We start from the raw sequence: 67,397 nt of genomic DNA on the forward strand, positions 1-67,397 counted from the left end.
TGCTTCTGTTCTACTGTAAAGAGTGCTTAATACAGTGCTTTACACTCAATAGGCGCTCAATAAATATAATCTATTGACTGAATGATAAAAAGTCAGAAGGACAGAGCTGGGGAGGCCATTAGCCCCATGGCAGGCCTCTGTCCTCAGCCAGGTAGAGGGGGAAGGACAAGCTGTGAAATTATCCCTCCTGCTCCAGGCTCCTCAGGAAACCAAGGGTCCTTATCTCCCGGAGCACTTCAGCCCTTGACTCTCTCTGCTGAGTTCTGGATGACTCTTGATGCTTTCTTCCATCACCCTTCCCCCCTCATCCCCCTCCTAAACCTTTGCTCTGCTTAATGAACCTTGTTGCTAGGATGGGCCTCCCCCCAACCACCTTCCCTCCAGCCAGGCCAGTGGTTGGGGGGCCAGGGGTGATTCAGAGCCCCCCAGCTCCTTTCCCAAGTTGTTTCTGGCCACGTATAGGGACTCCCCTGTAACCGCTGTTGACCCCTTTCCCAACCTCCTTCCAGGCCAGCTCAGAGTCAGCCGCCTGACCCCCTGAGGGCAGGATGCCAGGTGGTAGCACCTGCCCCTTAATGCGGTTGACCACGGAGATCCTTCCTTCCTCCAGCTGCCTGTCCTGGACCCGCCACGTCCCTCCGCGCTCTCCACATGTGAGTTTATTGGTCAGTGGTTTATTGATGGCACCTCAACGCTCCAGAGTTCCAGCCATGACAAGACCTGTTCCCCCTTCTTTAGGGAACTGGAGTCACCAGGCTCCCACTCTAGGGCAGAGGAAGAGGTGGTGAGAGGGCAGAGGCTAGGTCCGGGGCGGAGCCTGCGGCCGGCTCTGGCTCCAGCTCCAGCTGTGTCTTCAAGGGGCGCCAGGTAAGCTTCTCCGTGCCCGGAGCTCAGACACCTTTGCAGTGCCCGGCTGGTTCGGGCCCGGGCAGGTAGAGAAGGCTTCCCCCGGCGCAGATTGAGCACAGTCCCGGCCAAGCAGCCAAGCAACTAGGGCCTCCATGCCGGAGATGGGGGTTAGAGTCTGGGCTCTTAGGGCCCCTTCTCAAATGCTCCTGCTGCCCTCGGAGGGTCCAGAGAAGCAAAGGGTAAGGAGGAACTACGGGGGGAGCCAGGGCTGGAGGCCCGAGGCCAGAGGGAGAGCAGTGTTCCCAGCCTTCGCCCGGACTGCCCCCTCCCCGGGGTCTCCGGCCAGAGACCCCACCAGAGACCAACCCAGGACAGCGGTGCCACCTGGCAGCCTAAGAGGGAATGGGGCAACGGGCCGTAAGGAGCGCAGAGCAGGTTGGGGTATGTGGGAGGGAGGATGGCTGTGTCCAGGGTTCCGCAAGAGCCCCAGGCTCACTCCTGTTGGCGGTTGCGCTTCGGGATGATCTTGCGATATGTCCTCCTCTCCGAGATGTTGCGCTTCACCTTGACGGTGGTGGGGGCCTCATCCTGGTGCAGCGAGGGGCTGGAGTGTGACTTTTTGAGGCTGGGCTCTGGGTTCTGGGCCGTCTGGGCCTCCTCTTCCAGCCGGGCTTCCCAGAGCTCCAGGTTGGTGTCTGGGCCATCTCGCAGTCGGGTCACCAGCAGCTGCACGTAGATCTCGTAGCGGGTTTTCTGCAACGATGCCATCCCCGCCTCTCTCTTAGGCTGGGACTCCCTTTCTCTTGCTCTGGCTCCGGAAAACTGCCACTCCCCGCGGTACACCCGATACCCACAACTCTCACGGGACTGGCCAAGACACTTGGACCCACAAATTACAGAGCCAGGGACATGGGGACTGGCAGGGTGTCCCTGAAACCGCCTAACTCGGGCCGGTGCCATTGTCCTGCTGGGTGGAAGGAGAGGTGGGCAGAGTCGGGCCAGGCTGAGATGAGGGGGTGAGCAGACACGGGGAGGGGGTGGGTCCCCTACCTCATGTTCCAGAAACTCCTTCCGCAGCCTGAATTCCTCCAGGTCGCGTCCCCGGCCACGGCGCTCAGGGAGAGTCCTCTGAAGATCCAGCAGGTCGTCGGAGGCAGCATCCAGGCAGCTCTCGTGGCAGCGGTGCTGCTCTTCCTGCCGGGGACACCCCTCTCATCTAAGCTGGGGGCGGCCTGGCTGGGGCAGCCTCGATTCATCGTTCCCCTCCCCCACCCCTCGGGGACCCTCTGGCTTCCCCAGGACCCCCTGGGCACCTCCTCCCTCTGTCTGGACCCCCCGGGAGCCATACCAGGGAGCTCTGGGCCGGGCCGGTGGGCAGGATGGGCCGGATGAACTTGCGCTGCGAGCCGACAGCGGCGGGGAAGGGCGGGGACGAGTACGTGGCGGCTGCCAGGTTGATTCGGGCGATCCAGGAGTGCATCTCCTTGGCCGTGCTGTTAGGAACCCCGGGGTGGGGGAGGGGGAGGGGTTAACACCTACCCCAACGCCCCCCACCTTCCGGGAGACCCCCTCAGAGGATCACGGGAGGTCTTCTGGTCCCGAGGGGCAGAGGTAAAGCTCGAGGCGGACCCCGGGGCTCGCAGACCTCAGGGTTTGCTTGTTGTGGACAGGGAATGTGGCCATTTATTATTATATTGTACTCTCCCAAGAGTGTAGTACAGTGGTCTGCACACAGTAAGCCATCAGTAAATATGAATGAATGAATGAATGAATGAATGAATGAATGAAACCCCAAGTTCTGGCCACCAGCACCAGAGCACAAGAGTGTCATGCCCTCTCCCCGCACCGCCCATCCCCACAGGCCCGCCACCCAGACCAGGCCCACGGTCCGGGCAACTCAGGACTCTGTCCTACAGCGGCACCAGACCGCTTGCAGGAACGGTTGGAAGCTGTCTCCCTGGGCCACCGGGGGGGACCAGGAAGGGGTGAACCCACGCCCGGGAAGGCCGGGGCTGGTTCACCTCCCCCGTCTGCAGTCCCGCCTGCGGCTCCCCCAGCAGGGGACGGCTGAGAACTTACGAAGCCTGGAAGAGGTAGAGGCGCCAGTCCGCCGTGCGCAGCTGGAAGACGTGCGGTCGCTTGGTGTAATGGTCAGCCGGGGCGGCCAGCGCGTGGTGCACCCCCACCGCCTCCTCCGTGAATGGCCCCACCGGGTTCCAGTTTTCCGGGCACGTCTCCTCTCCCTACGAGTCCCGGCCCGGAGCGGAGGTGGGCAACGGGGGTGGGTGGAAAGAGGAAAGGAAAGGAGAGGATGACGGGAGGGATAAGGAGATGAAACACTGAGGGAGGATGGGGAAAGAAAGACCGGACCCGGGTCCACGAGGTGGACCACGGTGGGAGAGGGGTCACGGCGGCCATTACCTTCAGGAAATAGAGCACCATCCCTCGGAGCAACGTGTGAAACATCTTCCAGCCCCGTTTCCCCCACGGCGCTGCCCACGGGGGAGCAGCAAGGGATGGAGAGAGAGAAAGAGAGACAGCTGTCAGGGACCCAGGCATGGTCTTCCCCAACCGAGGGGCCTCCCGTGTGCGCACACTTGCACGTGTGCACGGTGCCCCGGGGCCACCCACACTCACTCTTCTTCCCATCAGCGTCCGCGTGTATCTTGCGGGCCAAAAGACCCTGCTTGTAGGTGGGTGCCGTGAGGTCATGTGGCAGCTGCAGGAAGGGGTTACTGGCTTTCCGGCCGAAGGTGGGGGGCGGCCTGGCCTTCTCTGGGAGAGCGGGCTCCTCATCCCTGGCAGGGGAAACCAATGCCAAGTGGGTCAGTGCCGGGGAGGTCTGGGGGTGCAGGTGCCTGGGGAGCCCACCAGTGGGTACCTGGAGTTAAATGGAGACATGGGACTAGGGCCCGGCGGGGGCAGAAATGTTGCCTCCAGCCATGTTGAAACAGATCCCACGGACCCTTCTTCCTCCCAGCTCCACTCTCCCCCAGACTGGGGGTTTGGGTGGACGTCCAGGAGGGCAGCCAGCACAAGGTTCCTTCAGATATCCTGGGGTCCTCATCAGAGAGAGAATACCGGACTAGATGGACTGGGGTGGTCCAAGCATGGTTCCACTCTGTTCTGATGTTTACTGGAGGCACACTTAGCTGCCTTCTCCCTCCCTCCCACCCACCAAGGACATCGGGTCTGGAGAAACACTTTCTAGGAATGAAATTCCTCATTGTCACTCTCCCCTTCCTCCGCAGCATACCCTGCTCTTCCCCAACTCCAATCCCATGAGTATCTCCTTGTCCCACTCTGGGAAGAATGGAGTAGACCTCTGCTCTCCTCGGGCCGGGGAAAATACGGTAGGGCATTTCACTGTAAACCCTGAGCTGGGCAGGTGCCAGGGTCATCTCTGGAACTTGGAAATATTCCTGTCCCTGGGACACAAGGGGCTGCTGCCTGGATGTGGGCTACCCGATGGAGCTGGGGTGGCATGAGGCAGGGGAAGCCACTTACATGGCCCACTCCAGCTTCTCGTTGCGGATAGACATGTACAGGGTCTGGAAGAAACAGCATGAAGTTAGGGGAAGGGGGGAAATCTCTGCCGGGCCTCCTCCTCCCGACCTGGCCTCCCAGAAGCCTCAGAATCCCAGAGCTGGGGCTCGGGTTGAATTCCCGCCTCCACCCTGGCCTTGTAGGGCCAACCAGAGCTGCCACCACACCCACCGAGATGCCACGGGAAGCGCGTTTTCCAGCAGTCCAGTGCCGGAGCCTAAGCCCTCTGCAGGCGGGCGAGACTCCTGGAGTCCCATACCTTGAGCTGCTCCTTGGGGAAATTTCCTCCATCCCTCATGCCATCCAGATTGGTTATGAATTCCTGGCAGCTCATGCTCTTCCCGATGTTCTGGATTAGCGTGTCCACGGAGAAACGCGAGAGGCATCAGGGCCGTGCCACTGACCTTTGACCCTAATCCCAGGAGCCCAATAATTCTGCGACTGCTCCTTAAGATCCCAGGGGCCCTTGGAATCCCATCCTTGGGGACCTGCCGGTGCCTGGCTTGTGGGTTCGGAGAGGTGCCCGCCACCCCCCCGAAATACCCTACTCTTACAGCCCAGCTCCTGAGCCCCGGGAGTTGGCTGCTCCACCTGGACCCCCAGAGGAGGCCGGATCAGGCCCCTCCACTGGCTCCCTACCCTACCCGCCTGCCCATCCTCACCTGTCCGTGCAGATCGGTGTTGAGTAACATCAGCGCGCAGGTCAGCGTGTGCACTGAGTCTGCGGGAGAGAGAAGACGGAGAGTCAGTGGGTGGTCCCCAGCATGGTCTCCGACGTGGCCAGGGGCAGATTTAGGGCTCCGCCCTCATCAGGCTTTGGATCCCGGGATAAAGCCCTTCCGGGAGACTCACTCCCCACTACTGACCGATGCCGAGACGTGTTTCTCCCCCGCCCCCAGGGATCTCCCTGAGAAAGCCACAGAGGGTCCCATCCCCACAGACGGCCAGGAGTCCTGCGGCCCCGAAGGCCGTGCCCACCTGCTGAGGAGAAGGCTTTGGGGTTGCAGCGGTGGTAACGCTCGGAGAAGTGGCAGAGGATACGTTCCCGCTCCTGCGTCTCACCAGTCAGCACAAAGGCCTGGAGGAAGTGTCTGATGGCGAGAGGGGCGGGGGGCTGGGTTAAGCCCCCCAGGGGCCGGGCTCACTGACCCCACTTGAGCCGACACTTAGCTTGACCCCCCACCCCCCACAGCCCAGAACCGCCAGGCACTACCGAATGGCACGGTCCAAGCTCTGGCCGCCAAACTGAAAGAAGGACAGGTACTCCTCGGCCACCGCCCGGCTGAAGTCGTTGCTAGGAAGGAGAATGGAGGGTCAGCGGGGTCTGAGGGCCAGGAGGTCAGGTTGAGGTCAGAGCAGAACTGGAGAGGGAGGAGTGGCCACTGCCTGTGGTCCCCCCCTTAACTCCACCCCTCCTGGCTAGGACTGAGTAAAACTCTGCCGGAGCCCCCGGCCCTGACTTACTTCTTCCGCAGGTAGGCGGCCACGTCCGATTTCTGGAAGCCGTCCAGGTGGTAGAGGCGGGCAGCTAAGCACCGGGCCGCTTGGGGGTCGGGGGCCACCCCATTAGCCACCTTGTCGGCTGTTTTCTCCGCTCCGCCTGTTGGCCTCGGCTCCTCGGGCTCTGGCTCAGGGTCCGCCTGGAGCGGGGGGGTGGGATGGTGCCTAGAAGAAGATCCATGACCCTGGGCTGCAGGGGGCTCACTCCAGGGGCAGGCTAGACTGAGAGGTTTCTCCCCAGGAGCAGACCTCGACGTCCAGCTTCTGCCCACCTCAGTCCCCAACTACAAATTTCCCAGTCAGTCGTGTTTATTGAGTACTTACTGTGTGCAGAGCAGTATACTAAGCACTTGGGAGCTTACAGTCTAGAGGCCCACAATGGCCCCAAGGCCTGGGACAAACCCCGGGGGGTCTGACCCAGCATCCAGCCTCCCATCCGGGGGTGGCTCAACTAGACTCGACCTAATAGGTGCTAGGCAGAGTGCCCTACACACGATCAGTGCCTAGAACAGGAGGTGTCCAAGACGGCGCTGTGCACAGAGTAGCCACCCAAGACAAAGTTCTGCACAGAGCAGGTGCCCAGTACAGCTCTCTGCATCCAGTGGGAGCCCAGGAGTGCTTTGTATATAGTAGGTCTCAATCAGTCTTAGTGTTGTTGCAGATGGAGAGACCAACCACGGGCAGATGGGACGGGGAGAAGGGGAGTGCCAGGGGGCCTGGGCACGACCCTGGGAGGGGCAGTGATCCCAGCATCTGACATCATCCCTTACCTGGAACCCGTGGGAGGAGACTGGGGTTTACTTACCCTTTGGAGGCTGCTGGATGGATTTCCCACTGGACCTGCCCGGCTTCCTTCGAAACAGCCTCCCCTGTGGGCCCGACTCCGTGCTCTGGGTCTGAGGACCCACTCCCGACTGGGCTGTCCGGCCCGGCATCTGCTTCCTCCGGGGAGGAAAGGCTCGGCGGCTCTGGCCTCCCATCGTAGAAGGGGCTGCTAAAGCCCTGAACCTGCAGGCTGGCGCTTTCCTCCGGGGTGGGGACAGGGGTGGAGCTGCTGGTTTCTGGAGTCACAGGGTCTGGAGTGTCCCAGGGGCAGTTCGGTTCCAGTGACACTGAGGGGGTTGGGATGTAGGGGGCAGGGCCCTGCAGCAGCCCCACAGTGGCCTCCCCTAAGGAGAAAGAGTCTGAGCAGGGCCATCCCTGAGTTGCAGGGAGGGTGGGCCCCAGTGCAGGCAGGTGTCTCCTCTCTCCCCTCCTCCTTCCCCCCAGCTAGGTCCGCTCTCTGAACGCCCCCCTGCCCTCACTTCCTCAGACCTGGGCCAGTCCCCTCCCTGCCCTCCCCACAGCCCCCCATTGCAGGGGGTGGGGGTCACCCACCTCTCCCCGGAGAGTGGAGGAGCACGCAGCTAGAGGGAGGCTCATCCGTCTCTTGGCTTAGGGGACAGCTCCAGTCCTGGGGGTAGAATTGCAGTATTTCTGTGAATGGGGTGAGGAGTGGGAGGAGGGAATCTTCCTCCCCTTCTATCTTGGCACTCAGCTGGGTGGCTGGCACCACCTGCCTGCCTCATCTCAGTCAGTGGGGACCTGATCGGGGGTGGCGGAGGGAGGGAGGGGAAGACGGTTGGGCTTCCTCCCTGGGATGGGGGGCTTTACCCTGCTGGTTGGGGAGAGGACAGGTGCCTCTCAGCTCTGTAAGTTTGCCCGCTTGCCACAGAGCGAGGCTGCACTGTCACTCTGACCACAGGGGTTTAATATACTTCCTGAAAAACCCTTGTATCCCGACAACCAGCGGCCGGCCCGGGCCCTTTGTTTCGCCCTGCAGCTCTGCCCCGTGAGTTGAGCTTTAATCAGGGGGGACCCCAAACCCCTGAAGCCAGAGGGACCTAGAGACTGGGGCTTGAGAGAGGAAGAGGACTTGGCCTCCTCTCCACTGGGGCTGCACCCCCTCATAGACCAGCACTCACCTCCTTTGGAAGGACAGATGGGACCATTGCTCCACAGGGATGAGGGGGCCGGTGCTCCCAGGTTTCCATCTGAGGGGCTCTAAAGCCTGCTCCCTTCCTCCAACCCAGATCCTGCTTACCATCCAACAATCTCGTCCATTTCCTCTGCCCCCTCAGAGACGGGCTGGGGTGAGGGCCCCCCCTCACCAGAAAGGTTGAGGATAGTAGCTAATACTGGAGTGGAAATACCCAGAAAAGCCTGCCCTTGTTTTCTCTTCCCTGGACCAGAATGGGGTTTAGGCTACATAAAAGGGGCTCCCATTTAACCTCTGTCAGGGCCAAGGAGTCACCGGAACAGGTTGCCAGGGGCAGGGGAAAGGGAGCATCCTCTCTGCAGATTTTATAGGTCGAGGGAGGCAGCTTTCTTGCCCAGCGGCTCTAGGTGTGTGGAGGCAGGGATGGACTAGTTGACGTCTTGACATCCTGCCAACGTGGCTGTGTAGGAAGCAACCTGGTGCTTCCAGTGGCCTGAGGCACAGCCGGAGGGCCTGCTATGGGGGCCTTCTCCCCACCCACCCCCTCTTACCTCCACCACCTCTGCTGCAGGAGCGGGGATGGTAGCCGGGAAGCGGGGCTCCTCCTGGGGCCAGGAGTGAAAATGCGATTTGTAGGTGGGCACAGGGAGCGGGGGAGGGGACTCACTGTCCGGCTCCGCATCAGTGTCCGCCCTTCTCTGCTCAGTCTCGAGATGCCAAGCCATGGGTTCGCCCTGGAGAAGCCCTGGGCTCCCCATCCTGGGGCAACCCTGAGGGGTCTCCTCCTCTTTGACGGCGGGGCCTGGGTCGACCTCCCCCTCTGCAGGACCCCAGAAGAGCAGTTCCTCCGAGACCCCGACGTCGGAGTCGGGGCTCTCCAGGAAAATGGGATTGTCGAAGAAGAGGCTCTCTTCCTCCTCGCCCCACTCTGGGTACAAGCCCTCCGACTCCTCTCCGCAGCCGCCCCTGCCCTCCTCAGTCTCGCTGGCATCCTCCTCTGAGTCCTCCATGATGTTCAGGGGTGGCTGGGCTCCCGGGCTCGGGTCCCGCGGGGAGTCGGGGGCCTTGGCAGAGGACGAGAGGCAGCGTCTCAGCTCCTCCCGGAAGCCCTCCGTCTTCTCCAGCTCCTCCTCGAGGTCCAAGACGCACATCTGGGCCTGCAGGATGCCGGCCCAGAACATGACCTGGGCGGAGCTGCTGGAGCTGCCCCTCGGCCTCCCCCCGGCCCCTGGCTGGGTGTCCTCCTGCGTTGTCCCGGGCGGGGTGCCCCGCTCCATAGGAGGGGGGCCCTCCCTCTGGAGGCACCCCACGACCCCATCCGGGAGAGAAGGTGCCAGCCCCTCAGGGGGCATCGGGGGGAAGCCAGCAGGGTCCCGGCTCACGGACCAGTGGGGATGGAAGGGAGGAGCCGTGTCTGGTGTGGGCCCCGCAGACGGCTCGTGGGCGTCAGCCTGCCGGTCGCCCCCCGCGACGGCCAGGAGGAAGTCCATGGGTCCCGCGTGGCCGGAGTGTCCCGCGTCATCCATCTCCCCAGCGGCCACACGGGGCCAGGGCCCCCCGGAGTCTCCTCTCTCACAGCCCCAGCAGGCCCCGACCGAGCTCCATCCCGTTTGCGAAGCGCCGAGCGGGGCATGAGAGAAGTCTCGCCTCGACTCTGCGTGGCCAAAGCAAACACAGGTTAACGGTTAATGGGGGGCCAAGCCGGCCGGGCCGGGCCCGCCCCCGACCTACGGCCAACCTTCCCAGCAGCCCCCGAGGGAGCCGCCGCCGGGGGCAAAGGGCAGGTCAGACGCAACTCGGTTCAAGGAGGGGCGTCGGGGACGCGTGGCTTCTCTGCCCAGGTCCATCCTCAGGCCTGGGCTTCTCTCCTTTGGGAAAAACTGTGACTCTCTAAGGTCTAAGGGTCAAAGGGCTAATGTATACTGGCGGGAGGTCTTCTGGCCAACCAGGAGAATCAGAGTTAGAGCCGGAGCCCCAATCCCCAGCCACCAGGTTCCTGAGTTACAGAACTCCCTCTCCTGCTCCCTCTCTGCTCCCTCTTGGCTTCAAAGCTCTCCATCCCCTTGCCCCCTCCTACCTCACCTCCCTTCTCTCTTTCTACTGCCCACGCCGCACACTCTGCTCCTCTGCCGCTCACCTCCTCACCGTCCCTCGTTCGTGCCCCTCCCGCCGTCGACCCCTAGCCCACGTCCTACCGCTGACCTGGAATGCCCTCCCTCTTCACCTCCGTCAAACTCACTCTCTTCCCCTCTTCATAGCCCTACTGAGAACTCACCTCCTCCAGGAGGCCTTCCCAGACTGAGCTCCCCCTTTCCCTCTGCTCCCCTAACCCTCTGCTCTTCTCCCTTCCCCTCTCTTCAGCCCTGTGCTCATTTGTATATAGTATTTATTACCCTATTTATTTTGTTAATGAGGTGTATATCTCTTTGATACTATTTATCTTGATGATGTTTTGTTTTGTTCTGTTTTGCTTTGCTGTCTGTCTTCCCCGTTTAGACTGTGAGCCCGTCGTTGGGCAGGGCTTGTCTCTATCTGATGCCGAATTGTCCATTCCAAGCGCTTAGTACAGTGCTCTGCACATAGTAAGCGCTCAATAAATACCATTGAATGAATGAATACAAACTAATCAGGTTGGACACCGTCCATGTCCCACATGAGGCTCACAGTCTAAAGCCCCATTTTACAAGTGAGGTAACTGAGGCACAAAGAAGTTAAGTGATTTCCTCACACTTGTGACTTGTGGTCTGGCCACACAGCAGACGAGCGGTCTGCTTCGTACAGTGCTCTGAGCATAGTAAGTGCTCAGTAAATACGATTGAATGGTGGATCTGGGATTAGAACTGGGGTTCTTCTGACTTTCGGGCCTGGGTTTTATCCACTAGGCTGTGCTCCCCTCAACTCTCTCTCCAGCCCTCCCACGGGAGGCTTGGGGTGGAGCCCGGCCCCCACGACCCCTCTGCTATTGAGACCGGTAGGGCCCTTCCTCTCCGCCCCAAACCACCCATGTCCGGTCCTGACGTCAGGGGAGGCAGTAGGTGGGTTAAGTCCAGCGTGGCTTAGTGGAAAGAACCCGCGCTTGGGATTCAGAGGCCGTGGGTTCTCCGCCACTTGTCTGCTGGGTGACTTTGGGCAAGTCACTTCACTTCTCCGGGCCTCAGTTCCCTCATCTGGAAAATGGGGGTGAAGACCGTGAGCCCTACGTGGGATAACCTGATAACCCTGAATCTCCCCCAGTGCCCAGTGCTTAGAACAGTGCTTTGCACATAGAAGCAGTGTGGCTCAGTGGAAAGCGCACAGGCTCGAGAGTCAGAGGGCATGGGTTCTAATCCCGGCTCTGCCGCTTGTCAGCTGTGTGACCTTGGGCGAGTCACTTAACTTCTCTGTGCCTCAGTTACCTCATCTGTAAAATGGGAATGAAGTCTGTGAGCCCTACGTGGGATAATCTGATTACCTTGCTTCTACCCCACCGCTGAGAACAGTGCTTGGCACTAGTAAGCGCCTAACAAATACCAACATTATTATTATTAAGAGAAGCAGCGTGGCTCAGTGGAAAGAGCCCGGGCCGCGAGTCAGAGGTCATGGGTTCTAATCCCTCTCTGCCAGCTGTGTGACTTTGGGCAAGTCGCTTCACTTCTCTGGGCCTCAGGTACCTCATCTGGAAAATGGGGATTAAGACTGTGAGCCCCACGTGGGACAACCTGATCGCTTTGTATCCCCCGGCGCTTAGAACAGTGCTTTGCACATAGTTAGAGAAGCAGCGTGGCTCAGTGGAAAGAGCCCGGGCTTGGGAGTCAGAGGTCATGGGTTCGAATCCCGGCTCTGCCACCTGGCAGCTGGGTGACTGTGGGCAAGTCACTTAAACTTCTCTGGGCCTCAGTTGCCTCATCTGGAAAATGGGGATTAACTGTGAGCCTCACGTGGGACAACCTGATCACCCTGTATCTACCTCAGCGCTTAGAACAGTGCTCTGGACATAGTAAGCGCTTAGTAAATACAAACATTATTATAGTAAGCGCTTAACGAATACCATCCTCATTATTATTATTAGCCATCCCAGAGGTATCCACCAGGGGGCAGTGAGGGGCTCCCAGCCGCTTCCTTGGAGGCCGCGGGGGGGGGGAGGGGCACCGTCGCTCCGGGCTCCACCAATCAGCGGCCTCGCTGCTGGGGCCCCGCCCACCGAACCGCCGCCGCCGAGGCCGCCAGAGGGCGCTCGTGGCTCTGCCGGCCGCCCCCCCGCGGCCCGTCCCGGAGCACCCCATTCCGCGTGACCGTGGGCGCCAAGCGTTGGGTCCCCCTCTCCATCCTCCCCTCGGCCTCGCCCTTGCTCCCCCACTTTCCCCTTTCCGCGGCCTCCTTGGGGCAAGGGCGGGGACCACGTGACTCAGACCACCCCCGATCTGGACTGACCTGCGTGGGAGGGGACAAGGAGGGGGCGGGAAGAGGGGTCGCCCCTCCTCCGGGCCCCGCCACCCCCACAGACCGCCTCGCCCCGCTGCGCCTTTAGCTCCGGCCCAGCGGCCCGCACGAGGTCTCACATCCTGCCCATAGGGGCCGAGGGCTGTGCGAGCCCGAGGGCGGCCCGGAGACCCCCACCCAACCTTCTCCATCCGCACACAGGGGAAGGGACCCCTTGGGAAAAGCCCCCAGGCTACTTAGCCACCTGACAGAGCTGCCTCCCCGCCCACCCAGCCTGGCCCAGGGCCCTGGGCTCTTGGACTCCTGGGCTCCTGGGACCGGACTTTCCCTTCTCCACCCTTTCCAGGGCCACGGTGGGGGTCAAGCCGTGAGCCCCTGAAGCCCCCTCGACCCCTTGCAGTTCCAGGAGGCTGGGACCCCGGGAGCCCGACCCCCAGGCCGGTGGGGCTGGCAGGCAGGCCGCAGGCCTGAGACAGAATGCACCCACCCCTCAACCCTGGGAGTGCTGTCCTCGTCCTGTGTTGGTGTGGGCCCTCCCCCAGCTGCATCCCGGTGGTTCAGCCTGATCCCAGCCTCCTGGCGCTTCCCCCTCCACCCCCCAATCTGCCCAGGACACACACATACTCCAAAGCCTAACCCAGATGGCATGGGGGCTGGGGAGGGCCCTTCCGGGTGGTGGCACTCCAGAGGGGAAGTGGGCGTTCTCCGGTCTGAGCGGCCAAGCGGGCCTGGCACCAGGTGGGGGGTGAGGGATTCTCAAAGGGGGGGGGGGGGGGCGGAGGGGACGATGGAGAGGTCAGCAGAGCTTCTGAACAGGCTTCTGCTCCCCTTCCCGGGGGATCCACCCCCACCCCGGGGCGCTCCAGAACATTCTCCCTCCCCGGCCGCATCTCTTCCCAGTCCATCCACCCCCAACCCCCGTCGGGGTCCCTCACCTTCCAGTTCTGAAGGCAGCGGGTGGCCTAGCACTGGGGAGCCAGCACGGGCAGCCAGCCGCCCCGACCTATCGTCCCTTCCTGGAGAGGGCGGCGCCAGCAGCTTCCGCGTCCCCCACAGCTCCTCATACCTCCGCCACCCTGAGGTTCCCCACTTCCTGCAGCTAGGTTTGGGCTTCGCCCCCGCCCCCATATGGCCCCCGCCGCACACAGATGCAAATGGCTGTCTCATCCCTTCCCCTTCTTCTTCCCCTTCTCTGCCCCCTCTACCCCTGGCCCTGGGCGGTGGGAACAGTTTGAGGTTTCCTCCAGGCCCTGTCTCATGCAGGCTGAATCGTGGAGGTCGGTGGATGGAGCTGGAGAACGGAGGCTGAGAGAGGAGGTTGGGGAATGGAGATTAGAGGCTGGATAATGGGAGGTTGTTGAATGAGGGGCTGGAGGGTGGAGTTTGGAGAGTGGAGAATAATAATAATAATTATGTAATTTGTTAAGCACTTAAAGTGTGCCAGGCAGTGTTCTAAACGCTGGGATGGTTACAAGCAAATCGGGGTGGACCCAGTCCCTGTCCCACATGGGGCTTACAAATCTCAATCCCCATTTTATAGATGAAGTAACAGATACAGAGAAGTGAAGTGACTTGCTCAAGGTCACAAAGCAGAATAGAGCTGGAGAATGGGAGGCTGATGAGTGATAGTCCGGAGGGTGATGGTTGGAGAGCAGAGACTACAGGCTGGACAAAAGAGGTTGGAGAATGGGCGCTGAAGGGTGGAGGGCTGGAAAGTGGAGGTTGAAGAGTGGAAAATAGAGGCTGGACAATGGAGGTTGGTTGCTCTTCAGTCTAAGGGGCTGCTTCAATCAGTGGTGTTTATTGAGCACTTAACTACGTGAAGGGCACTGTAGGGACGAAGCACTTGGGAGAGTACAGTACAACAGAATTCGCCGATATGTCCCTTGCCCATAAGGCACTTACAGTCTAGAGCTGGTTGAACTGAGAGTTCAGAGCTACCATTTGGGTAGAGCCTGGGGGAGGCTGCTGCTTGACCCTGTGGGGTTCCTCCCCACAAACAATTTTTTTTCTTGTGTTCTAAATCTCCTGTCCTGGCTTGAGAGAGACCTGTGAGAGTGGACCTGATATGGGCCTCTCAGGTGGTGGGCCCAGGACAGTCTGGCCTCTGGAGGTCTTGTCCAGTCCAACCCCTTCCAGTGGGAACCTGAGTCCCCGAGCCTCAGCCCGGGGCAGCCTGCAAGGTGAGCTCACCCGTCCGAGGGTTATCTCACCTGTCCAAGGCCCGGCTCATGGCCCCTCTGCTTGTCGAGAAAATTTCACCTGCCCCAAGTTGGGGCTCGGTAGGCCCTAACCCTTCACCCCTGCCCAATTTACCAAATCTCCAACCTTGCAAGCCCTAGAGGGGACAGGACGGCTCAGTCCCCACCAGACTATAGAAGGGTAAACTGAGGTGTGGAAAATAGGAGGGACTTGGAGTCGGCATGATGAATGGGAGTCGGGTGCTGAGCCAGGACCGTCCCTCTGGATTATTGTCCTGGTTTCCCAGTGCTTCTCCAAACTGGCGGCCACAACCCCAGCAGAGACAGGATGCAGAGTGGAAGCCTTGGGCATGTCCAGGGCCTCAGAGAAGGGCCATAAGGTCGTCCCTGCCCTATCCAGGTTCTCGCATTTCGAAAGAGGCAGCAGAGTTGGGGAACCCCAACAGGAATCCCACCTGTTCTCCTACTTAGGCTGGAAGCCCCACGTGGGTCAGGGACTGTGTCCAACCTGATTAGCTTGTATCCCGCCCCAGTACTTAGAACGGTGCTAGTCACAAATGCCATTAAAAAAAGTCGCGTCTCCTGAGTGGTCTTCTCCCTCCTGCTCTCCCTCCACCAGCCAACTTCTACCAAGCTCCTACTTCCCCACAGCCACGGATGGGGGCGGAGTTTGAAGGCCGGGTTTGGTTTTCTCATCTGTAAAATGGGGGAAGTCAAAGTCTCACCGCTCTCCTACGCACGTGCCTCTCCCTGACAGGGCCTCCCGGGTTTGAATGGATGAGACCCCTTAGCAACTTCTGCAGGGTAGAGGCCCGAGGGCGTGGGGGGTGGCAGAAGTGGGGACCCCCCTGCCCAGCCTGGTCCCTGGCATCCCCTCCTAGCTCAGCGAGCAGAGTTCTCCACCATCCCAGGGTGCAGCCAACCTTCCGTCAACTGATGGTTCAGATTAGCTGGGGCAGCTGAGGCTCCGGCTCTTTGATCCTGTGATGGCATCTTTTGGTGGGGCGGCGGGGCTCGGGTGGAGCAGAGAGGTGGCAGTGCCCTGGCGGGTGGGTGGGAGGGGCTGTGGGGTGTGGTGGAGAGATGGCAGGTAGACAGGACAGGAGGTGGTTGTGCCCAGGTCGGCAGGAGGGCAGGAGGGGAGGTGACTGTGTCCAGGCCGGGAGGTAGGCAGGAGGGGAGGTGACTTTGTCCAGGTCGGCAGGCGGGCAGGTGATTGTGTCAAGGTCGGCAGGAGGGAAGGAGAGGAGGTGACCGTGCCCTGGCCGGCAGGCGGGCAGGCAGGGAGGTGGTTGTGCCCGGGCTGGCAGGTGAGGAGGTGAGTGTGCCTAGGCCGGCAGACGGGGAGGTGAGGTGGCTGTGCCCTGTTTGTCAGGCTGGCAGCTGCGTGCCAGTGTTTGTGAGCTTCTGTCCCTGTCCTGCCTGGTATACTGAGCGCAGGGGTCAGGTCACGATGACCCAAACCCCCCTCAATTGGCTGAGGCACCATTTCGCCCACCAGTGGGAAGGCCGGGGAACGTGTCAGACACATAGCCATGGGGAGACGTAAGGCTGTGGGGAAGGGAGACATTGGGCTGCCTAGTCTGCCCTGCCCCAAAGGAATCCCAGGGGGTATTTATACAGTCAATCAATCATATTTATCGAGCGCATACTGAGTGCAGAACACTGTATGAAGCTCTTGGGAAAGTACAATATAACGGAGTTGGTAGACACATTCCTTGCCCACAACCAGCTCACAGTCTAGAGGGAGAGGCAGGCAGACATATAAATAAATTGCAGATATGTACATAAATACTGTGGAGCAGAGGGAGGGGTGAATAAAGGGAGCAAATCAGGGTGATGCAGAAGGGAATGGGGGAATAGGAAATGAGGGCTTAGTCAGGAAAGGCTTCTTGGAGGAGATGTGCATTCAGTAAGACTTTGAAGGCGGAGAGAGTAATGAAGAGGGAAGGTGCTCTAGGCCGGAGGCAGGATGTGGGCGAGAGGTCGGCAGCGAGTTAGGTGAGATCGTGGTACAGTGAGTAGGTTGGCATTAGAGGCGTGAGATGTGCTGGATGTTGTAAATAGGAGAGCAACGAGGTGAGGTAGGAGGGGGCAAGGTGATTGAGTGCTTTAAAGCCCGTGATAAGGAGTTTCTGTTTGATGCGGAGATGGATGGCAACCACTGGAGGTTCTTGAGGAGAGAGAGAAGACATGAATCGAATGTTTTTGTAGAAAAACGATCCAGGCAGCAGAGTGAAGTATGGACTGGAGTGGGGAGAGACAGGAGGCAGGAGGGTCAGCGAGAAGGCTGATAGAGTAATCGAGGTGGGATAGGATAAGTGTTTGGATTAGCGTGGCAGCAGTTTGGATGGAGAGGAAGAGGGATTTTAATGACGATGTCATGAAGGTTGAACCAGCAGGATTTAGAGAAAGATGGAAGATATAGGTTGAATGAGAGAGAAGAATCTATTGAGCACTCACCCCGTGCAGAGCGTTACTGTAGGGGCCCGATCAGCTGACGGCCCCCTAACTGGGGAACTGGGAGGTAGCGAGGCTGAGAGGAAAGGCCATAGAATTGGAATAGAGAAGACCTGGGTTCTAGTGTGGACTCTACCACCAGACTTGCTCTGTGACCTCAGGCAAGTCATGGAACCTCTCTGGGCCTCGGGGTTCCCACGGATAGGGACTTTTTTATATATATATAAAGCACTTGCTACGCGCCAAACACTGAGATGAACGCAAGGGTTGGTACAGGATCATCAACTCAGACACAGTCCCCCTCCCACAGGACTCAAACTAAGATGGGGAGAGGGCAGAGATAATAATGTTGGTATTTGTATTTGTTAAGCACTTACTATGTGCAGAACACTGTTCTAAGCGCTGAACACTCTTGTCCCTGCAGTATAGATGAGGAAACTGAGGCCCAGCTCTGCCACTGTCTACTGTGGGCAAGTCACTTTACCTCTCTGGGCTCGGCTTCCTCATCTGCATTGGAAGCAGTGTGGCTTAGTGGAAAGAGCACAGACCATAGTCAGAGGACCTGAGTTCAACCCCGGCTCTGCCACTTTTATTTCTCTTAGTTTCAGTTCCTCATCTGCACAGTGAGGATTCAGTGCCTGTTCTCCCTGCTACCTGGACTGTGAGCCCCATTTGAGACCTAATTATCTTGTATCTACCCCAGTGTTTAGCACAGTGTTTGACCACAGAGTCATCAGTTAACAAGTACCACATAATTATCATCATTAGGCTCATTCTCTGTCTTTGGCCATGAGAGCAACTTGGAGGCCGGGGAGGCCGAGAAGCAGCTTGGCCTAGTGGATAGAGCATGGGCCTGGGAGTCAGAAGGACCTGGGTTCTAATCCCTGCTCCACTTCTTGTCTGCTGTGTGACCTTGGGCAATTCACTTAACTTCTCTGTGCCTTAGTCACCTCATCTGTAAGATGGGGATTCAGACTGTGACCCTCATGTGGGACATGGACTGTGTCCAATCTGAATAGCTCGTATCTACCCCAGTGCCTAGTATAGTGCCTGGCATATAGTAAGCGCTTAACAAATACCAAAAAACCCCCACCCCAACTGCCTGGTGAGTGTCTCCTTAGAGACATCTGAGTGATCCAGTGGGATCTGAGCTCTTCTCTAGCTGAGCTTCTTGACGGATACCCTCAGGGTTGATCGGGGGCAGGGGAAGGAACCACCGGGAGGGGAAACTGAGGCGATCCTGTGGCTGAGGGGTTGGGCCTGGCGGGAGCAGCCCACCTTCCTCAAAGATCCCCACTCTCAAGCTGCTGCATCCAGAAGCAAGTTCCCTCTCCCAGAGAGTCTGTCTCCTCTAGGAAGCCTTCCCTGATTGGACTTCACCTTGCCAGACCCAGCTCATGTCATCCCATCAGCTGCAGGCATCTAAATATGAACAGCCATCTTAGCCCTTATGCACATATCATGATCTATATACTTTACCTTTTCATCTATTTCTTATTCCCCATCCATCTTCCTCTACCTAAATTCCGTTCTTCTTCCCTCCCTCCCAATAACAGTAAATCGGAGGCGAAGCAGGAGTGGAGAGTGTCCGGGAAACTGAGGTTGGATAATGTTTCAGGAGAAGGGGGTGAACGACAGTGTCAAAGGCAGCTGAGCAAAGCCTTATTGAAGGCACACTTCCATCCAAGAGGCCTTTCCTGACTAAGCCCTCCTTTCCTCCTCTCCCTCTCCCTTCTGCTTTGCCCTCAATTGCTCCCTTCATTCACCCACCCACAGCACTTATGTACCTATCTGTAATTTATTATACTTCCCAAGCACTTAGTATGGTGCTCGGCACACAGTAAGCACTCAATAAATACGATTGAATGAAGGAATGAATGAAATCATTTGAATCTGCACATCTCCTCTGTTGGATTGTAAGTTCCTTGAGGGCAGAGACCTTACCATTTATTTTTTACACCCCCGCCCTCCAAGTGCCTGGTGCAATGCTCAGCACACAATCGATGCCCAGTCCAGTGCTCAGGACTCAGTAGACACTCAGAACAGTGCTCTGTACCCAGTAGACAGCAAATCCAGTGTTTAGCAATCAGGGCCCCAGTACAGTGCTCAGCGAGCAGTAGACCCCCAGCTCAGCTCTCAGTCTGCAGTAGGATCTCAATAAATACTAATGGTTGATTGAGGAAGCCACCCACAGGAGTCACATGAGCCCAGATCCCCCTGCCATCCATTTCGCTGAGGAGATGAGGGAAAGTGGAAAGAATTGACATTTGCCCGTCATGTGCCACGGAACTAGGAGGGCCCAGAGCCTCCAGGGTGCCCCATCCCCGGGCAAGGAGGGCTAATGCATTCAACTTAAGGCTATGAAAGAGACCACCGCAGTCCCCACGCAGGGGGTCAATAGCTGTCTCAGGAGGATGCCTCGGTTTGCATGTGAGTGCCTTTGGCCCCGGCATCTGACAGCCCCAACTTGGGGAACAGAGAGGCAATAGGACTGAGTTTAAGAGTGTGGGTCTGAGAGTCAGGAGGCAAGACTCTAGTCCCAGCTCTGCTACTGGTCTGTTGTGTGACCTCGGTCAAGTCACTTCCTGTCTCGGGGCCTCCATTTCCTCATCTGCAAAATGGGGATGAGGGACCTGCTCTGTGTCCCTCTTAGAGTGTGGGTCAGGGACTCGGTCTGTTCTGACTGCCTTGTATCTACCCCAGGACTAGGTACATAGTAAATGCTTAATAAATGCTGCCGTTATATTAAAATGGCCCTCACCGGACCTCCGGCTCAGCCCCTGTGAATCTCAGGATTTGAGCCACCCTGAGCCTGTGATCTGCAGGTCATGGGTGGGCTCAGACTCCGAGGGACCCTCGGTGCCGGAGGAGATCTGGCCACCCCGCCGTCCTCCCGATGAAATATTACCCTCTCCTCCACCCCTCGTGGCAGCCAAGAGAGCAAGACAGCGAGGTGGCCAGAGGCAGTCTATATGACAGGAGTCTGAGAGACTCAGCCTCAAGTGATTCTATTTATCATGATTATGTTGTCTTGTTTTTGTCCGTCTCCCCCGATTAGACTGTGAGCTCGTCATTGGGCAGGGATTGTCTCTATCTGTTGCCGAATTGTATATTCCAAGCGCTTAGTATAGTGCTCTGCACATAGTAAGCTCTCAATAAATAGTATTGAATGAATGAATGAAGAGCTGTGGCAAAGTGACTCCATGCCCTGTGCCTCAGTTCACCTCCATGTGCCACAGAGAGGGTGATTCCCCTCTTCTGCTGGGCACGTGGGACAGATACTGGTTCAGAACACATCGGGAACAGCTCTTCCTTAAGTTTCCCCAAGCCCACGAATTCCCCATGCCTATGTCAGCACCCCCAGTGCCCCTCCCCAGGGAGGTCAGGGACAGTGCAGGGAGGGGACTTCTGGGCCCCTACCGCTTCCCTGCCCCAGGCACAACTCACCCAGCTCCTGGTCCGTTCACCGTACTCCAGTCCCGGACCGGCACGGCTCGTTGAACGGCAGCCATGACAGCTCCCTCCATTCATTTCCTGGGTAGGGGCCCAGGGATGGCGGGGGCCTCCAGGGTGTCCCCGCTTGGTGCAGCCTCCTGACTACAGTGATCCTGCGCTCCCTACTGCTCCAGGCACCCAGGGTCCTGGGCAGGGGGCTGGCCCCTGGCGGGTTCAGCCTGGCACTCCTCCCCCTCTTCTCTGAGCCTTGGCACTGGTCTTCACTCCCAGCCTTGAGCCGCAGGAGAAGACCCCAAGGGTGCGGAGCGGGGGCTGTGGGGACAGCCCGCTCCCGGAGACCCTGTTTCCAAGAACCCCCGGCCAGATCCCCGGGGGAGGGGTGAAGGAGGAGAACAGCTGGAGTTGCCCGACTGGTTTGACTGCCACCGTCATCAGCTGAGTCCGGGCTGGGGCGTGTCACACGGCGGGCCTACTCTCTCCCCGGAGAGCCTCAGTGGGCTGAAGATAGCACCCAGGCAGGGCTGGCGCTGGGATGGTCACTGCTGGACAACTGCCTCTCTCCTTCCCCACCTGAGGAGCTGCTCATTATGCAGGACCCTGACGGTGGACACCCTCTCCCCTCCCTGGACCCCACCGCAGCCTTCAGCCCCAGTTTGCAACCTGATGCTTTTTGCTTCTTCTCTCACCCCTATCTTTCATTCATTCAATTTCATTTACTGACACTTACTCTGTGCAGAGCACTGTACTAAGTGCTTGGGAGAGTACAGTACAGCAATACACAGTGAGCATGGAGAGCCCTTCAGAGCCTCTGGCCTGTGCCCGAGCCCAAGAGCTCAGCTGGGTGCCCCCTGTCTCCGTCCCTCAGTTAATTAATCATTCAATTAATGTATCTATTGAGCGCTTACTGTATGCAGAGCACTATATTTAGGAGGGTACAATACAACAGAATTGGTAGATACGCTCCCTGCCCAAAAGGAGCTTATGGACTAGCGGGGAAACCAGAAATTAAAATAAATTATGGGCTTGTTCATAAATACTTTGGGGCTGAGGGTGGGGTGAATATCAAGCACTTACAGGGTACAAGTCCAATAGCCTAGGCAATACAGAAAGGAGAGGGAGGAGGGGAAAAGAGAAATTAATCTGGCAATGCTTCTTGGAAAAGATATGATTTTCATAAGGCTTTGAAGGTGGGGAGAGTGGCGGTCTGGAATATACGGAAGGGGAGGGAGTTCCAGGCCAGAGGGAGGATGTGGGAAAGGGGTCAGTGATGAGAGATTAAATCGAGGCACAGTGAGCAAACTGGTGCTAGAGGAGTGAAATGTGCAGGCTGTGCTGTAATAGGAGATCAGAGAGGTAGGGTAGGAAGTGGCAAGCGGATTAGAGCCGACGGTAAGGGGTTTCCGTTTGACGCTGGGGTAGATGGGCACCACTGGAGGGTCTTGAATAGTGGAGAGAAGTGGATTGAACATTTTTTTAGAAAAATGATTGGTGCAGCAGTGTGAAGTATATAGCCTGGTGTGGGGAAAGATGGGAGGCGGGGAGGTCGTCGGCAAGGGGGCTGATGCAGGAATGAAGGTGGGATAGGGTAAGTGCTTGGATCACTGTATTGACAGTTTAGATGGAGAGGAATGGGAGGATTTTAGCGACGCTGTGAAGAAAGAATACGTATGTGGCTTAAATAAGAGAGATTAGTCGAGGATAATACCAAGTTTATGGGCTTGTGAGATAGGGAGGATAGAGTTATTGCCTCCAATGGTAGGAAAGACAGGAGGAGAACAGAGTTTGGGTGGGAAGATGAGAAGTTCTGTTTTGGACATGTTTAGTCTTAGGCATCAGAGGGACATCCAAGTAGAGATGTCCTGAAGGCAAGAGGAGATGCAAGACTGCAGAAGAGAGACATCAGGGCTGGTGAGGAAGCCACTGGACCTAGCCCGTTTAGATTTTCCGCAGGCCCCTGACTAGCTTCACACCGAGTCTGAATAATCCCAGGGAGGAAGGAATCATGGCTTGAAAACTGGTTAAAGTTATCAGAAGCAAAGGAGGGGGATGAGCCGGCCCCTTCCGGGTTGGAAGAGTGTAGAGAGGAGGGTCCCAGGCAAGGATCAGACCCAAGGCCTGTTCCATGACACATGGAATTGAGCTGGAGGGGGGAGTGCACGGTTAGATGGATCTTGGCTTTCTGGGCTGGTGGAATGCACTGCAGGCAGGGTAACCTGAAGGAAGGGCTCACGAACTTGAGCCAGTGGGCAGGAAAGTGGCCAGTGAGCGAGAGCAAGTCCTGGGTGGCCTCAAACAAGAACTCATGTGCAGAGGTGGCGGCAGCGTGAGTCCCCTCACCTCTCCCCTTACTCCCGATCTTTGGGGTCACCGCTTAGAAGAGAGGCTACCCCGCCCCCACACTACCGGGTCTCCTCCGTCGCCCCGGCTCCAGCCCAGGAAGGATTTGAACGGCGGCAGCTCTCCACCTGGACTACCATGTCCCCCGATGGCAGCAGGCCCCAGTGGGTGTGGGCCGGACTCCTGACCTCTGGTCTGACAGAGCAGAACAACCCCGCTGTCTGCCCAGCTGCTTGTGTGGGTGGAGACTCCCACGGGCCCTGTCAAATTGGGCCCACAAAAATCCGCTCTGAGCTGTGGCCTGCACAGACCGAGAATGCAGAAGCAGCACAGCCTAGTGGATAGAGCCCGGGCCTGGGAGTCAGAAGGACCCAGGTTCTAATCCCGGCTTCGCCACTTGTCTGAGATGTGACCTTGGGTGAGTCACTTTGCTTCTCTGGGCCTCAGTTATGTCATCTGTAAAATGGGGATTGAGACTGTGAGCCGCAGGTGAGACAGGGACTGTGTCCAATCTGATTTGCTTGTATCCACCCCAGCCCTTAGAACACTGCCTGGCACATAGAAAACACTTAAAAATAATACAATTATTACTATTACTACTACTAATAATAATAATCCTGGTTCTGCCACTTGTCTGTTGTGTGACTTTGGGGCAAGTCACTTCACTTCTCAGTGCCTCAGTTGCCTCATCTGTAAAATGGGGATTAAGACTGTGAGCTCTATATGGGACAGGGACTATGTCCAATCTAACTCGTATCTAACCCAGTATTTAGAACAGTGCTTGGCACATAGTAAGCACTTTAGTATTATTGTTATTATTATTATTATTATTATTATTATTATCATCATGCTCCATGGAGTCACCTGAAGTCTAGAGATGTCTAAAGAAGTCTAGAGAAGCAGCGTGGCTTAGTGGAAAGAGCATGGGCTTGGGAGTCAGAGGTCATGGGTTCTAATCCCAGCTCCGCCACTTGTCTGCTGTGTGACCTTGGGCAAGTCACAACTTCTCTGTGCCTCAGTTACCTCATCTGTAAAACTGGGATTAAAAAATGTGAGCCCCACATGGGACAATCTGATTACCCTGAATCTACCCCAGTGCTTAGAACAGTACTCTGCACATAGTAAGAGCTTAACAAATACCATCATTATTATTATTAAAGTGAGGGGAACCTGTACTAGTGTTGAAGATGAGGAGTCTGGGAGTGGGAGACTCAACAGCTCTCTCCTAGTCTAAGAAGGGTGATCACTCAGAGATATTTTTAACTCCACCAAAGGTGGAATAAGAAGAAACAGACCCAACCTGCTGTTTGGAAGTTATAAGCCCAAGGCAAATTCCTCACCTATGTCCGGGTGATGAGGAGAAGCCCTCTTTCCTGGAGCTCTGTGAAGAGAGGGCAGAGTTCCACCTATCTGGGGTGACCTGAGGTAACCCTGCCCAGGAAATAGGGGATTGGACTGTCTCCCTTCAGCTCTCAGGTCCACTCCAAGATGATATTTCTGCATGAAAAGCCAGACCCTTGATGGATACCTTTTCAGACTATTTCCTTTCCTAGACCAGCAGAGAGGAGGTCCTTTCCCTGTTTGGCGGGCCGGCCAAAGTGAGGTACGGGGAGCAGAGGAGGAGGGGAGTGTGAACTTATTCATTCAGTAGTATTTATTGAGCGCTTACTTTGGGCAGAGGATTGTACTAAGCCCTTGGAAAGTACAATTCAGCAATAAAGAGAGACAATCCCTGCCTACAATGGGTCTCCCACTCCCCCTGCCCCCTTGCTCCTGGACCAGGACCTGCTTCTAATCCCCTGGACCTCACCTGCACTCAGCACCCTGCCTGGGGGGAGAGATCAATCAATCAATCGTGTTTATTGAGCACTTCCAGTGTGCAGAGCACTACTAAGTGCTTGGGAGAGTACAATATAATGAAGTTGGTAGACTCATTCCCTGCCTACAATGAGCTTACAGTATAGAAAGATGCTCACACTGGTGGCCACTGTCCTAAGGACCTCAAGGTTTTATTGGGAGAAAATCCTGTAGGTCCCGGTCATGGCAGCAAAGGCCGAGAACAGCCCAGTGAAATGGCCCTACCTCTGGGGATTTCCAAACCCTTGCCACACTGTATACCCTCCTGGCATCACCAGCCCCCTGGGAGCAGTAGGCTCAGGAGTGGGCACCAAACTGACAGACTAGATGCTCAGTTGGGTGAATGTGGGCCCACGATATCTCCCAAACCCCATTTTTCAGTGCCCAAGGGGATTCACTTGGCACTGCTTCACTTGAGTGGAATACAGGCCCAGGGTGAAGTGAGGGAGACCTGTAATGGGAGAAGTCTGGAGTAGGGAGAGAGCTTCAGCCACAATCCTAAGGCCCCGGAGGGGCGGCGACAGAGGTGCCCTTGCCAGGTTGGGGAGGGGGCACCCCGGAGCTCAGTAGGGGCCCGAGCTGGAGCTGGGCCCGAGCTGGAGCTGGGCCGCAAGGCGTGGGGGAGGAGCTGAGCCGGGGTTAGTCCTTCTCAAAATAGAAGTCGGTGGTGATGGGATCCTGGGCGTGATCCCACGGGCTGGTCCTCCTGGTGAGGCCCACGGGCTGGTCCTCCTGGGAGGTGCAGAGGAACCAGCCAGGGTAGGCGGCTGACTCGAACCGGAAGGTGGGCCCCGGGTGAGACTTGATGAAGGCGAAACGCTTCGCTTGGTCCCCGGCCTTGGCCAGGTCTGCGATGTTTATTTCCTGTGGGACAGAGGAACGCGGTGGCTCAGAGAAGGCATGAGAGAGGGGTCACCCGGCCGATAGTTGAAGCGGGGTGGATTGGGAAAAGGGAGATAGCTGGATCCCTTGAGTTTGTAAAGCTCACGAATGCTCCCCACCCTGCGACAAGCCCAAGCCATCCTACTATTCTCTAGAGGTGGGCTCTGTGCAGGCATCAGCTCTGTGGGGTCAATGGGGAAGCGCCCACCCGATCCTAGCTGAGGGAATGGTAATAGGGCCCCTGGCTATGGGGACAAAGTTACTCTTTCCCCCATCTCTTCTTGAACCCTGGACATGCCCCAAAATATCCACCTCTGACCTGGAGCTCTGGCTCAAGGCCAAGGGAACCAACATGCTGGGTTGATGGGGGGGGTGGGGGAAGAGGACTAAGCGTCCTCCTCCTCCCCAAGTTTCCAGCCTGGCCCTCACCCATCTCTCACCCACAGCCTCACTTCCCCTGCTGCCTGGACTGGATTTCCAACTAAGTTTTCCCCAGGAGATTCTGAGTTAGACTGGAAGGAGGCCAAATCAGGTTTTCCTGACCCACCTGCCTGCCACCCCCAAGTTCCATCCTCTCCCCTGGAACTCAGAGAAAAAAGTTGGCACCTGCGCCCCTATCTTAAGCAGAGCCTGGGCATTTTCGCAGGCTGTTGCTGACACTGAGCTCAGCCCACCCTGAGGCCTGCAAAAGGGATTTGGGGGGGGGGGTGGTTGATGAGGGGTACTAGCCAAAGCTGGTGCTGGCAGCGTTGGCTGCGAGAGAGAGAAAATACTATCAATGGTACTGGGGTTGGCAAAGAGGCTGGGGTGGTGTGAGGGGAGGTTCCACCACAGGTGAAGCCTGCAGCAACTGTTCGGTCGGTAGTGCCGGGATCGAGGTGTAGCGAGGCAGGGAGGAAAGCAGACTCCAGCCCCGCGGGGGTCTTACCTCCAGTTGCAACACGGGCTGGTCTCCGGTCTTGACGCAAGCCAGGCAGCGGTTGCCACCCTGGATCCCCATGAACATGGTGTTGTTGAATGGAGAGATGGGCACCACGTCAATCTTCTCTGGAGAGAGCAGTCATCGGGAGGGTCGGTCAAGTGAAAGCAGGAAGGGAAAGCAGTCTTGGGGTGGGGGGGGGTGAGCTCTTTCTCCCCACTCCTGTCTGCCTCAGTTTTCCCTTCCCAGCACTAACAACCCTAGTCCCTCCCTGGCCCAGGGGAAAGGAAGAGTGGAGTAGACTACCTGAGATATTAGGAAGGAAGGATTCTCATATGGCAGGGTTGTGGGTAACCGAATATGGGGGGAAACTGAGACATGGGCCCATTTTGCCACTACAGCCTGGAGGAGTCTGCCATGGCTCCATGACACCTTGAACTCTGGGCCCCCCCACCTCATAATAATAATAATGGTATTTGTTAAGCACTTACTACGTGCGAAGCACCGTTCTAAGCCCTGGGGTTGATACAGGGTAATCAGGTAATCCCACATGGAGCTCACAGTCTTAATCCCCATTTTACAGATGAGGTAATTGAGGCACAGAAAAGTTAAACGACTTGCCTAAAGTCATACAGCTGATAAGCGGCGTAGCTGGGATTAGAACCCACAACCTCTTTCCGCTAAACCACGCTGCTTCTCCAATCCCTCATCCCGTCGGCTCGCAGCCGGCTGAGGAGTCGGGGGGCGAGAAGGGAAGGCAGAGTGAGGGTAATTCTGGTCTGACCAAATTATAAATCCAGATTGCTGTCGGGTTGACAGTGCCTACTGGACCTGCTCTCCAGCCCGCAGGGATTCAGAGTGAGCAAAAGGAACTAAAATTAGAGTGGAGGGGCTGGCCAGTTCGCTCCAGAAGATCCCAATTCAGGGACTTTGGTGAATTTTCTGAAACCGCCTGGGGTAGATAGACCACTGAGTGTGGGACTGCCTTGGCTAATCTGGGCCAAATGGTCAAGTAGCTCTTCATCTACCCACTCCCACTCCTCTGTACGTACTAGGGCTCGGCATCTCGGCTCCCACACTGACTCTGGGCACCCCTGAAAATACTCAGAAGCAGCGTGACCTAGTGGATAGAGCATGGGCCTGGAAGTCAGAAGGACTGAGTTCTAATCCTGCCTCCTCCTTTTGTTTGCTGTATGACCTTGGGCAAGTCACTTAACTTCTCTGGGCCTCATTTACCTCATCTGTAAAATGGAAATTAAGACTGTGAGCTCTCTGTGGGACAAGAATCGTGACCAACCTGATTATCTCATTTCAACTCCAGCACTCAGTACAGTGCCTGGCACATCGTACGCGCTTAACAAAGACCACAGTTGTTGTTATTATTACTGTCATTATTATCCAGCTCTGCCCTGGCACTCTGGCTCAGAGCAAAGGGATCCAGCAGGCTGGGAGCAGTGGAAGACGAAGGAAAGGATAAAGCCTCCTCCTCTCCCGGCCCCCACCCTGTCTCTTATAGGGACCCACAGTCTCACTTCCCCTGCAGACCTCAAAGCTGTCCCTGGCAGAGACTTCCAAACTAGCCACAAACAGTCTGGGTGGTGAGAGGATTTGGCAAGAAATAGGGCTCTCGTTAAAACGTTTCAAGAGGAGGAGTTTCCAGTGTCAGCTCCCTCCTCCGCCCCCTTTCCCCCTTACAGAACCCACACACCAAATTAGATCTTCCCTTCTCCCCCCTCTTTCCACAACTCACCTTCCAGGGCCATGTTGGAGGCCTGTAGGTAACCAGCCACCAGCTGGTTGTTCCTGAGGTAGAAGGTTTTCTGGCTCACATCCCATATCCTGAAAAGGAGATGGTGCTGAGGACCCACTAGCCGGGGGTTTGGGCAGGGGGAACTAGAAATGAAATTCTCCAGTTCAAGTTTCTGGCTGGTAAGTCTAACCCCTGGTGTGGCTTCCTCTGAGAGAGAAGTGAGCCCCTGCCAGCCCAGCCCTAGGAGTCTGAAGTGTCTCCCCAGGTCTGCTGGGGGCCTTAACTCTAGCCCTGATGGGTGAAGGGACAGAATCTCTCAGTTGGGTCATCAGGGGCAGATGGTTCCAGCCTCTTGGTCGCCCTCAAACGCTGCCCTACTGTGCTCTGTCTGCTGATCATCACTTGGGATGACACCCCACTCCACCCCCTCCACCAAACTAACCCTCTCTCCCCACCCGCCGGAGCCAAATTCTCAGCTGCATGTTAGCCTGGACCAGCCCATCCCCAGGCCCAGAAGGGTTGGGATGTGTGGGGGGGGTGTTTCTCCTCAGGGGCACAGCAGAGTCCCTTCAGAGAATCAGCACAGTCAGAGGATTCCTTTGACCCTCCTGGTCCACTAAAGAATTTACCTGTTCTAGCAGGCAGAGCATCCCCCTAAGTACCGAGCCACATAATTGGAAGAGAGAGACAAGGATAGAGAGCAGGACTCGGGGCAGAGGCAGGAAGAGCAAGGAAGGAGGGAGGTGGTATTTGGAGTCACAGGTAAAATCAACAATTGACGGTGTCAGTCTACACACCTTGATTGGCCCTCAGATACGGCATAAGACCTCCTGCCACCCTCACCACGGTCTCTTCTACCACTGAAAATTTCTGGTGGTCTCGGCGGGGGGGGGGAGGGGGAAACGACGTAGCTCCCTCAACCCTGACCGTAGCTTTTTGCGGGAAAGGGGAGTGAGAGAAACACCCCGGCAGTGGCTGAGGCTTCCGAGGCCGAGGATATGGTGTTGAATGAGCAGAGAGAAAGATTTGTCTCCATGTACCCAGTGGCCGTGCCCTCCACCGAGACATCCTACTGTCCAAGGGGCAGAGAGCAGGGTTGCTCTCTTTTAAGCATCTTGCCTGCCCTCCCCCCTGCCGCCACTCCCTCTCCCCACCCCCCGCCCCACCAGCATGGTGGGCTGGCTCTTTGTGCTTCCGTCGGCAGGCCTCGCCCTTACCTGTAGACCGGTCTCTTGCTCTGCATCTTCGTCAACCGGAACGCGTCCGTTTCTGAGTAGAAAAGGAAGAGGAAAAGCGGGATCAGGCATCGGGTGCAGACTCTGCAACATTCCATGGTCATCCCCCCTTGCAGGCTCAGAGAGTTACCTACCATTGGGCCACTGTCGTCCTTCTTATAAAGATGGACTACTTCCCAAACTCAAGTCGACCTATCTGATTCAGTATTCGGAGGCAGGAAATACACAACAACATTTCCATGCAGAGTAGCCCTCTGCTGTCACTTCTGGGCCTCTCCGCCCCCTACCACTGTCGCAATGTATGTCGAAATGTCCTGGCGCAATTTCCCCACAGTGACCGGCCTGTTTCCCCGTCATGCCACATGAGGGAAGTCGCGGGAGCAAACCAAACATTTGAGGGAAAAAGAGAGAAGTCGCTGTTTATTCTCAGCCACCGCTGCTGTTTCTCTCACTGCCGAAAGTTGGCTAGTGACTTTTATTTGGTTAAGAGAATGCCCTGTGAGGACCAACAGCCAGGGGAAGAGGGTAGCCCTGTGGGAAGTGACCAAAAGATGGGGAAATGGCTTTGAAGGAAACCTCATTTTCACTGTCTGGAATTCCTCTGATCCTAACTGGGGATATGCCGTCGTGTGCCTGGCAGACTTCTGATGTGCCCTGGTTAACCCCGGATCTTTGGAAGGATTTGGGGTGATGGGCCCATTTTAGAGGCAGGAAAATAAAGACGTCAGGAGCGGAAATAGAGTCAGCGGCAGAGCCTTTTCCCCAGATTTAAGAACTGGAAAACTGATTCATGCCCCATCTCTTCCTTTTGCCATGAATCAGTCTTCCCAGAAACCTCTCTTCCTGGGGCTTTCATGGGCAGAGATCCCTTGCCCGCAGTGAGGACCTGGTCAGAAACAAGGAGGGAATCCCCCAAGAAAACCTCATTCTTCTGGAACTGCGGGCTGGCCGGTCATCCCCGAGACCCCAACCCCATATCCCCCACAACTGGGGAGGAGAGCCTAGTGCCCATTCTAGAGGCCCAGTGGATCTTAGGTTTTGGTTCCTTTACATTTCCCATGAACCTCTCTTCTGAAGAGAGGCAATGTGGTCTAGTGGAAAGAATATAGGACTGGGAGTCAGGAGACCCAGAATCTGTCCCCTTTTCACCACTTGCCTTCTGTGTGACTTTGGATGAGTCACTTAACTTCTCTCTGCCTCAGTTTCTTCATCTGTAAAATGAGGATAAAATACACGTATTCCTTCTCTCTTGGTCTCTCAGATTCAGGTAAGGCAGGGACTGTACCTGATCCAGTTATCATTTAGCACAATCCTCGGCATAAGGAAGGCACTTTAAAAATTCCATCGTTATTATTTGGAAGATCTCAAAGCATGTTCTAACCCCAGGGGGCAGGGAAGCTTTTCCTCTTTGCCTAGTTGGGAAACAGGGACGTTGGGTGGGATTGGGACTCACCAGGTCTCCTGCCTCCTAGCCCAGCACCCTGTCCACAGGGAAATCCTGTTCCTTTAAAGAAGTATTGGGTGAACTGTTCTCCAGCTGTGAAGTCAGGGAGACTCCGGGCTTCTCCCGCAGGGGCGAAGATGTTCAGGTCAAGCTTCCCGAGCCAGTATGAGATTCCTTTCCGGGGCAGACACCTTTTAACGGGAGGGAGGAGCCATCACACTTGGATATTACCTTCATGGGCGGGAGTCATGCTGGCAGTGGGACAGATCTAATTCCAGGCTACGAGAGCTCCTGGCTGCTGGGTGGGGGAGATGGAAACCTAACCAGTTTTTCTGTGAGTCAAGTGGAAGAAACTCAAATAGGCCTGGCCACTGTCAGTTCTCTTCTGGCATGGGGCCGAAACTCAAGGCCCCTCCATCCCTGCATGGGTATCTGGGTTTAGGGTTCAGCCTCCGCTCTGAAGACACTAGCGCCGGGCTGGTTCTCATGGTGCTGGTCCAACCTGAGGCAGAAGACACTAATCGAGACAGATTTTTTTTCACATGTAGCTCAGACAGTCCAGACAAGTCTAACAGCTGAGGTAGGTGGGATGAAGGAAAGTGGAATGCAGCACGGTTCCTGGGATTTTTAAGACACGGATGGGCCGTTTCTTGATTTTTTCTTGGTTTTGTTTGATATTGAATGTCACAGTATCAATAGCCGTGTCAGTGGTCCACCCGGTCCAGGATTCTGTCTCCATCAGAGGGCTTGGAGGAACCGTGGTGATGGTTGCCTACCTGCATTGACATCCATTAGGTAAGTTTAAGGATGGACCATCCAAAACCCCAAATTCTCCCCTCTCTATCCCTGACCTACCCTCTGGGGACTGAGCACAGACCACCTGTCACTCCTGACTCTCTCCTGCAGTGACCCAGCACAGACACTTATCCATGAATCAAGTCCCTCTGGACCCTGCTGGCATTTCTGGCTGCCTAGCTTCCTGTGGGAAGAGATTTCATATGCTCCAGTCAATCAATCAATAAATCAATCTATTTATTGTGCACTTACTGTGTGCAGAGCACTGTACTGAGCGCTTGGGAGAGTGCAGTAAACAGAGTTGGTAGATATGTTCCCTGCCCAGAGAGAGCTAAGAGTCTAGGGGGTGAGTCTCCACACCCTCCCCCGACCAGTGCCACTGGAAGAAGAAGTGCTCTAGCTTGTTCTGAACCTACCATCCTCCAGGTCCAAAAGGTGCCCATCACCTTGGTGCTGAGGGATGGAGGAGTTTGCCCTGCCCATTCCCCTCCTGGCTCTGAAAACTCCAATCAACTCCCCTCTCAGCTGGTGTCTCCACACTCCAGAGCCCTGGCCCTTTTCTTCATCTCTTTTCCCCTGACCATTCTGGCTGCCCTTCCCCACCCTTTCTCCCACTCTTTCATAGGAGACCAGGACCAGACCTATCCACAGTGCTCCAGGTAGTTCTGGGATGGGCCAGAGCTGGATCTTGTGTTGGATTCCCTATCCCCTCTGTGATGGGGCCTGCATTGAAAACCCTGTCCCCTCTGCCCTAGAGAGGTGGATTGACTGTTGATTCTGAGTGGGGTAGGGTTGGGGTGGCCTCTCCCAAATCAGGTGGGAGACTTAGACGCAGAGCCGGATTACCTCTCCCTTTAGTTGGCCAATAGACATGTCAATCACAGGCCCAACCCCCCTGAAGACCCCCGGCTAGCTGACATCCTCTCCAATGTGGGCATCCTCCTTAGGCTGGCAGCCACCCCTCCTCTCAGCCCCTGGTCCCCCAAACCTCCTCCGCCTGCCTAAAGCTACCTCCATCCCTCTCTCTGCACTCAGCTCCAGGCTCTGCTGAGGAAAAATAGGCAGCCGCCTGGCAGCCTACCCCCAGGGGCCCAGGGGTGAGAGGGGCGGAGGGTGAGGCCAAGCCCATGAACATCAAAGTTTCCAACACTCGTGAGTGTCTCCCCAATTCCGCGTCGTGACCACAGCCGCCCTAGCCTGGGAAGTTCCCCCGATGCTATCAATCATGGGAACTTCCCCTCAAGTCCAGAGCCACCGGTATCATTGGGGTGCACGAGTCTCGGCGCACGGAGTTTCGGGAAGTCTGCTTCCCTGAATAGTCTCTGGAAACTTTCAGAGAAGCCTTTGAGGGCCCCGGCCTACCACTATCAGGATCTAAGTTTTACAAACCTGGGAAGTTGAGAAAAGGGGATAGAGATCACCCACTCCACACCCCTATTTTTCCCTGGGAAAATGATGGAGGAAACCCTCTGTTTGTCTCACTCCCCGACTGAGCAGGAGGAGAAACATGGGTAGACACTCAGGACTCGGGCTGGGGCCTCCCTCCCAGCTCTGCCTCCGGCTGCTTGCGTGTTCTGGCCCAGACCACCCCCGTCCCTCCTCCAAGGTCTCAGACTCTTACCATTTTGAAGGGCTTTTCCCACAGAACGCCAGGAGCAGTGCAATTTCCTATGGGCCAACTACCAACCAGAAAGCTCATTTCCAGCTCCTGGTCCTCTTCTACTAGATCAGAAGCTCCTCAAGGGCATGACTTTTATTCCTGCTGTCATTCATTCAATAGTATTTATTGAGCGCTTACTATGTGCAGAACACTGTACTAAGCCCTTGGAATGTACAATTTGGCAACAGATAGAGACGATCCCTGTGTCTGTCCACCAGTGCCCTCTCCATTTGAGGCTTCCGTTCATCCTGGGGATTTTGACACTAAAGGAAGCCCTGGCAAAGGGCGGAGAAGCTCCAAAGAGCTAACGTGGAACTGCCCCAGGGCTGGGCCAGGCCCCAGGACAGACAGTAGTGGGTCCCCTGGCAGGGAATGGAGCCATCCCAGGCCTGGCTGGACTCCAGCAAGCCTGAATCGACCAGCCTGACCCTTGGTGGTCAAGGTGCCTAAGGACTCTCCTCTCCCTCACCTTCCCATTGCCCTGCAGGTTGGGGCAATTTGGAAATTCCCCTGCCTCCTTCCAGGTCTCGGTCCCCAGGCATTTTTAATGGCAGGTGGGGCCGCCCACCAGGCACGTGGAAGCTGAGCACCTGTCTGGCAGTGCCGATCCTGAGGTGTGGCTCTCCTATCTGTACTTCGTGACCCAGGGCTCCCGGATTATGCAAGGGAGGACTTTCTGTCCCCAGGAATTCCTGGAAACGTTGACATGGAGCGCTCGGGCAGCAGGTGCGTGACAAATGACGAAAAGGCCTTTCCGGTGCTCTCACTCCGCCACCACCTTGGTTCCCTAGAGGACAGCTAACCCTTTAATAGACTCGGGCCCCCAGATGAGGAGAGGTCATGCCAGTGATACCATTATAGATAGGAGAAATTGAGTTCCAATCTGGGGAAGCTGGAAGGGAAACAAGCTATCAGTGGTGACTCAGGAAAGAGATGATATAATAACAACAATAATAATAATAACAACAACAACAATCCCTTGGATTTGTAAGGTGCTTTTAGTTTCCCAAAGGGCTTTCCCTCCAGTGATTTTATTTTATCCTCCCAACATCCCCACAAGGTAGGGAGAGGTAGGTATTATTATAACCAGGGCCCAGAGAAGTTAAGTGACTTGCTCCAGGTCACACAGCAGGCCAGGGACAGAACCAAGCCTAGAATCCAGGTCTGCCGACTCCTGGCACAAGTCCTCTTGGCGGCTGACTCCCTTTCGAATCGCAGCTGCGATGCCCGGTGGCAGTCTGGGGCCCAGCCAGGGGAGCCCCGGAGCCCCTGGTGGAGGCCACTGTGTGTTCTGACTCCCGTGGCTCTACCCACACCTCTCCGGGAGGCCCCAGAGAGCTTCTCAGGACCAACCACCTCTGCCAAACACTCAGCCCTTTTCCCGAAACCAGGGGCCTGTCCCGCCCTCTGGCCCCCAAGTCCTGGCTCAGCCCAGGTGGAAGTGACTGCATCAACAGGTCCTCCGCCACTTCTTCAAGATGCTTCTTTCCTGTGGGTGCACCATGTGGCGGAGGAGGCCACAGAATGGCTATAAATAAGTTCTCTGGCGTCACGGTGACCCACGAAAGCCGGGGGAGGGAGAAGATGGCAGGGTCCAGAAAAGGGAAGGAGGTGGTTTCAAATCCCAGTCACTTCTAAGGCTTGTAGTTTTGGCATTAGAGCACTTTCGCTGGGTGCTCCCTAAACTTCTTAGGCACATGCTCAAAACCCAGAACACAGGAGTCCAAAAACGCCCACCCTTCCATAGATGGAGCTACCTTGAAACAACCAGACTTTGAGGGGGACTCTATGGTGGTTCCTCACCGTAGACAGAGAAATAGGTTACAGTAAGAGACCCAGCAGGAAGTACTTGGCGGTGGGGATTAGGTCAAGTGTAAACTTAGAGAAAATCTGCCCAGAGTGTGAATGGTGCACCCTCAGAGAGGAGTGGGAGGGAGGACTGGGGGAGGGGAAAGGAGAGTGGGGGTCCCAGTGAAGAATGGGGAATTAGAGGTGGCATCGGGGGTCAGGGCTGGGAGAGTGGAGAGGTTCGTGAAAAGAGGCTGAGAGATACCTTTTCCTGCTTGAGGGAAAGGGAGAGGGGCTGAAGTTCCCAGTTCCAGGAAGGGGCAATTTCCAAATCCCATGGAACCCAGGGGAGTGGCACCTGCCAGAGCTGGAGGCCATCAACCCTGGGTTGAGGGAGTTTTGGCAGGGGGCACACCAGAGTCCAGCCACCGCGGGCGCTGGCACCCCCAGGGCTTGACCCCCTGGGGGGTCTGCTCCCTCGGCCCTCCCTTGCCGAGGGGCAGAGGGCCAGAGTGGACAGAGAGCTGGGGAAGCTTATGCTAGGATGGGATAGAGGCACACTCTCCTTGCAGCACTGCTCCCTGTGCAGACGGGCACATGGTGGGAAGGGGAAGAGGCGGGGAGAGGCTCAGGGTCCAGCTCACGGGAGTCCCAGGAGTCCCGCGATGGCATGTCTCGGGTGGTGGAGAAGGTATTTGGGGAAGTTTCTCCAGACGGGCAGGGTGGCTTCCAGCTGAGGAGAGTCAGGGCTGGGGCTGTCCCCGGTGGGTGAATCACTGAGCCTGGTGGGGGAATGCCCTCAGGGAATGTGTACCATCTGGTAGAGTAGCCCTGCCTACTGGCAGGAGTGGGCAGGGGGTTCCCAGGGTATTTCTCCAGGGTCTGGGGCTGTCCCCCATCAACACACGCTTCCCTGCTCCCCCTCCTCCCCCATCCCCGCCACACACCATCCTTCCTGAGCGTCAATCTCTTAGGTGGCGGGGGAGGAAGGGGTGGGGTGAAGCAGGGATGCCCTGCTGGGTGAGGGATTCTCTCTGGGCGGCCTCTGGGAAGGAGGAAGGAGGAAGCAGGGAGGAGTGGAGGTGGAGCAGGTGGCTCTGGACTCTGGTTGCCGGAGGCCTTCCCAGCCTGAGCCTTCCCTTTCCCTCTGCTCCTCCTCCCCTCCCCAGTGCCCCAACTCCCTCCCTCTGCTCTACCCCCTTCCCCTCCTCACAGCACTTGTGCGTATTTGTATATATTATATATTACTCTATTTTATTAATGATGTGCATTTATCTATGGTTCTATTTATCTTTTTCGATGGCAGTGACGCCTGTCTACTTGTTTTGTTTTGTTGTCCGTCTCCCCTTTCTAGACTGTGAACCCATTGGTGGGTAGGGATTGGCTCTCTCTGTTGCCGAACTGTACTTTCCAAGTGCTTAGTACAGTGCTCTGCACACAGTAAGCGCTCAATAAATATGATGGAATGAATGAATGAAAGATGGCACTGCTAAGTCAGGCTGGGAGAAAATGACCCCACCAGGCAGAACTGGAGGCCGGTATGAGACGCAGAAGTGGATGGCTTGGCCCCCAGGCCTCTTCAGCCTCTGTCATTCAGCCCGACCCGCTGAGGGACAGTGGGGCCGGGGCTGGCCCACCTAGAGGATCTGGGTTGAGTCTAATTCCTCAGGCCTGCGAGAACACATGAGCTTCTGGGGTGCCCATGGTGGGGGCTGGGGCGCTCCTGGGGAATGTGGTCAGGGAGAGGAAGCGAGAAGATTGGGGAGGGCTCTGTTAGAGCTCAGGGGAGAGGGGGATCGGGATCTCATGACCCCTTCCCCGGTTCGGCTGGAATGTACTGCCCGGTGGAGGAGTGGGCCCGGGCTCTGGAGTGGGCACCAAATTCATCTAGCAAGGAAACTCAGACACTTTACTCGCTCCCCCAGGACGGAGGGGGCCGGGCTCCGGGTCCAAAGGGAAACCAGACACCAGGACTGCCTGGCCTCCGGTCCCTGGCCCTACCGGCTCAACTCGAAGTAGAACTGTGTGCGGGTGGAGGCTCCGGCCTCGCTGGAGAGCGCCAGGGGCTGCCAGGGCTCAGGCGGGGTGCAGAGGAACCAGCCAGGCCGGGCGGCTGCCTCCAGGCGGAAGGCGTCGCCACAGCTGGAGCGGTAGAAGGTGAAGCGGGTGGCCCGCTCCCCACCCTTGTACAGGTCCTCGATGGTCACGTCCTGGTGGCAGGGGGCCGTCAGGGGCAGCAGTCAGGGGAGAGTGGGGAGAGAGAGGATCAGGGGATTGCCCCCCTATGTGGGCAGGGCATTGGCCATAGTGGAGGGGTCTCTGCACTACTAAGTGCTCTCGAGTTGGGAAGGGGCTGCCCCAGAACCATGGGCCCTTGGGGTTCCATTCTTCAGGGGGTGGTCTGCAGGCCTCTGGGGACCCCGGCTCCTCAAAGGCCAGTGGACAAGGCCCTGGCCCTCAGGAAAGCACACAAGGGTTTCCCAGAGCCCCTGGACTTCCTGCAGGCATTGATGGGTGAACCTCACCTTCAGTGGTGACTTCTTCAAACATAAAGGACAGCTCTCTCTGTGTGTGTCTCTCTCTCTCGCCCCCACCCTCCCATCTGGCTGGTGCCCATGCTGGTAAGGGATGTCCAGGGGTGAAGGGGGAAAAGGCAGTGGCCCCAGGGCCGTGGAGGTGAGGGCCGGCTTCCCTCCCGCCCCCGCCCCGACTGACCTCCAGCTGCAGCTTGGGCTCCTCCCCGGTCTCCGCACAAGCCAGGCAGCGGCTCCCGCCCTGGATCCCGATGATGATGGGGAACTTGCTGGGGTCGAGGGCTCGGTTGGGGAGCACGCACACCCGCTCTGGGGCAGAGGGAGCAGAAGAGGCCCAGTGATTAGACTCCCAGGCTGCCTTCCACTTCCTACCTGCCTCCTCCCTTCCCCACATACCCCACTCCAGGTATCTCTGAATCAAGGACCAAGGAGAGGGCAGAGGAGTGCAAGACTCACTGTGGAGAGTCATTTCCCCACCCTCAGGGGACCCAGGGGTCCGGCTGAGTCCCTGGCTTCTGGGGGGCAGCCGGGGGGTCAATCCAGGGGTTTTCCCAGGGAGTCCCAGGTACAGCAGATCCCATGCGGTGCCCAGTGTGGACTGGCACCTCCAGGACTGCCCCTGGCTTGCTCCAGGCTGGGTAGTCCCCCCCACCTCCACACCCTCAACTGGGTGGGCCACCAGCAGTCCCAGGCAGGGAGGGAGCATGTTAGTTTGTCACCCCGGGGTGAATACCTGGGTACCTCCACCTGGCCGGGAGGCCCCTGGGACCTGGGGAGATTGGGAGGGATTGGAGGGCAGAGGGGTTAGCTGCTGACCTGGGCTGCCATTCTCTGTGCCCGGGTCCCCTGCCAGCAGCTGGTCATTCCTCAGGTACAGTGCCTTCTGCTCTGCATTCTTAATTCTGAAACAGGAACCAGGCAGACCTCCAGCTCCGGCGCCAAAGGCCTCCCAGCCACCTCCCTCCCTGCAAGAGACCCTGGCTCCGGCCCCATCACGCATGCTCTTCTTCAGGGTCGGGGCCCCATCACGCCAGTTTTCAGAGTTACGGGAAAGTGGGGTGGAGGGTGCTTTAGAAGGCTCCAGGGGAGGGTAGAAGTTAGCAAAATGAAATGGGGATGAATGCAAGACAAAAGGCTGGCATGGGGGCTCAGCAGTGGGAGACTTGGGGGTTTAGTTTGGGTAGACGGGAGGCCCAAGCCGAAGTTGAGAGGGAGCACAGATCTGTGTCAACTATGGGGCGAGCAAGGCCGCTCCTGGGGGAGCTGTGGACGGCAGCCCTGGGGCTGGACAGATAGGCTGACCTCTCAGGGCAGGACTGAAGGGGAAAATTGCCACCAAGGGCACAGCTCTAGTGGGGGCTCCAGCCAAGGGTGAGGGAGGTTGGCTGATCGGCAGGATGGGGCCCAGCTCCCTCAGCTGGCGGAGAGAAACAAGGGTCCAGGACAGTTCAGAAGCCCCCATCCCTCCGGTCTGGCCATTCACTGGCTGGCCCGAGGGCACCTCCAGCCCTAAGGGAATGTCACATGTTCTGGTGGCCAAAAATGAGGTTCCAGAGCCCCCATTTCAGGGCAGGCTAGTGGGCAGGGTTCAGGCTGGGTCTCAAACTACTTCTCATCCAGATACAGTTACCCTCTTCCCCTAGCAACGGAGGAATAAGGGCCACCTGATCCTACTGGGGATGGCCAGCATGGTCAAAGATCAGGTCATCCCTCAGCCTAAAAGCACCCAGGAACTGGGCTCGGGAAAAGGTGGGCTGCAAAATGGTGACCAGTGCCAGAGTGCATGGTGGAATTTGTAGTCCTGCACAACTGGGTGGTCCACGTCCTTAGGTGTCTCCCGCCACTGCCTGTGGCCTCAATTTTAAATAAATATCGAGGGGTGGGTGGGATTGGCTCCAGTGCCACTGGGTTGGGCTGAACCGGGATGCAAGACGCAGAGGAATGTGGGGATGTGGCTACTTAGTGTATGCTGCGGGAGGGAGGAGCAACCTCTTCCCAGTAATCATCTAATGCACGCAGGGGCCCTTGAAAGACTCACATGTAATATCGTGCCAGTGGGAGGGAGCACATCACTGCAGCTCAGAACAGCCACCCTGCCCGGAGGAAAGAAAGGGATTGACCGAGTTGGGTGGGAATTCACTGGGGACAGCAGGTGCACACGATCTCGCCAAGGCATCAGGGTGCCCTCCTCCCTCACAGCTCTGGAGCTCTTGGCTCTGCCCGCTTCCTGCCCTCAGATCCTGCATCTCCCACAGTGACCCTTCCCAGTATAAGGGAGTGGTGACCCCTGGTGGCATGGAGTTCCAGAGCCAGGGAGGGAGCGGTAGCTCTGGTTTAGCCTGGGCATCCCCAGTTGGTTGGCCAAGACTGACCCCCTGACCTGCAAACCCGTGCCCTCCCCCAACTCATCACCTTTGGCCTCCTGGAACGAGTCTCTGAGTCTCCGGGTCCGCGCTTGGAGCATGCACGGAGGACGAATATGCACGCTCGGTAGTATCTGCTGCAAGTTCCTGAGTGCTACAAAGCGTGTCTGGGGGGAGCAAGTGCAGGCCTCACCCGGAAGGCAAAAGAGGGGCCTGTTCTCCGTCGCTTCCCTGCCAAGACTTCTAGTGACATGCGAGCACGTCCAGCTGACCAAAGGATCCGCATCTCTAGGGGGAGCAACCCTGATGCTGCTCTCGGATTCCCCGGGTGGGCCAGTGGGGATAGTTTCTGTTCCCCGCATCACTACTAAGGGCAGAAAATCAGGGAGAGAGGACGTGTGCTTGCACGGGTGCTGAGACGAGGCTTTCAGGTCAACCTGCAAAGCCTCCGAGAGCAGAGGGAGGGTCAGGGGAGTGAAAGCCAACGCCATTCCCACCGGGACTCCTACCTGTGGATCCTGCGTCTCCACGGCCGTTCCTGGAAGTCCAGGCTGGTGGCCGCAGGGTTCCCGCCTGGTTTTTATAGCGACGGGTGGATGTGGGTCAGACTACCGCTCCGCCCTGAGAGGGAGCCGGGAGAGCACGAGCCCCGCATTTTGCAACCTCCTCAGGGCCTGGGATAATCACCCCCGCCTTGCGGGGGGAAGGGGCAAGGCGTGGGGCGACGCGTGGGAGGGGTTAATGAGTATTTGCAGAAGGTTTTGACCTGCACAAATGAAAGCCAAGGTCGCATCGCTGCCCCTGCCATTGTATGTTGTGCTGCTGTTATTGTATTGTTGCTGTTGTTGCCGAGGGGTGTGGTGTCGGTAGCCAAACAAGCCACATCGGGTTTTAGGCAGTCCCACCGTGGGCCTCAGACCTGCCTGCTTGCTGAGGGAGGGAGGGAGGTGACAGAGGGCGGGAGAGAGTCTCTGCCCAAAGCGGGGGTGGGGGAAAGGGGCACCAGGTCCCCCGCCCATGACCCGACAGTGACCTGACAGTGAAAGGGCCCAAGGGAAGTGGGAGAGGAGAGCTGGAGTTCAGCTTTCTCCAACCTGTTTCCCCACCGCAAAAAGGAGGGTAGATCTCCAGGAGAGAAAACGTCAGCAGGAGCCCTTGAGCAGAACCCCCTGGGGAGGCCTTCCAGCCCATCCATTCCAAGATTCTGTCTTGCAGCACCAGGAAGCTTGGAGGAACCTTGGGATGGTTGCCCCCTGGAGACCTACTTTCATGGTTTGGGATACACCACCCGATGTCCCCGACTCTCCCCTCTCCATCCCTGACTCTGTCCCATTGACCCAGCATGGACCATCCAGGAGCAGATGAACCAACCCCCAAATCTGCCGGACTGCAGTTCGCTCCATCTTTAAAGTCCTCCTAAAATGCTACCTACTCCAGGGAGCCTTCCCCAATCAAATCACAATCATACTTATCAAAAATGTGATTAAATCTGCCCCTTTGAACCCATATACACACTTAAATTGTATTCTCAGCACTTGTAAGGGACATACAAGTCCCTTAAGTGCTTAAGTGCTAATATGTGTGTGTGTGTGTGTGTGCTGAGAATACAATTTAATTGTGTATATGAGTGCATATTTGTATATATAATATATATATGTATATATAGGCTTGGGTGTATATATATATGTGTGTGTATATATACACACACAAGTGGAGAGAAGTCAGGGCTGAAAGTCAGAAGATTGGCCTTCCAGGATCACTGTCGTTTTCCTGCTGTGTGACCTTGAGCAAGGTCTCTGTGCTTCAGTTTCCTCATCTGTAAAATGTGGAGATAGCCTGTCTCCCTACCTCTTATTCCGTCAATCTTGTGTGGGACAGGGACAGATACGGTGTTCCATCGGATTTTCTTGTAACGACCCCATTATTATGATGTTGGTATTTGTTAAGCGCTTACTATGTGCAGAGCACCGTTCTAAGCGCTGGGGGAGACACAGGGGACTCAGGGGGTCCCACGGGGGGGCTCACAGTCTGAATCCCCATTTTCCAGATGAGGGAACTGAGGCCCAGAGAAGTGAAGTGGCTTGCCCACGGTCACCCAGCTGACAAGTGGCAGAGCTGGGAATCGAACCGGTGACCTCTGACTCCCAAGCCCAGGCTCTTTGCACTGAGCCACGCTGATGGGAAGCGCGCGGGGCAGGCTGCGCGGGGGCGCGCAGGACCGTCCCGCTCGGGCGGGCGCGATCTCGGCGCCGAGGAGCCCCACCTCCACCGTCTGCCCCCGGAGCGCCGTTTCCTCCCTCCTGGGGCCTCAGGACCGTCCCAAAGGACCGTTTCGGTAAGAAGAAATCCCGACGGCGCGGGGTCGGCGCCGCAGCGTCCGAAAAGGTGGGTTTCTCCCCTTGCCGATCGTTGGACGGCCCCCCGACCTCCCCAACGCATCCCTTCCTCCCTCCTCCGGCCCCTCCAGGACGCCTGCCGGCATTCCTGGGCAGGGATGGTCTCTCTGTCGCCCAGTTGTCCATGCCAAGCGCTTAGTACAGTGCTCTGCACCTCGTAAGCGCTCAATAAACACGAATGAATGCAGGGAAGCCGGGCCACCGAAGGAAAAGGCCGGGGACCTGGACCTCTCTCTGCCCCCCAAGGAGGGGCATGGCCCAGGCCCGAGGGCTTCTCATGTGTGTGTTGGGGGGGTCCAGGTTTTAATAATGTTGGTATTTGTGAAGCGCTTACTAGGTGCCGAGCACTGTTCTAAGCGCTGGGGGAGACACAGGGGAATCAGGTTGTCCCACGTGGGGCTCACAGTCTTCATCCCTCTTTTACAGATGGGGGAACTGAGGCACCGAGAAGTGAAGTGACTTGCCCAAAGTCACACAGCTGACAAGTGGCCGAGTCGGGATTCGAACCCATGACCTGCGACCCCAAAGCCCGTGCTCTTTCCACTGAGCCACGCTGCTTCAGGTTTTGGGGTGGTGGGAGAAACCACAGATAACGCCCAGCAGCCCAGCGTTTCGCACAAATTGGGCAGCCGTGGGGTCCGGTGGAAGTCAGGAGGTGCAGGTTCTCTTCGCTGTTCTGTCACTTGGAATAATAATGTTGGTGTTCGTTGAACGCTGACTATGTGCAGAGCACTGCTCTAAGCGCTGGGGGAGAGACAGGGTCATCAGGTGGTCCCACGGGAGGCCCACCGTTAATCCCCATTTTCCAGATGAGAGAACCCGAGGCACAGAGAAGTGAAGTGACTTCATAATAATAATAATGTTGGTATTTGTTAAGCACTGACTATGTGCAGAGCGCTGCTCTAAGCGCTGGGGGAGAGACAGGGTCACCAGGTGGTCCCATGTGAGGCTCACAGTTAGTCCCCATTTTCCAGTTGAGGGAACCCGAGGCACAGAGAAGTGAAGTGACTTAATAATAATAATGTTGGTGTTTGTTAAGCGCTGACTATGTGCAGAGCGCTGCTCTAAGCGCTGGGGGAGATACAGGGTCATCAGGTGGTCCCACGGGAGGCTCACAGTCTTCATCCCCATTTTACAGATGAGGGAACCCGAGGCACAGAGAAGTGAAGTGACTTAATAATAATAATAATGTTGGTATTTGTTAAGCGCTTACTATGTGCAGAGCACTGCTCTAAGCACTGGGGGAGAGACAGGGTCATCAGGTGGTCCCACGGGAGGCCCACAGTGAATCCCCATTTTCCAGATGAGGGAACTGAGGCCCAGAGAAGTGAAGTGACTCGCCCACAGTCACCCAGCTGACAAGTGGCAGAGCTGGGATTCGAACCCATGACCTATGACTCCCAAGCCCGGGCTCTTTCCACTGAGCGACGCTGCCTTGTGACCTTGGGTAAGTCACTTCACGTCTCTGGGCCTCAGCTACCTCATCTGTAAAATGGGGTCTCATAAGTCAGTGGTACTGAATGAGTGAGAGAGTAAAGTACCACAGAGTCGGCAGAGATTTTCCTGCTCACGGTTAGTTTTACAGTCTGGAAGGGGAGACTGACATTAATATAAATAAATAAATTACAGATCGATCAGCGTGGCTCTGCCTGCTGTCTGCTATGTGACCTTAGGTAAGGCACTTCACTTCTCTGTGCCTCAGGTCCCTCATCAGTAAAGTGGGGATTGAGACTTTGAGCCCCACGTGGGACAGGGACTGTGTCCAACCCCATTTGCTTGTATCCACCCCAGCGCTTAGTACAGTGCCTGGCACATGGTAAGCGCTTAACAAATACCACCATTATTATTATTATAAGCGATGTGGCTGAGCCTCCTCCCTCCATCTTACCCTGTAAGCCCCATGTGGAACAGGGACAGTGTCCAACCTAATAAGAATAATGATGGTATTTGTTAAGCGCTTACTATATGCCAAGCACTGTTCTAAGCCCTGGGGGAGATACAAGGTAATCAGGTTGTGTCCCACGTGGGGCTCTCAGTCTTAATCCCCGTTTTACAGATGAGGTAACTGAGGCACAGAGAAGTGAAGTGACTTGCCCAAAGTCACACAGCTGACAAATTACGGAGCCGGGACTAGAACCCACAACCTCTGACTCCCAAGCCCGTGCTCTTGCCACTGAGCCACACTGCTTCTCTAGTGACCCAATGATCTTGTGTCTACCCCAGCGCTTAGTACAGTGCCTGGCACTTAAGAAGTACCATTTTTAAAAAAAAAGCTTGGGGCGGGTTGGGGTTTGGAGTTGACTCAGAGCCCATGGGTTCCATCTGCAGCCGCTTGTTCTCGATACTGAGAGAGACACGATAGCCCAAGGGAGAGCAGAGTTTCCACCACTGCCTTGGGAAATGAGGGTTCTGGACCCCATCCGTCAATGGTATTTATTGAGTGTTTACTTGGTACAGGGCGCTGTATGAGACGCTTAAGTGGCTATAATAGAATTGGGAGAAATGCTCCCTGCCCACAAAGAGCTTACAGTCTAGAAGAGGAGATGAACATTAAAATAAATGAGATAGTGGAAGCATCAGGGGACAGAGCAGAGGATCTCTATGGAGTGCAGTGAGATGAATAGCAAGTGCTGAAAGGGTGTCGATCCGAGTGCGTAGGCGAGGCAGGAGGGCTTAGTCAGGGAAGGCCTCTCGGACTCTCAGTTGACCCGTCTGGGCTTTTCCGTGCATTGAAAATGGAAGTTTGAGATCTGGATTTCTCCTCGTAAGTCCGTCAGGCCGGTGGGCTCCTGAGGTGAGGGTGAGCTGCCGATCCAAAGCTGTGCGTGTTCGACCCGGATTCGTTTTGATGAGAAGTGGCTAGACTTGTCCTATCCCCAGCGTCCCCTGTAGCGGAGATTCCCTGCTCTCCGGCCCCTCTGCCGGGCCCGACCTCGGCCGACTTGAGCCGGTGGAGCCCGAGGGTTCCTTCTGCAGCCACTGGGACTCATCTTGGGAGAGGAGGGGCTGGAAGCCTTGAGGACCCAGTGTGTCCCAGGCAGGGGAAAGGGGCCACGCTGGGAGCTGCTGGGCCCGAGCGCACCAGAAGCTGAGACCTCCGTCAGGGCTTATTTAAGTTCAAAACAGAAGTCTGTGAAATGGGTTTCTCCCCGTTTGTCCGTCAGGCTGACGGGCTCCTCGGTGTGCGGGGAGGTGCAGATGAACCAGCCGGGGTGAGCCACCGATTCAAAGCTGTGTGTGTCCGACCCGGATTTGTTCTGATAAAATCTGAAGCAGTTAGACTTGTCCCCGTTATGGTAGAGGTCCATGATCTTCTTGTCCTGGGGGAGGGGAGGAAAGGTGAGTCCGGGGGAAAAGGCCTCTCGACCTCTAGACGGGCAGTAGCCCTGGACACCGTGGGGAGAGATGGGGTCTGGGCACAGGGGAGGGGTCAGGAATTCGGGGCTCCCGCGGTCAGTCCGCCTCCCGCTGCCCCTCGGCCTCCTGTGCTGTGCCACAGTCTTGGCTCTGCTCCCACTGTCCCAGGAGAACCTCACCGTGGAGAACCGGGCTGGGCAGTGGTGGGTGACCCTGTCTCTGGCCAGAGGAGTCTCCAGACGATTCCATGTCAGAGCTTCTTGGAGTGAAGCAGGAGATGGGCCCTGCGCCCTCCCCCCAACACTGTGCCAGGTTTCCCCGTGATCAGATCTCCAGCCCTGTCCCCCGGGCCTTACCTTCACCTGCAGCACGGGCTGGCCCCCAGAGTCCTCGCAGCACAAGCACAGGTCTTTATTCTGGATTCCAATGTAAACAGGCTTCCCCTTCTCCACAGCTGTCGGGTCTCTGTTGGGCATTAAGGTGAAAATATCTGGGAAAAGAGCAGGGGGAGAGGAGGTGAAGTTGGTGCAGTGGCCGGCTGGATCGTGAAGCTGCAAACCAGACTAGATGTGGCCTGGGCTTGGCCCTGTTCTGTGGGAAGGGCCCGGGCAGGGGGCAGAGCTCCTTTGGAGTACCCTCTGCTGGCTGGTGGGGCCTCAGGCGAAGGCAGAGGCCCTGTAATAATAATAATAATAATTGTATTTTTGTAAGTGCTTACTTGGTGCCAAATCCTGGGCAAAGCACTGGGTTAGATAGAAGGTGATCAGGTCAGGCATAATCCCTGTCCCATGTGGGGTGCACAGGGACTGTACCCATTAATTCCCGCTCTAATCTCTGCGCCCCGTGCCGAGTCCTCCTAACACAATGGCTGCGTGCTGGGCTCCTGTCTAGACTCCTTCACAGTGTCGGTGTCTCTTTCTGCGCTCCAGGCCGCAGGTCTAGGTGTGCCCCACCCCAGCAAGGTTCTGGAGAAAGATAGAGCAGGAGCATCGGAGAGCACGGGGTCTGTCGGTAGATGGGGCGGGAGAGGGAGGCTTTTAGAGTCATCCAGACCCCTTGGGGAAGTCTGTATTTTGGTGGATCTTGTTTTTTTAATGGCATTTGTTAAGCGCTGACTATGTACCAGGCGCTGTTCTAAGCAGTGGGGTAGTTACGAGGTAATCAGATTGGATACAGCCCCGGTCTATCTTGGAGCACACGATCTTAATCCCCATTTTACAGCTGAGGTAATTGAGGCACCGAGAAGTGAAGTGACTTGCCCTAGGTCACGAGGCAGACGAGTGGCAGGGCCGGGTGTAGAATCCAAGTCCTTCTGACTTGCAGGCCTTTGCTCTATCCCCTGGGACCCGCTGTTTTCATTTAGAACCTGGCTCAGTCGCCGTCAACCCAGTTATGTCCGTGGGCCGTGGAGTACGGAGCATCGGGTTTGTGTGTAGAGGAGAGCAGAGGGTCTGGGGAGATTTCTGGTGCCCGAGATATTGAGAGGGTTGGGAAGAGGGGGGACCCGGTCTGTGTTGGCAGGGCCTGAACCCCACTTGAGGGCGGAACTGAGATCAAGGGGCAGGAGGGAGAGGGGGAAGCATATTCTGGCATCAACCTGTTCCTTAGTACTACTTTCTTAGAATCCTGTGGGAAAGAACCCAGGAAGAAGTTGGGCAGAATCTCTAAATTCAGGAGAGAAAAGTCTTGCGGGCCGGCCGACTCCGCGCGCGGAGCAACTGATCTATGTGCTCGGGGCTGTGACCATTTCCCTCAAGTTCCAGGCCTCCTCACCGAACCTCATTCTCCCGTCTCTGAGCCCTTGCTCACCCCTTCACTCCCACCCGGAGTTTCCACCCCTTTCAGATCGGTCCGTGCGCAGCGCGCCCCAGCTTGGAAGCTCACTCTGCTCCTCCCTCAGTCACCCCCTCTTCTCCCTAGCCAGATCTCCCGCTGCCCCTGCCGTGACGGGCCGGGAAGCGGCCACGGAGGCCGCCCCCGGCCTGAAGCGCGGTCCCAGCAGATCCGTGGATGGAAACCGGTCATTCCAGACCGGGCTGAGCCAGCACCCTGTCGGGGTGGCCCGGATCTGGACCGGACCGTTTTCCTGGGGCCGGGCCTTGGTTTCCCGCAGCACCTGCCGGATACGTCGGCACTTAATATGAGAGCCTTAGTCCCTCCCCTTGACCACCCAACCCCTCAAACCCTCCATTTGCTCCAGCGGCAGAGAAGGAGCCTCAGAACAGTGCTTGACACAAAGTAAGTGCTTAAGAAATGCCATTAAAAAAAAAGCCATGAACAGGGCAGTTTGGGACTCACCTGGGTTGGTGTTAGAGGATTTGGGGACTGCGACGACGGTCTTATCCACCAGCATCCAATACTTGTTGGCCGTGTCACAGAGGGTTCCATTGGGGGCCGATTCGGCATATTCTATAGACACTGTGCCACGCAGACACCGAGGAAAGGATTCTCAATTCTGGGACCGATGGATGGGCATTTTGACACCGACAAAGTCATCTGGCACAGAACCAGAGACGGGGGCCGGGGGTTTGTGTGGGCTGAGTGGTGGCATGGAGCCTTTAGGAAGAGGCCAGCCCAGCCAGTCCCTGCCATGGATACCTAGAGAAGCTCGGGGGCACGGGGCAGGGGCAGTGAAGCCGGTTCATTCAGTTGTATCGATTGAACGTTTACTGTGTGCAGAGCAGTGTACTAGGCCGGTGCCCCCTCTGCACCGCACACATCCCACCCACAGGCCGGAGCTTGTGTCACGAGGTCCCAAGATGGGGACAGAGTAGGGAGGTCCAGGGCTGAGACTCACTCGGATTGGACCCTGACACCCGGAGGAGCAGGGCTAGGGCCCAGGTGGCCTATCTCTCTCCCTCACCTCCCGCTCCACCCCTGGTGGAGTTGCCCTCAGGGCTCCCCACATTTGATGTCTGCCCCCAACAGCGACCTGCCCACGGTCTCCGGCTACTTCAGCCCGAGTGCCTTAGGTGGGGCGGGGGCCTTCCCTAAAAGTTATGAGCCTGGCAGGGGTCCTCTGCCCCAACAAAGGGAGTGACCAGTCTCAGACTCCTCCGCAGCAGCTTTCAGGGGCTCCTATGCTGAGGGTTCCTTAGTGCCCCTTCCTCTTGGCCATTTTAGGGGTCCCAGCCCCCTCCCTTCCACCTCCCCTCAGGGCAGCCTGCCAACAGCTCTGCTCAGTCCCAACCCAGATGGCCCCAGGTCCTTACGTTTATGCCCCTGGCTATCTGTATCCAAGGGAGACTTCTGGACTTGGGCAGACATGGTGAAGGCAGTTCAGCTCCTGCAAGGGTGGGGGACAGTTAATAGGGGGCAGGATGCCTCTCGGGGGTGAGTGCCAAGGGAACTCCACCCCAGCTCCCACGACCACCAGGTCTCCAGGCTCCTCCGGCGCGGGTACCGGCAGTCAGATGGATACCCGGGCTGGGGGTCGGAGGGTCGGAGGGCCGGCTCCTGCCCGGCCAAGACCGGGCGTGAAGAGCCCAGCCGGTCCGAGCTGGAAACCCAGCCTCTCCTGGCATTCTGTGGCCGAGCGGAGCCGACGGAGGGAGAGACCACAGATGGGGCTTTTGACAGCAGGGGGGACCCTGGTGCCCACCTGATCCCAGCAGACACCTGGGACATCCAGCCAGCAGCCATTCTCTGTCAGGGAGATCGCCGGGCAGAGGAATACGTTGTCTGCCACTCTAACCCCTGAACCCGGGAGCTGAGGCCCGGCAGATAGCCGTGTGGGAGGGGCATCATCCGGGAGAGGGTCCCATTGCAACCAGATGTGCGGGTGTCAGTCCCTGGGCTTACCTGTGGGCCCTGTGCTCTGCGCTGCTGCTCCGGCTGTTTCTGGAGTGTCCGGGCCTTCCACCTCCTTTTGTACCGCCGGTAACTGCTGGTGGATCTGGTTCTGCGGGGCTGGGGTGCGGGCGGAGTCCGGGGCGGGGATGGGCGACTGTTTCCTGGTGGCAGAGGAGCCTGTGGGGATCTCTGGTCGGGAGCTGGGCCGGGCTGGGATGTGACCACCGGGCCCTTGACACCCAGATGGCAGTTTGGGGGCTGAGGGTCCGGGCCAGAAGAGGTTTCCCAGTCCATGCCGGTCATTTGGTGTGACCGTTAGATCGGAATCCCTGCATGTCATTACGGAGAGTCCCCCTTATCCACGTCCACCCCCACCCGGGGACACTCTGTCCATATTCCCTTAGTGTTCCACGTGCCTCCCCGTCCCACTCCGAGTCTTTGTAAGCACAAGAGAAGCTTCATCTCCAGATTTCACCCTCTCCCACCCGTTCCCCAGTGGCCCCCAGCAGCCGAGGCCCCCTTCCCCTGCAACTGACCCTGAATCTCTTCTCTTTCTTCTGCTTCTTCTCCTTCCTTTCCTCCTCCTCTTTCTTCTTCTCCTCTTTCTCTTTCTTATTCTCCTCGTCTTCTTTTTCTCTACCCCTCCTCCTTCTCATCCTTCTTTCTTTTTCTCCTCATCTTCTCCTCCTCCTTTTTCTTCCTCTTCTCCATCTCTTCCTCCTCCTCCACCCCCTTCCTCTTCTTCTCTCTCTCCCTCATTGCCTCTTCTCCTGGCAATCCCTCACACAGCCCCAGGTGGACCCGTCCTTCGGAAAGGCTCGGTGGAGCCTTCTGGCCCTAACCGCTCCTTGTCAGTTCCTCCCTGTGCCTTGAGGCCCCTCTTGGAGGTAGAGTCCTGGCCTGGATCAATGTGGGTCTGGCTCAGGGGTGTGGCGAGGGGGTAGAGATTCTGCTGGGAACAGACCTAAAGCCAGAAGCAAATCTGTATCCCAGTCGGGTGAGTCGGTGGCTTCGAACCATCTAGAGACCCCCTAGTCAATGGTGACGGTCCCGCGTTTTAGAACTCCCGGCAGGTATGTGACCAAAGCTCCCGATAAAATGAGAGCAACTCCCGAGAGTGGTTTTCTTCATGTTCGAAGATGACGATCGGGATGGTGATTGACTCTTGAGAGCTTTGGGAGAAGGTGGCCGCCAAGGCCAGGTGAGCAGGCGAGCTATCCGCTCTCCCTAGAGTGTGGGTAGAGGGAAAAGAGTAGGGGGCCCCAGAGCACCCCCAGTCACAGGATGAGAGGCAGAAAAGGAGCCAGCCAGCGAAATGGAAAAGTGGGAGGAGAGTAGAACGGGCCTGAAAGGGTTCTGAGGAGGCGGCCGTGGACCCTCAAAAGCAGGGGCGAGATGAGGGAGGAGCGGGACATAGTGGAGTCCTGTAGATTTGGCAAGAAGGCAGGTCCTCGGTGCCCATAGAGAGAGCTGTCTGCATGGAGCGAAGGGAGCGGAAACCAGACTATGGAACTCAGGAAAGGAAAGAAAAGAATCAAAAGGTAGAGGCAATAGATGTAAACGATGTCTGTACCTTGCGTCAATGTCAGCAACTATCTGTAAATAATTGACACAATTTAAAAGAGAAATAGATAAATCCTTATAAATTTGGACCTTGGTCTTCAAGCTTACCTTGCATCCATAACTCTCTGCTGATTCTGCCCAGCATTCAGTGGCCCATTGGCACGTGATGGGTGTGTTCCTGAAGAGTCTCTAGTGCATGACTGGGTTCAGGTCGGCCCCAGGGGACTGGGCAGACATGGCAGGGAGCAAGGACTGCTCCCACACGGCTGGAGCTGGAGCAAGAGGAGAAATTCCTGGGTGGGACCTTGTTGCGGACAGCTCAGCGTTAATCGGCCCCATCACCTCTCACGCCGGTCATCTTCCTTCTTGCTCTCCAGGAAGTTTGGAAGATTCTTGACCGAGGAAAACACCTTCATCCCTTCTCGGTAGGGATAATTATTTATCGGATTTCCCCTTTCTGTAATTAATTTTGTTGTCTTTCTCCCCGGTAGACTTTAAGCTCCTCATGGGCAGGGATCACAACTACCGAATCTGTTGTATTGCACTTTGACAAATGCTTAGTACAATGCTCTTGGCAGATAAGTGCTCGATAAATACTTTTGATTGATTTCCCCCAAGACAGTGGGGTTTACTAGAAGCCGATGTTCTGTCCCCCCGCTTTTCACAGCAACCTGGAGACATACTGACTTGGCTGCCTTTCGATCTCCACATAAGCATTCACTCTTTACTGTTGACTTCAAACCTCTCAATCAGTCGATCAGTTGTATTTATTGAGCTGCTTACTGTGTGCAGAGCACTGTTCTAAGCATTTGAGAGAGTTCAATATAAGAGTTGCTAGACTTCTTCCCTGTCCATGATGAACTTACAGTCTAAAGTGGGAGACAGACATTAATATAAATAAATTACGGCTATGAACATAAATGCTGTGCGGCTGAGGGAGGGGTGAATAGAAGGAAAAAAATCCAAGTTCAAAGGTGACACAGAAGGGAGTGTGAGAAGAGAAAATGAGGGCTTAGTCTGTGAAGGCCTTTTGGAGGAGATGTGCCTTCAGAAAGGGTTTGAAGATTTGGGGAGTGATGGTCGATTGGATATAAAGAGGGAGACCTTTCCAAGCCAGAGGAAGGATGTGGGCAAGAGGTAAGTGGCAAGATGGATGAGATCAAGATACAGTGCGACGGTTGGCATTAGAGGAGTGAATTGTGCGGGCTGGGTTGTAGTAGGAGAGTAACGAGGTGAGATCGGAGGGGTCAGGGTGATTGAGTACTTTAAAGCCAATGGAAAGGGGCTTCTATTTGATATGGAGGTGGATGGGCAGCCACTGGAGGTTCTTGAGGAATGAGGAAACATGGCCTGAACGTTTTTGTAGAGAAATGATCCTGTCAGCACAGTGAAGTGTGAACTGGAATGGGGAGAGACAGGAGGCACGGAGGTCAGCAAGGAGGCTGATGCAGTAATCAGGTTAGGGTAAGCGCTTGGATTATCGTGATAACCGTTTGGATGGAGAGGACTGGGCAGATTTTAATGATGTCGTGAAGGTTGAACCGACAGCATTTAGTGACAGATCGGATATGTGGATTGAATGAGAGAGATGAGTTGGAGACAATGGCAAGGTTATGAGTTGGTGAGACAGGACGCATGGTGGGGCTCTCTACAGTGATGGAAAAATCAGGGTGAGGACAGGATTTGGATGTGAAGATAAATTCTGTTTTGGACCTGCTAAGTTGGAGGTGTCAGTGGGAAATCCAAGTAGAAATATTTTGAAAAGCTGGAGGGAAGTGTGAGACTACAGAGAAGGAAAGACATCCCCTTCCTACCAAACTTGGCTTAATCCCCAGCCCACACACTTTGCTCCTCTAATACCAGTCTATTTGCTCTACCCTAGTTTTGTCTCTCTCACTTTCGAGCCCTTGCTCATATCCTCCCTCCCCTCTCCCCTTGAGAAGCAGCATGGCCTAGTGGCAAGAGCCCGGGCTTGGGAGTCAGAGGTCGTGGGTTTTAATCCCAGCTCCGCCGCTTGTCTGCTCTGTGACCTTGGGCAAGTCACTTCACTTCCCTGTGCCTCAGTTACCTCATCTGTAAAATGGGGATTGAGACTGTGAGCCCCACGTGGGACAGGGACTGCGTTCAACCTGATTGCCTTGTATCTACCCCAGTGCTTAGAACAGTGTTTGGTACATAGTAAGCGCTTAACAGAAACCATCATTATTATTATTATTATTATATGTGACCGACCATCACTTTCCCCACTTCAAAGCCATGCTGAAATGCTATCTCCTCCAAGAGGCCTTCCCTAAGTAACCTCTTATTTCCCCACCGTGTATTTACCCTCCCTTTTGTGTCACCTTCGTACTTGGGTCTGTATCCCTGAAGCACTTTACCTCACCCCCAGCCCCACAATACTTCTCTACTTATCCTTACACTTTGTTGCTTCCCCAGGCCGTAATTTATCGTGATGCCTTTCTCCCCTACTAGATTGTAAACTCCCTGAGGGCAGGGATCATGTCTGCCAACTCCGTTGCATCATACTCTCCCAATTGCTTAGTACATTTTAAGCACTCAACAGATATCATTATTGATCGATTGGCTTTATTTGCCTCCCCCCGGCCACCGTGGGAAACTCACAAGGCATGAGGCGTGGCTGACAAATACACAGGCTGGCTCTTGGATTTCCCTTTCCTCCGTCATCCACACCCCTCCCAGCTGACCTGCTGGGGGTTGGGCTACTGCAGAGCATTGGGTCGACCTGAATGACTCGCTTCCTTCTTGCCGTGGCTTTCAGCATCGTCTGGTTAGGCACGTTGAGGCTCAGAGATAGGAAGGGACTGACCTCGTGGAGGGTCAAGCTGAGTTAGGGAAGTAGTAATAATAGTAATAATAATGATTATAGTTGTAATTATAAAATCCAAGTGCAAGGGTGACAATTATTATTATTACTGTGGCATGTGTTAAGCCCTTACTATGAGTCAGGCACCTTACTAAGCACTAGGGTAGGCACAGAATAATCAGGTTGGACACAGTCCCTTTCCCGCTTGGATCACAGTCTAAGGCTTGGGGAAGAACAGATATTTAACCCTCATTTTATGGATGAGGAAACTGAGGCACAGAGATGTGAAGCGACTTGCCCAAGGTGGCATAGCAGACAAGTGGCAGAATCAGAATTAGCAACCAGGTCCTCTGAACCTTAGGCCCGTGCTCCTTCCACAAGGCCACGTTACTTGCCGTCTTGCTGCCTTTTTGTGTCTGAAAAATCATTCTCCCCTCCTTTCCTGTCCCCCTCTGAGTCCCAGCCCAACTCCAGGCCCCTGAATTCCAAGGCCTGTCACCTCTCAACCAGTCAATCAGCGGTATTGACTGAGTACTTACTGTGTACAGACCACTATACTGAGGAGTTGGAAGAGTATAATTAAAACAGAGTTGTTTTTTGTGTGTGGTATTTGTTAAGCGCTTACTATGTGTCAAGCACTGTTCTAAGCACTGGGATGGATAAAGGTTAATCAGGCCAGATACAATCCCTGTACCACACAGGGCTCACAGTCCAAGTAGGAGAGAGAACGGGTATTGAGTCCCCGTTTTGCAGTTGAGGAAACGGAGGCACAGAGAAGTTGTGACTTGCCCAGTGTCATACAGCAGACAAGTGGAGGAGCTGGGATTGGATCCCACGTCCCCTGGCTCCCGGGGCCTGCCTTGATCCACCAGGTCACGCCGCCCCACAGGGAGCTTTCAGTCTACAGGACTGAACAGACGTTGAAATAATTTACAGATGCGTATGTAAGGGCTGTGGGGCTGAGGGTGGGGTGAATATCCAGTGCTTAAAGGGTGCAGATCCAAGTGCATAGATGCCGTAGAAGGGAGAATGTGGGAAAAATGAGGGCTTAGTCGACAAAGGCCCCGGGGAGGCGCTGTGCTTGTAATAAGGCTTTGAAGGTGGGGAGAGTGATCTTCCGTTGGATATGAAGAGGGAGAGAGTTCCAGGCCAGAGGGAGGATGTGAACGAGGGGTCGGCGGCGAGATAGATGAGGTCAAGGTACAGTGAGTAGGTTGGTGTTAGAGGAGGGAAGTGTGTGGGCTGAATTGATGTGTGGTGAGGTAGGAGAGCACGAGCCGATGGAGTGCTTTAAAGCCGATGGCAAGGAGTTTCTGTTTGATGAGGAGGTGGAAGGGGACCCGCTGTCTAAACTCTGTCACCCTTCCTGGACGCCCTTGAGGAGTGGAGAGACGTGAACTGAATGGATTTTGTTTTTTTAAGAAAAATGATCCAGGCAGCGGAGTGAAGTATGGACTAGGGTGGGGACGTCATTGAGGAGGCAGATGACAATGATCACGTAATTACAGTGGGATAGAAGTCCGTGGATCAGATAGGTAACAGTTTAGATGGAGGGATAAGGGCAGATTTTAGAAGTCTTGCAAAGATTGAACCGACAGGGTGTTGTGACATTGAATATGTGGATTGAATGAGAGAGATGAGTTGAGGGTGATAGCGAGGTTACGGGCATGTGATACTGGGAGGATAGCCGTGTCTAAAGTGATGGGAAAGACAGGGGGAGTTCAGTATTTGGGTGGAAGGATGAGAAGTTCCTCTTTAGGAAACAGGCTCCACTTTGAGCTACAACTCATTTTCCATTTGAACTTTCAATTTAAGTGTCTCGGACCCTCAGGAAACATCCCGACACCTCCAGGGTCTGTTTTGGGGTAAAGAGCAGGAGGGTCATCCCATAACCTGGGAATCCTCTCTTCTTCTCCTCCCACCCACCCTCACTCAGGGACTGTTGTAAAGTCACTAATTAATTAATTCATATTTATTACACACAAGTTGTGGTGGTTTCTTACCTGTGGGTGGGAGGAGCCTGAAGTCTGTTCCCTGCAAGGAATGTTTCGCTCCTTTATTTTAATGTTCTTTAACTTGACCATTTTAATCTATAATCTGCTTTTACAAATTGTAATTAACTTTCCTTGTTCTACAGGCCTTGTGAGACAGGATATGTGTCTTGTTTTTCTTGTGCTTAGCACATAGAGTTTAATAAATACCATAATTAATGATGATAAATACTACGAATGGTATTGTTACCAGGGGAACAAACACTTTGGCTGTAGCAAGGAAATAGTTTGAGTTGATGCAGTCTGGCGGAAGGTGGGTGTTCCTCACTCCAAGTAATTTTGGGGTCCCTTCTGGCAGAAGGAAATCCCCTTAAACCCAGACCTCCTCCAAAGAGTCAGCCAGCTCCGACCTCTGAAGTCAGTGCATTTTTCGAGCACCCAAAGAGGGTATGTAAATTTGAATTTGGGCTCGTCTGGGTTTTAGCGCAGATCCAGAGAGAGAGAATGGAAAGATGGGTATTGGATTAAATAAGCCGTTAAGGAATCGAGTACCTAATTTGAGGTGTCCTGCGTGTTCTGGGTGGCTGGGAATGCAGAACACGTGGGTGGCCTGGGAAAGAATGAAGCCTTGAGCAAATCACTTCACTTCTCTGTGCCTCAGTTACCTCAGTTACTTACCACAGTTAAGACTGTGAGCCCCACACGGGACGGGGACTGTGTCCAACCCGATTTGCCTGTATCCGCCCCGATGCATAGTACAGTGCCTGGCATCTAGTAAGCGCTTGACAAATACCATTATTAGTATTAGTGAGGAATGGGTTATCGTTGGAGGTTTTTGAGCTGCAGACAGTCATGCCCAGGGTGACATTTTAGAAGAAGGAGTGTGCACGCGCACTCTGAGGTTGATGGCAACCAGACCAAGAAGCTAAGGTTGGTGGGCACTGGAGCCAGGGGCGGATCAGCTTTGCCCCCTGCCGTCTGGCACTTCCTGTCACCAGAAGCGCCCAGGGTGTTGCTCCAGTGCCTGGTGGGTGAGCTCATCTTGGGCTGGAGAAGCTTCTTCTCTACTTTCTTCCCTCCCTCCTTCCCACCCCGCCGACTCTCAGCCACCCCCTGCCCTCACCTGAGCGGCCCTGCCTGCACCTGGGTGCCAGGTCCCAGGGTGCCCGCTGTCAGTCTTCGGTCACCCTTCCTCGGCGGGGCTGGGGAGGATCCAAGGTCTCTCTCAGAGCCGCAGCTTGAGCCTCATGGGACCGGAGAAGTTCCTCAGGCTGGGAGACCCGGCCTTCCTGCCTATTTACTGCAGTTGTGGATTTTCAAAGACCCATAGGTGACAATGTTGTGTGTCTGTGTGCATCTCTCTCCATGTGGCTTCCTTGCTGTGCTTGCAGCTGAGCCTGGGAACAATGTTTGTAATAGGTTTTGGTGCTCTGGGTATTTGCCCGTCACCGTCTCCCTCCCTTGGCCCCCCATTCCTTCGCTCGGCCACATTGTCCCGGGGGGAAGACGATACCCCATTTTGAACTTGAGGTTCACTTTACTTTCCTTCTATCAGGAAGAACAGTAGTGGCAAACCCAAAACTGCTCCCGCCTCTGGGAGCCCTGGCAACCGAGGAACAGGGAGAGGTGTCAGGAAGGGTCTGTGGTAGCCCAACCCTCACCCTCTCCTCTGCCCCGCTACCCAAACTCCCTTCTCCCACTGCCCTTCTGCCGTGCACGCTCCTCAGTGTCTCATACCTTTGGGGTCTGTCCCGCCATGGAAGCAGTTTAATGGGTACGGGGAGCTTGAGGGGCACAGAGACAGGTTGACGGGACTGAGTTGGAAGAGGCCGGGAACTTGGAACTGTTTCTGCTCCCTGGCCGGCCCCCAGCAGGGTCCACGGAAGAAGGACCAGGCGGAGAGGCTTCATGGGCCTGTCTGGAGGAGGCAGAGACACTCTGGGTCTGAACCTCTGGGTTCCCTTAGATCTGAGAGAGACCTCGGACCCTGGGAGAGAACAGAAGGTCCGAGCCGCATCCTGGGAAAGGAGAGGCCGTGACGGTGAGGGTTCAGGAGCAGAACAGAACAGATCCCAGCAGAGAGCAGAGCAGAGCAGATCCCTCTGAGCGGAGAGAAGAGCCCTGTCTGGTCTGATGGGGTCCGGGCCCCCCAGACACTCAGACCCTCATCTGGTCTTTTTATTTTGAAAAAGAAAATCTGTGATCTGGGTTTCTCCGAGTCTGTTCGTCAGGGTGACGGGCTCTTCGGGATAGGGTGAGGTGCAGATGAACCAGCCGGGATGAGCCACCGATTGATAGCTGACCGTGCCTGTCCCGGTCGGTTGTGTATAAAAGGTGAAGCGATGAGACTTGTCCCCGTTGTGGTACAGATCCATTAAGTTCTTTTCCTGAGGGATGGGGGAAAGGTGTGAGGGGGGAAGAAGCTTGGGAGGTGATAGAGGGGACAGGAGTTCCAAGGCTGCTGGGGTTAATCAGTTTCCCACTGCCTCCCAGCCTTGGGCGCTGTCCTACTGTCCAGATTCCTCTCCCACTGCCCCAGGGGGACCTCACTGTGAGGGCTATGTGGGGCAACGTCAGATCAGGGTGAGGCCAGACAATCTTTTGTGTCCAGGTTTTTGCCCCTGCTGCCCCATGGCACACCGCCCAGGGCTTCGTCCGTCCAATAAGCTGGGCTCTCAGCACCTCAGCCGCCAGGCCGGAATGCCCCCTTCGCTTGGGGCACAGTGCTGCTCCCCTCAGACTGGGCCCGGGGGCTGCACCGCCACTTTGGAAAACGTGGCTTGGGGAAGGGCCATATGGCAAGGGCAGAAGACTCTCCGTTAAGCAAATTTGATCTCAGAGTTACTCAGAGTGAACCAGAAGACAGGTTCTGGGTGGCCACATGAGCACACCTACCCACCACGGGCATGTACACAGGTTTCTCCCTTGGGGATCAGGTTCCCATCCCCTAGAACTCACCTTCACTTGCAAAGTGGGCTGGCCTCCGGACTCAATGCAGCATAAGCACCGCTCTCCTTCCTCTACTCCCAAGTAAATGGAGTTCCCTGACACCCCTGACTCGCTGCCCTGGACCGGTAGGATCAGAAAAACAGCTGAGAAAAGAGCAGAGGGAGATGAAGTGGGTACCTTGAGCGTGTCATGGAGCTGTGAACCCAAGATGGGTTGGGGACAGGGACCCTTCAGGGCCCCCTGCCCAGCTGGCAGGGACTCCAAGGGAAAGAGAGAACTTCCAGGTTCATCTCTGGGCTCTCTGACCCCTCTGCCCTGGGCCAGGCCGCCACTGTACCACAGGAAATGCTCCTGTTCAGTCTCCACATTTCCCTGCCTCCTCTCCCCCTCCCTCCACCTGCTCAGCATCCTTCCACAATCCAGCCAACACCAGAAACTCTTCCTGGGCAGGATTGGAGAGCAAGGGGGCCGTCTCCAGAGCGACCTCTGCTCTGAACAAGCAGGGTGGGACCCCCAGCAGCGCCGGTAAGAGTGTCTAGCTGAACGTAGAACTTTTCCGCCTCACTCAGGCTTTCCACCCCTCATCCCACACACTGTGCTGCTAATGCCAGCCCCAAGACCAAGCTGTGGTCCCGGGCTGGTCCTTGCCCGAGGAGGGAGGGGAGGAAGGTGGGTTCTCCGGTTCCCTGGGAGATCGGCCGGGCTCAGCAGCAGCACCACCACCAGCCAAGGGAAGAGTCCTGGCCCCTCCCCGTCCTTCCAACGTCCCCAGAGGCAGGGAGAGATGCCAGAAACGGCCAGATCTGTGACTCACTTGGTTCTGTGTTGTGAGTGAGGAAGGCAGCTATGAGGGTCTTATCAACCAGGAACAGGTATTTGCCAGATATGTCACACAGCATCCCCTTGAGAGGTGTGTTCTTTTCTTTCTCTTAAAGGAGTCGGACAAAATGCGACTGAGGTGAATCTCAGTCTGGGGAACATAGCCAACAAGAAACAGATTCTGAGAGGGCACCATCAAACAGTTAAAATCATCTAAACTAGTCAGCTAACGGGCCTGATCATCACTAGTCCCAGTTGGTGCTTGAACATTTTGGGTCGGTTTCCCAGAAAGTGGATTTCTTTGCCTTTCCTATCCAGATTGTCTCCAGGCCCCTGTTCTCTACCTTTTCCGCCATTGGCGGGATGGGGAAGGGAATGAGGTGTTTGAGGACTCGTGGGTCCAAGAGGGAGGGAGCACGGCCGCCATTGCAGCCCCCCAGCCCGGCCCCCTCCTACCAGTCAGGTGGGCCAAGCCCGGAGCGGGAACCTTTGTAAATATCGAGAGCAGTGGAGACTTTAGAGGACTGAAAGTTAGGATGTTCATGTGTCGGTAAGCTCCTTGTGGGCAGGGGCTGCCTTCAGTTTATGATTTAGGCATATTCTTCAGAGCCTAGTACAGTGCTACATCCAAAGGAGACACTCAACACATTAATGATTTTCTCCGAGCTTTCCCGGCCAGTCTTCTTGTTCTCCTGACTTTCTCCCTGCTCTCCTGCAACTGTTTCTTCTTTCTATTCCTCTCCCCTCTGGTCCCCCAGGTCCAGTTCCCACTTGGGGGAACCTGGTTTCTGGTTCTGTCTCTAATCTACATGACTCTGACCCCTCTGCCCACTCTTTGTGCCCTTTCCTCCTTCCCTCGCCACCTCCGGGCCACAGTGCAGTCACATGCTGGGGAAGGGTTTGCTGAGCACTTTGCTGCTGGGTGAAATTGTTCTGGGTCAACCATCAAGTGGAGGAAGGGGGTCACCAAGCATCTCTGGGCCAGGAGCTGGCACAAGGATGCACAGTTCCGGGAAGTAGCCCGAGCGAGTCCCCTGCCCTTTACTGGCTCTACCCAGACCTCCCCATCTGGTCACCATGGTGATTTTGGGGGGCCTTGTTATGTTGGAGCAAATTCACCCCATACTTGATCAGTCCTCCATGTTATGTGGACTGGGCATCCCCAGTCAGAAGGCCGGACACTCCCAGGGCGAGAACTGAGCCCAAGGACTGGAGCTGGGGAGCAGGGCCACAAGGGAGGAAGGATGCAGTTCGGGGTGCCAGCTGGGGGCCCGGCCCCAGCCCCTAAAATAAGCTGCAGTCGCCCCCGTGGGGCCTGCCTGACACAGCTGCTGCCCCTCTGGGAACACCCCTGCGATGCCCTGGAAGCAGCCAGGGTACATCAGACTCTGGGGCGTGGAGGGGCTGGGTTTCCCAACCCACCCTTCCCCAGAGCCACCCCACACCCCCCAGGGGCCACTGAGGTGGTCCAGAAGCCGTCACCTCTTCCCCAGCACCTGACAAAGCCCAGAGGCGATTGCTACTCATCTTATGGTGTCCAGAGTGGCATCTCCCCACTCTGGTCTGTGAGGGAGACTCCGGCTCTGGTCTCTGATCCTGGCCGGACATGGTGCGGTCAGCTCGGCTCCTGGAAAGTCGAGGTGGGTCATTTTGGGGGCATCCTGGCTCCAGGGCCCGACACCATCTCTCCCTTCCTTCCTCCCCTGGTATCCCTGGAATTCAGTGGACTTCTGTCAGGATACAGGGATGGAAATCCCCACCTCTACTGCAGAGTGATCGGTGAATGGTGGCTCGTCAGTCAGAACTGAGGTGCCCCACCTCTTCTGTCACCACTTGGAATCCTACACTCCCGGGGTCTTCCAAGGAGAGGCTACATCTTTAGTAGCCATAGATAGGGCTACCCCAGGAGTAGCCCAGAGCCACTATCAACTCCACTGCCATCATAGGTTTTGGATAGTAGCGGGAGTAAGAGGGATCATTTTGCCTGACGCCCTAGAGCAGGATGTCACACCGCAGGGACTTCTGTCCCTCCTCTACTCATAGTTTCCCAGTGAAGGGGATGGGAGCAGTGAGAGTGAAGGAATTTACAAGCCCCAGCTCGTCGTTTGGCTTCAAGAATGGGAGTATTGGGCACTGTCTAAGCCCCAGTGAGTCACACAGTGCTCAGGGTAGCTCAGAAAATAGCCAGACATCCATAGGCAGAGCTGCCTTGGAGCTCTGGAGCAGTTGTTTTCGTGCCCACCTGTAGTCTCCTTTGGGCCCCAGCCTTACCCCCTTCCCGCCCCGGGGGATGAGGCTCTGCCGGGGCTACCTCCCCCCACCCAGCCCGGCCAGGGCCAGCCTGGGAGCCAAGAAGCCACCCCCGGGAGACGAGTCCGGGCAGGACAGGGCCCCGAGGCCGGCAGAGACCAGCAGAAGCCATCGAGGCAGCTCATCCAGCTGCAGCCAGATGGGCAGGCAGCCATCCCCGTGCTTACCCTCAGGGCCTGTCTGTGCGTCACGGCTCCGGCTGCTCCTGCAGGCTCCGGCCGCTCCTGCGGGCTCCGGCCGGCTGGCTCTCCTCAGCTTCCTACCCCCTTTTATGCTGTCGGGCTGTAGGTGGATCTGGTTATGTGGGGCTCGGGCGGTATTGGGTGGGGACCGAGAAGCCCATTTCCTGGTGGCGGAGGATCCCACGGGAATCTCTGGGTGTGAGAGCTATCGCTGCAGACTGGAATTTGGGGAGGGAGAGGTCCCTGGCAGATGGCACTGTGTGGGAAACTTGGGGTCCTGGTAGCCGAGCGTCTAAGCTGGAAGAGATTTTCCAACTTTCCAGCTGCTGATAGTAGTATTATTTACTGAATTCTCCTTTGGTGCAGCCATGTATTATTATGATAATTATAACAATAATAATAATAATGATATTTGTTAAGCACTTACTATGTGCCAGGCACTGTGCTGGATGCAAGCAAATCGAGTTGGACGTAACTCTGTCCCACAAAGGGCTCCCAGTCTTTATATCCATTTTTCAGATGAAGTGAATGAGACACAGAGAAGCTAAGTGACTTGACCAAGGTCACACAGTAGACGCGTGACAGAGCCGAGATTAGAACCGAAGTCCCTCTGACTCCCGGGCCCGTGCTCTGTGTATGTCTTGATTCTTGTGGGTTGAGTGCCCACCGCAGCGAACAGCCAGAGGCCCAGCTGGCTTTGAGCACCTCAGCCTTTTCCAAACCTAGGCCAGTGTAGGCAGCTCTTGGACATTATGGAGTCAATAAGGATCAATGCCAATATCTGACATGCAGATTGTTGTGGGAGATTTCAAAACTCATCTCACCAGTAAAAAAATAAACAAACAAAAAAATCGCTGCCCCGAGATTTAAGCAGTTGCACTTTATTGACTGTCATCTGATGGAAAGATCTGGAGAACTTATGCATTTTTGCCTTTTGACACGGGATCAAGCCCTGGCTTTGCCACATCCCAAACTTTTGCTGGTGATGAACCTGAAATGTCTTGAATTGTCCAACAGGCCACATGTTGGACCCCAGGAGAGATGAAGATGTCTTGAAGAAGCTCCGCGACAACACGGATGCAGCCACGTGGTCGGCTCTCAGTGTGTGCGCCTCCTCCTTGGAGGGACTGAGGTTCCGTGTGACTCTGAGCATCTCAGCCTCCCCCTCCAAGCCTAGCCCTTTAGTCCGGGTTGGGGAGAGAGGCTCTGAGATCAAAGAGCCCCGTGAAGCAAGTCGATCGATCGGTGGACAGACAGCTCCTTGAAGCTCCTATGGCCCCGGTCCAAAGGAATCCAAAGTGGACAAGTCATGTCCAACGGAACGTGGCAGGGAAGATCGGGGACACTGGGGAAATGCCTCGGCTCCAGTGCCCTGAAACGAGGGCCAACAAGGATGCGTGGGTGTCTCTGAAGCTCTTGTGGGGATCCACAGCACCACCGAGAGTGACTGCGGTCTCCCTCGTCACAGACGGTGAGGGGCTGGCGACATTCCTCATCGGTCTCCTTAACATGGCATTCTCAGGTGAGGATGAGGCCCTACAAGCAATGGCCCATTTGCCAAGATGAGCAGACCTGGGTTTGTTTTTGTTTTTTTTCACCAACACTTAATAAGGTTTTCTCCAATAATAACAGACAGACTCCACTGTCCTTTTCATTTTTCATTTTAGGAAATTTTTTTTGTGATAGCTGGGGTCCTCTCTTGCCTCCTCCTTCCTAGGAGCCCACATTTTGGCACACACGGGGGCCTAGGGAGAGGAAACACTGGCACTTCTCCCAAGGTGTACTTTCAGAAAGTGACAGATTTGGGGTCTGAAATGACCTTGGGTTAGGGCTGGGTGCAGCGGGGGTGAAGAGATAGCAAGATTGGGCTCGGCATAAAACATAAGGCCCCACTGCCTCCCTCCTCTCAGCTTCTCATTTTGCTCCCACCCGCCCCCGCTGGGATGCTGCTCTACGTGCCTGAAAACACCTCACCTGAAACTACTCATCCAGTCCTCCCCTCTGGAAAATCCCTCCTGACATTCCACGTGGCCAAGAAAGCTTCCCGGGACCTCCCCAGCTGAACCCAGAGCTGTCTATCTAAAACAGAATTCACCTCTGCCTCCTCTTTCTAACTTTCCAATCAGATTGACAACACCTCTGCCCTCCCTGCCCATCGCAGAGGCCACCTCGCTGTCACCTTCGACTCTTCCGTGTCGTTCAGCTCTCACGGTGAGTCTACTGCCCGGTCATTCAGTCGGTGATGTTTGAATGCTCGCTGTATGCAGAGCACTGAACTACGCGCTTGGAAGAGTACAGTACAACAGAGTTGCTAGACGGGGAGACAGACATTAGAATAAATTAGAGATGTACGGAAGTGCCGTGGTGCTGAGGGTCGGGTGAATATCGAGGGCTTAAAGGGTACAGATACAAGTGCATAGGTGACGCAGAAGGGGGAGAGAAGAGGGGAGGGGAGGGCTCAGCCGGGGAAGGCCTCCTGGAGGAGATGCGGTTTTAATAAGGCTCTGGAGATGGGGTGAGTGGTGGTCTGTCCTATAGAAAGGGGGAAGGAGTTCCAGTCCACAGGGAGGACATAAGCAAGGGATTGGCAGGGAGACAGATGAGATTGAAGTGCAGTGAGTAGTTTGGCGTTAGAGGAATGAAGTGTGTGGGCTGGGTTGTAGTAGGAAATAAGCAAGGATTCCACTACACTGTCAGCTTCCTGTGGGCTGGGAACGTGTCTGCCAGCTGTATTGGACTCCCCCAAGCACAGTGCTCTGCACCCAGATGAGAAGCAGCGTGGCCTAGGGGAAAGAGGGAGGCGATGGAGGAGAGGGTGGAATGATTGAGTGAGAGCTTTAAATAAATGATGAGGAGTTTGATGCAATGATGGATTGGCAACCACTGGGGGTTCTTGAGGTGTGGGGAGCTGTGAACAACTTTTTTTTTTTAGAAAAATGATCTGGAGAACAGAATGAAGTGTGGACTGGAGTGGGGAGAGACAGGAGGCAGGGAGATCAGCGAGGAGTCTGATGCAGTAGTCAAGGTGGGATACGACAAGTGCTTAGATCCAGCGTGGTAACTGTTTGGATGGAGGAGAGAGGGCAGATTTTAACAACGTTGTAAAGGTAGAACTGACAGGATTTGGAACAGAATGCATAAGTAGGAGGTGAGTTGAGGATAATGCCAAGGTTGTGGCCTCGTGAGACAGGGAGAATAAGAAGTGATGTATGGGATAGTCTAGGGGAAGACAGGGTTCGGATGGGAAGAGAAGGAGTTCTGTTTTGTACATTTGATAAGTTTGAGGTGTCAGTGGGACGTCCAGGTAGAGATTTCCTGAAGACCGGAGGAAATACGAGGCTGCAGAGGAGAGAGATCAGGGCTGGAGAGGTAGATTTGGAAATCATCCATGTAGAGGTGATAGTTAAAGCTGTGGGAATGAATGAGTTCTCCTAGGGAGTGGGTGAAAATGAATAGAAGCGGGCTGCCATTTCCCCTATCTGTAATGTATTTGAGTGCCTGCCTCCCCCTGTAGATTGTAAGCTCCTTGAGGGCAGAGATTATATCTACCTACCTTGTTATATTGTACATTCCCAAGCACTTAATTACAGTGCTCTACCCACAGGAAGTGCTCCGTAAATACCATAGGTTGATTATCTCCAATTTGGGCAGCAGGCGCTTAGTCTAATTCCTCCTATCTCAGTATGTGATATTTTAATTACTGTCTATCTCCCCTAGTATCAATCAATGGTATTTAGTGACCTCCTCTATGCAGAGCACTGTGTTAAGCACTTGAGAGAGTGTACAAGAGGACACGGTCCTGCCCACAAATAGATTACAATCTAGTGGGGAGACAGGACCAAAAATAAAGATGTAAGATACATGTTTAAAACTGAATCTTCCCTCCCAGACCCCCTCCTCCCTACAGCTTTCCCGTCACTGCTGACACCACCACAGTCCTCCCTGTCTTCCTCCCAAGCCCTCAACTTTGGCATTATCCTTGACTCACCTCTTTCCATCAACCCACATATTCACTCAGTCACCAAATCCTGTCGATTCTACCTTCACAACATCTCCAGAATCCATCCCTTCCTCTCCTCCAGACAGTCTCCACACTGGTCCAAATACTCTCGTCCCATCTCAGCTCAGGTGCCTCAGCCTCCTTACTTCCTCCAGTGTCTTCCCCCTCTCTAATCCATACTTCTGCACACATCCTGTTTCTTCAGCATCTCTGATGGTTGCCCATCTATGTCTCCATCAAGCAGGAATTCTGGCTTTAAGGCCTCCTTTGGGAAGCCTTTTCTGACTCTTCTCTCATCCCCCCACCCTATTTTGGGTCCGAACACCATAAGTACAGACTTTACCCACCTCGGTACTTAAATATGGATCTTCATACTTGGTTGCTTCCCCGACCAGGAATTCATTTTAGTGTCTGTCTAAATGGCTAAATTGCATGCCCCTTGAGGGCAGAGATTGTGACTACATAGTCTATGGTACTTTGCCAAGCACTTGGTAGGGTGCTCTGTACAGAGTATGTGCTCAATAAATATAATTGATTGATTGATTTCAGCTAAAGAAGAAGAAAAGGGGGCTGACTACACTAATATTACCAGCAGTATTGATCGAGCCCCCCAATATGTTTGGTGCACTAGGTGTTTACAGAAGTGGCATGTGTGCCCACGAAAAGCAGTCTGGCCCAGAAGAAAGAGCACGGGCCCGAAGGTCAGGGGACTGCAGGCTCTCCCACTTGCCTCCTGTGTGACTTTGGAGAAGTCTTCTAACTTCTCTGTGCCTCAGTTTCTTCATCTGTAAATGGGAAATCTCTGACCTGATGGTATTGTAATCACTTAACAGATACAGTTATTATTACAAGGTGCTCACACTCTTGAGGGTGGAGGGGTGGGGTAATGAGCAAAAATATTTACAGCTCCAGTGGAGTGCATGTATGCATGAGCCGAGGAGGGCATAAATAAACATGTACGTGCTAGAGTCGTGTGAAGGGATGTTCTGGCTCAGGGCACTATGAACTTAGGAAGAGCCTGTTGGAGGAAGTAGCTGTTTTTTATGAAGATTTTGCACGTGGGGAGGGAGGAAATTATAAATCGGGAGTGTAACGTGAAGGGATGGGGGCAGGGTATACCTTGCAGCATCAGAGAGCAGCTAGGTAAGGTGGAGGCCAGGTGGTGGAGATCCTTGAAGCCGACTGTAAAGAGCTCGATGCGAGGAGCCGCAGACAGAGCCAGTAGAGGGTTTTGAGGGGAG

The 67,397-nt window shown here is 55.7% G+C and overlaps 5 protein-coding genes across 7 annotated transcripts in view; 1 reads left to right on the top strand and 4 right to left on the bottom strand.

Moving 5' to 3' along the window:
- Positions 1-654: 654 nt before the first annotated feature.
- Positions 655-17,037, bottom strand: PSD4 (pleckstrin and Sec7 domain containing 4). 2 transcript variants are annotated; one of them, XM_007656759.3, is made up of 16 exons: positions 16,957-17,037; positions 8,425-9,527; positions 7,273-7,348; positions 6,701-7,064; positions 5,860-6,060; positions 5,609-5,689; positions 5,374-5,486; positions 5,058-5,116; positions 4,655-4,744; positions 4,357-4,400; positions 3,487-3,647; positions 3,271-3,341; positions 2,929-3,092; positions 2,198-2,342; positions 1,900-2,043; positions 655-1,602 (listed from the first exon to the last, which is right to left on the bottom strand). In XM_007656759.3, exons 2-16 carry the CDS (start codon positions 9,397-9,399, stop codon positions 1,342-1,344), a joined length of 2,949 nt encoding a protein of 982 aa, XP_007654949.2. In that variant the 5' UTR covers positions 9,400-9,527; positions 16,957-17,037; the 3' UTR covers positions 655-1,341. The 2 variants fall into 2 exon arrangements, with proteins under 2 accessions (XP_007654949.2, XP_007654948.2); XM_007656758.3 differs by lacking the exon at positions 16,957-17,037 and adding an exon at positions 13,228-13,315.
- A 7,694-nt stretch (positions 17,038-24,731) lies between these two features.
- LOC100092684 (interleukin-1 receptor antagonist protein) lies at positions 24,732-29,686 on the bottom strand. Of its 2 annotated transcripts, XM_007656757.3 has the most exons (5): positions 29,524-29,686; positions 29,372-29,423; positions 28,155-28,243; positions 26,414-26,532; positions 24,732-25,467 (listed from the first exon to the last, which is right to left on the bottom strand). In XM_007656757.3, exons 2-5 carry the CDS (start codon positions 29,395-29,397, stop codon positions 25,243-25,245), a joined length of 459 nt encoding a protein of 152 aa, XP_007654947.1. In that variant the 5' UTR covers positions 29,398-29,423; positions 29,524-29,686; the 3' UTR covers positions 24,732-25,242. The 2 variants fall into 2 exon arrangements, with proteins under 2 accessions (XP_007654947.1, XP_028930404.2); XM_029074571.2 differs by lacking the exon at positions 29,524-29,686 and having other exon boundaries at positions 29,372-29,492.
- Positions 29,687-36,714: 7,028 nt separating this feature from the next.
- On the bottom strand, positions 36,715-39,680 carry IL1F10 (interleukin 1 family member 10). The gene is made up of 4 exons (XM_001521189.5): positions 39,649-39,680; positions 38,427-38,512; positions 37,792-37,919; positions 36,715-37,286 (listed from the first exon to the last, which is right to left on the bottom strand). The coding sequence occupies exons 1-4, from the start codon at positions 39,678-39,680 to the stop codon at positions 37,074-37,076; spliced, it is 459 nt and encodes a 152-aa protein (XP_001521239.2). The 3' UTR covers positions 36,715-37,073.
- Positions 39,681-58,061: 18,381 nt separating this feature from the next.
- Positions 58,062-60,208, bottom strand: LOC100092673 (interleukin-36 alpha-like). The gene is made up of 4 exons (XM_029074771.2): positions 60,121-60,208; positions 59,660-59,773; positions 58,855-58,988; positions 58,062-58,283 (listed from the first exon to the last, which is right to left on the bottom strand). The coding sequence occupies exons 1-4, from the start codon at positions 60,206-60,208 to the stop codon at positions 58,062-58,064; spliced, it is 558 nt and encodes a 185-aa protein (XP_028930604.2).
- Positions 60,209-63,176: 2,968 nt separating this feature from the next.
- The window catches only part of LOC100092661 (interleukin-36 receptor antagonist protein), an 11,007-nt gene continuing 6,786 nt past the window's right edge, over positions 63,177-67,397 (top strand). The window contains exons 1-2 of the mRNA XM_029074766.2: positions 63,177-63,678; positions 64,283-64,367. The gene's annotated coding sequence lies outside the window, so the exon portion shown is untranslated. The remainder of the gene's footprint in view (positions 63,679-64,282; positions 64,368-67,397) is intronic.

This window comes from Ornithorhynchus anatinus, chromosome 11 (assembly GCF_004115215.2).
Source record: "Ornithorhynchus anatinus isolate Pmale09 chromosome 11, mOrnAna1.pri.v4, whole genome shotgun sequence".
Lineage (NCBI taxonomy): Eukaryota > Metazoa > Chordata > Mammalia > Monotremata > Ornithorhynchidae > Ornithorhynchus > Ornithorhynchus anatinus.

Bases quoted from the DNA above. Each gene is read 5' to 3' on its own strand.
- PSD4 (XM_007656759.3), bottom strand. From the start codon at position 9,399: ATGGATGACGCGGGACACTCCGGCCACGCGGGACCCATGGACTTCCTC. The intron at 6,061-6,700 runs GTAAGTAAACCC...ATCTTCTTCTAG, and splicing joins CATCCAGCAGCCTCCAAAGG to GCACCATCCCACCCCCCCGC. The intron at 1,603-1,899 runs GTAGGGGACCCA...GCATCGTTGCAG, and splicing joins AGGAGTTTCTGGAACATGAG to AAAACCCGCTACGAGATCTA.
- LOC100092684 (XM_029074571.2), bottom strand. From the start codon at position 29,487: ATGGAATGTTGCAGAGTCTGCACCCGATGCCTGATCCCGCTTTTCCTC. The intron at 28,244-29,371 runs GTAAGGGCGAGG...TCTCCTTTTCAG, and splicing joins AGCAAGAGACCGGTCTACAG to GATATGGGATGTGAGCCAGA. The intron at 25,468-26,413 runs GTAAGACCCCCG...TCTGTCCCACAG, and splicing joins AGCCCGTGTTGCAACTGGAG to GAAATAAACATCGCAGACCT.
- IL1F10 (XM_001521189.5), bottom strand. From the start codon at position 39,680: ATGTGCTCCCTCCCACTGGCACGATATTACAT. The intron at 38,513-39,648 runs GTGAGTCTTTCA...TTCCTGTTTCAG, and splicing joins CCACTGGCACGATATTACAT to AATTAAGAATGCAGAGCAGA. The intron at 37,287-37,791 runs GTCAGTCGGGGC...CCCTGCCACCAG, and splicing joins AGCCCAAGCTGCAGCTGGAG to GACGTGACCATCGAGGACCT.
- LOC100092673 (XM_029074771.2), bottom strand. From the start codon at position 60,208: ATGAACATCCTAACTTTCAGTCCTCTAAAGTCTCCACTGCTCTCGATA. The intron at 59,774-60,120 runs GTAGGAGGGGGC...GACTCCTTTAAG, and splicing joins GGGCTTGGCCCACCTGACTG to AGAAAGAAAAGAACACACCT. The intron at 58,284-58,854 runs GTGAGTTCTAGG...CCCATCCCTCAG, and splicing joins AGCCCACTTTGCAAGTGAAG to GAAAAGAACTTAATGGATCT.